The sequence below is a fragment of the Lepidochelys olivacea genome (genome assembly GCF_965140295.1).
Source record: "Lepidochelys olivacea isolate rLepOli2 genome assembly, chromosome: 2".
Classification (NCBI taxonomy): Eukaryota; Metazoa; Chordata; order Testudines; family Cheloniidae; genus Lepidochelys; species Lepidochelys olivacea.
Window position 1 is genome coordinate 247,010,932 of NC_140412.1, and position 72,089 is coordinate 247,083,020.

Genomic DNA, 72,089 nt, shown 5'->3' on the forward strand with positions numbered 1-72,089 from the left:
TAGGCACATTTTGCATCCTTAGGCACGAAAATACTTTTCAAAATCTGGCCTTACGTGAATTGCCCAAGGTCACATAAGTCCATGGTAGAACCAGGAATTGTTGCCAGATCTCCTATGACAGTGCTAACCTATGGGGTGCTAACCACAAGACCAGCCATCTCCTTTTTCATATTAGCCTCTATGGAACCTACCACAGAGGCTTACAATGCAAACACTTTATATCCTGGGATACAGACATTATAACTAGGATTAATAAATGCAGCATCCTATAAGCATTCCATAAAGTCAAAACACATTCTTGTAACACTAATATCTATTTCAGTGGTTTGAGCATTGACCGGCTAAATCCAGGGTTGTGAGTTCAATCCTCGAGGGGGCCATTTAGGGATTTGGGACAAAAATTGGGGCTTGGTCCTGCTTTGAGCAGGGAGTTGGACTAGATGACCTCCTGAGGTCCTTTCCAATCTTGATATTCTATGACTGTATGATTCTATTTTAACTATACTAGCCCACAGGTAGGCCTGACTGGTTTCTGGCTATGCATTTATCAGTGTTCAGTGAGGCCCTGGACCTTGGCATGAACTGACACCTACTCTCCCAGCGTCAGACATGAAAAAAAAATGTGTTTTTTTCTCGCCTCGTTTTCAGAAATGGTGCACTGCTTTTACTGAAACTTTTTTTTATTTAAAAAAAAAAAAAAAAAGAAGCTTTCTCCAGAAGCAGACATCTGTTGTAGAAAATGTCAACCCCAAAGACTGAAGTTTGATAAAATTATAAGCAACGGAAAACAGGGTCTTATAATGGAAAGTGTTAGGCAACTGACAGCAGCACTTCTGGCTTGTCTATAATAAGGCTCCTACTGATTCAGTCTCTGGGAAACAAGCCCAGGTATTAAAAAGCTGACAAGGTGGTTAAACCCCCCCCCTCAAAATTCAATGCAAATAATTTTCTATCAAATTTTCTACATTTGTGCAGATTTTTTTCCCTACATTTTCAATCAGCTCTGTGGCTGTTACTATTGAGTGTTTCTATTTAGTGGTTATTTATCAAAATGATAAAAAGCAATGGGATCTTGAAAGATCTTGACATGCTGTACCATATTTTTATGAAAACTGTTCTTTTTTCACTTGAGGAAGTGCTGTCAATTAATGGAAATGTTATTTGTATTCATGGATGGCCAGAAATAATGGTGGGGGGCGGGGGGGGAGGGAAGACAGGAAGACAGCAAGAGAGGGAGACAGAGTGAGTGAGCAAGTACATGCTCTCTTCAGGGGAGGCAATATGGTACAGAGAAGCAGGTCAGGGCTTGGGACCCAGGAGACCTTGGTTCTATTCTTGACTCTGCTATTGACCTGCTGGGTGACCTTGGCTAAGTCACTTCACCTCTCTGTGCCTCTGTTAGGCAGGTAGAGCTTGTTAGCTGTGGCTGCCAATCCACCTAGGAGAAAGATAACTTCAGTTTCAAACCGAGAACCTCAGGCCTGGTGAGCCAGTTTGTAAAAGTTGTGCCAATCACATGTACTCTATGAGTCTGCCCTATTGACCCCAATAGCAGGAAAAGGTGAAAACAATCCATATATATTGCAATCTGCACTAGAATGTTTAGGTAAAGACTGAGGTCATTTAGGAGGAGGACAGCCTGTAATACAGAGACACTGTTGTGCTTGGACTCAAGGAGGGATTCAAAAAAAGAGATGAATACTTTACATGATCATTTTAAAAGACCTTCTACTGCATCAGAATTAAGGGAGGAAATGAATCTTGATCCTTCGGGACCGATATGGCAGTTGTGACTGAATTGACAGAGAAAGAATGGACTTGTCATTAAGGCATGATATTTAATTTGGAGTTAGGTGCCTCTGTGCTTTTGAAAATCCCCATAGCTGCCTATCTGCATCTTTAGGTGCCTAAATACTTTTAAAAATATGCCCTTTAGTCCCAAAGGATTCAAGCTGGACAAACAAAAACAGAGGCATGCAAACTTACAGAGCGTGTTTGAAAATTTGCACACTGACCCCCCCTTTGTGCCTCAGTTTTCTTGTGTATAAAATGGAGGTAATGATACTCATCCATCTCACATGAATGTTTTGCAGTGAAATTAATACTTGAAATTCACTTGAACTAGTTCCATTGAGGGTTCAGTGGCCCAGTTCAGCTTAGTGCTTAACTTTAAGCATATGAGTAGCCCTTTTGAAGACAATGGGATTACCTACATGCTTAAAATAGGCCACGCCTAAGTAATTTGCGCCCAAATGAGTAAAAAGGATTATAGTTATTATTAATCACCCTAATCATAGGTTTGCTGTAAATCTCTGTAATTAATGTTTCATGTAAAAAGTATTTGAAACCATGTTAATTAGCGAAGTTCCAAAAAGTGTAGTTAAGAAAATCCTTCAACACGAACAATAAACATACTGTAGGCTGACAGGTTTCAGAGTGGTAGCCGTGTTAGTCTGTATCAGCAAAAAGAATGAGGAGTACTTGTGGCACCTTAGAGACTAATAAATTTATTTGAGCATAAGCTTTTGTGGGCTAAAACCCACTTCATCAGATGCATGCATTGGAAAATACAGTAGGAAGATAGATATAGATATAGATATAGATATACAAAGAGAACATGAAACAATGGGTGTTGCCACACACACTCTAATGAGAGTGATCAATTAAGGTGAGCTGTCATCAGCAGGAAAAAAAAGATTTTGTAGCGGTAATCAGGATGGCTCATTTCCAACAGTTGACAAGAAGGTGAGAGTAACAGTGTGCGGGGGGGGGGGGGGGCAGGAATAAGCATGGGGAAATAGTTTTACTAAAGCACTGTAAAGGTACAATATGATCTCTTGGATTGTTCTTTCTTTTCTTTCAGAAGTGCTCTTTACAGGGAAGACATATTTTACAGGAGTCAAGTACAGTGACTCTAATTTGCATAATGCTATTTATCACTCTCTCTACTTACAGACACTTTGCAGAAAGTTAGAGGAACAGTGAAGGTGTAACATACTCTGCACTGGAGAGTATCTAAAGGGGGTTTCTGGAAGTGTGACAGGCTAAAAAAAATCTGTAATATATTTTCACTCACCATTCCTATTTTTGGTATGGTAACTGGTGAAATCCATCCCACCAGACAGCAAGCAATAAAAGGGAACTACAGTAGCAGACCAAATTTTAGTGGGTGGGGGTGTCTCTATGCCCTCCCACAGAGACACCTGCAAGAGAAAAAGACATGCACTCAAATCTCCAATGAGTTAAAGGTATAGTTTTCCCTTGCAGAGGCAGGGAGAAGTTTGGCACAGGGAGGAGGGGAAAAGGGATGTGACTGATCAAGGAAACCTGCAGATACTGAGGATACAAGGTGAAGATCATGCAGACCCACAGAGACTCTGGCCCACCCTGAGACAGGGGCACCCCTCTCTCTTCAGTTCACAGTGGGCAGGTCTACACTTAAAATGCTGCACTGGTGCAGCTGTGCTGCTGTAGAGTTTAAGTGAAGATGCTACTATGCTGATGGGTTAATCCACCACCACAAAAGTCAGTAGCTATGTTGACAGAAGAAGCTCTTCCGTCAACAGCGCTGTCTGCATGGGGGTTAGGTTTATATAACTATGTCACTTGGGGCTTGGATTTTTCAAACCCCGAGCAATGTAGGTTCACCAAAGTAAGTTTGTAGCAGAGACCTGGCCTGAGTTTTCTTTCCAGCTAGGTCCTTTTGGAACCATGCTGCCATTGACCCTGCACCTGTGCAAATTCTCTGAGAGCAGGGTTGGAACAACTGCATCATGGTATTCCAGAAGAAATCTCAACAATACGGAGGAGAGAATACAGAATTAAAATTTAGAGTTATTCTTGAAATGTTTCCATGTCTAAATCTGGGTTTTCTCTTTAAAAACAATGATTTTTTTTTCATTTTAGCAACCAAAAACTGAAAAATTCTGCATGAAATCTGAAAATTTGGATGTTTGGGAATAACATTTTCCCCTTTGCCCCAAAATGAATATTTTACAGACAAACTTTTTCCGTTCTTGACAATCAAAATATGAAAAAAGACTTTTGGTTTTTAGGTTTTTTGACAAGAATATAAGGAAAAATTCATAATTCATAAAGAAACATTTCCCACAGAAATTATTTTTTATGAAAAAGCCATTTTTGTCCAAAAAACCTTTTGAACCAAAAAAATTGACAAGCTGCCTTTAAAAAGTTTGAAATTATTAATAGAATATTACATATCAGCTGAAAATCTTATCAGCTGCCAAACTTATTACCCGAAAAGCTTATTACCCACCAACACCTGAATTTAAACTCTTAAGATTCTATGTGTCTCCTTATCACAGCACCTCCAAATTGAAATACTCAACAAACACCAGCATCTCAACACATGTCCGCATAGCCCTAGGATCTCTCTTTTCATTTCTCTCCACCACCTGCTATGTGGAAGGATGAGAAGATGAAAATCCTCTTGAAATGCACCAATTAGCACCTACCTCATCAATGTGAAATTCTGTATTGCAAGGGATTAGCTCAATGGAACCCACTTGGAGTGATAAAACATCATGATATGTAGAGTGAGAATTCCACTTAGAAAATTCAGAACTTCCACTGTACTTCAGAATAAGCCAGATCAGTGAATTTAGTTTAAAATCTTGTGTAGGGACCTGTAGTTTTCAATCTCCCAAGCAGCCTACTAAGGATTTCAGATCTTGACCCATTTTTGTATTAATTCATCCCTTTAATAAGAATTGTACTTCAGCTGTGAACATTTTATGGATTTCCAGACTTTCCATGGAAAATATTTGGATATGAGGATTACTAATTCACCCATATGAGTGATTATTAAACTAAGTCTACAGCTCTTTACCTGCCTAAAACAAGCAGAGTGCAGAATGTAGGTTTGCAAAACTAGCATGGCTTACACTGTCTGATACAATGGTTTCAATTTTTTTTTAAAAAATCCTCATTCATCTAATGGATAGCGAACCAATGTCTGTGTTCCTCTATGGATAGAATGAGGGCAGATCCACTCTTCCATTGGAATGTAGGAACTGCTATATCATCTTATCTTGACAGTACCCAGTGTCAGATGCTTCAGATGACATGTAAGAACCGTACAGTAGGCAGATATGCCCTCCACGTTAATCTCATCCTAATATCTGATAGTTAGAGATTGGCTTAAACCCTGAAGCACAAGGTTTAATATCCCTTCCTGAATTGTTCTTGTCATTAATTATGACAATTCTGGATATGCTTTAGAACCATATCCAAAATTTCAATTTTGTTAAATTGTTGCCTCATGATTTTCTTTGCCAATGAGCTCCGCAGTATAATCGCCTGTTGTGTGAAGAAGTATTTTCCTTTATTGGTTTTCAGTTTTCCCCCCTTTTAATTTCACTGAATGTCTCCTTGTTCTTGTGTTATGAGATAGGGAGAACAGAAGTTCCTGATCTACCTTGTCTATGTCATTATTTATTGTATATATTTTTATTATGTCTCCTTTCTAAGGTAAACAATCCCAATCTAGGCAATCTCTCTTCATAGGAGAGTTCTTCCAGGCCCTTGATCATTCTTGTAATGCTTCTCACAACCCCCACTTCCTGCAGACTGGATATTACGTAATCATTACTCAGTACTCTGAACCATGTTTCAGGATGCTTGTCATCCTCTGCAAAATTCACCTTAAGGACACAGGGCTGGCACAGACCTATGCACTACATAAGCCTTAAGACCTTACATTGGACCAAAGTGGTGCATAGATCTTTGCACATAACTGAATTTGACCACTGTGAGGACACCCTCTTGGCTCATGTGCCTGTATATGATGGACTATTACCAAAAACATAACAAACTGCTAAGTATGGGGTAAACAAGGTTGTTCATACTACAATCCCCATATAGTTTGGGAAAAGGCAACTCTTACCTTTGGTTTCTTTCAAGTTAATCATTACAATTTCATACAAATTGAGGGGGTGGGGGGTGGAATTGGAACCCAGATCTAAAGTTGTGGCTAGGTTAACATTCATAGACTCATATATTTATATATTACAAAGCAGAAGGGTCCTCTGTGCTCATCCTATCTGACCTCTGGTTAACACTGGCCATAGAACTTAACCCAAATAATTCTTAGAGCATATCTTTTAGAAAAATCATCCAATCTTGATTTTAAAATTATCAGTGATGGATAATCCATCATGACCCTTGATAAATTGTTCCAGATGTTAGTTACTCTTCCTGTTAAACAATTACACCTTATTTCCTGTCTGAAATTGTCTAGCTTCAACTTCCAGCATTAGATCAAGTTATACCTTTCTCTGATAGATTGAAGAGCTCATTATTAAATACTTGTTCCCCATGTAGATACTTCAAGTCTCCCCTCAACCTTCTCTTTGTTAAGCTAAACATATTGAGCTCTTTGAGTCTATCACTATAGAGCTTGTTTTTTAACCCTTCCTCATACATTTTGTGGTTGGCATGGCAGGAGTCTCAAATAGAAACAACAGAAACTGAAGGAGTCTACATAATCAAAGCCAAACTAGCAGGAGCAGATGATACAACACATCTGGAGAAGCTTATGGCTGAAGATACCTTTCATCTCATTGTTTCTTGCTTCAAAATTAATGCTATAATCACATGCTGAAGATGCTTCACTTATAGCTGGACTGACAAACTTTCAGGTCATTTATTGGGGTGCACAGTAAATTGGGAAGCATCAATTAGATGCTAAAGCCCCACCAGTAGAGATGAGTTTGTAACTCTGACAGGCTGCCAGCAACTGAAAATGTGTATGAGTTATTCTTCGAGCTTTTCGATACATTTGGGCTCTGCAGAAGAGTTCTTTATGAGCCTGTGTTGTAGTCCTCCGACTGCCTCTTAACAAGGGAGAAAAGCTTCTGTGCGATTGTCCTTTATTTCACACAAATCCAATTTCACCAGCAGAAATAGTTCTAGTTAGGAGCTACAATTTTCAGGTTGAGTAATAGGATATTCTGTAGTACATATCTACAATTCCCCAGGGTCACTTTGGGTATTAAACTTGAAACATTTAGCCTAAAAAAACCAGAATGCTACTACCTAAGCTAAAACAGCTATCCTTGTGGGATACAATGCACACTTTACGAACAAAGCTGGTATCCCAAACAGAGCTGGTGAAAAATAATTTAATTTCCAAAATTTCAATTAGAATTTTGGACAATGTTTTGATCCACTTTCACAGTAGTCAATTTTTTTTTTCAAAAATTCCAGAAACTGATAAAAAAAATGAAACATTTCAAAAAGCATTTTTTGTTTAAAAAAATATATATATTATGTGTTTTTTGACCAGGTCTATTTACAAAGAAGGTATACTTGCAAGAGTTTCACTCTGCAACTCTCACACTTAGGCATAGCAATGGGCTGAGTAAAGAAAACAGACTCCCTTTTATTTTTATAGTAACAATAAGCCCAAAGTCAGCCTCTGCAATTTATGCAGACATTTATTCAATGAAATAATTAAAACTTCTGTTTTGTTGCCAGGCACCTAAAGTAACCAAGTTGTGCCATAAAACAAAAGGCAACTGCCATCCAGCACACATCCTCATTCTCCCTGTCACTGTCATCCATCATTTCTGTCTCACCAAATAGGAATAGCCATAACATGCTTTTTCTTCATCAGTTTACAATTAAAAAAAGACAAATAAAGGCTAAGGGGTAAGATAATACAGTATGTTGATGTAGCAAGTCCTACAAAATGTGTCAGAACACTTAAACAGGGAGGAATGAACACATTGTAAAATACACTCAACTGAATTGCACAAACAGGTTCACCTGGATACAGTAATCATTATTATACTAACATGATAATTTGATATAAAAATATTATTGAATCAACATGATAAAATGACATTTTAAAATAATTAAAAAAACAAAAAGCATGGTTATAATAAAACAACAGGTATGCACAACATTTTACGTTTGCCAAGCACTGTATAAACATTAACTATTTAATGCTCACATCATTCATGTGAGTGCTGGGTAAATGTAACCCACCTACCCTTTCATTGTACATGTACAAATGTTAAGCCAATGCATGTTTCAAAATTTTGCTGCAACTGAAGGTGATCTCTCTCCCAGCATTGCTAATCGAGCTGAAGGATCAGTGGCTAGTTGCCACATAACCTGAATCTGCTCCCAATTAAGTCAGTGGGACTTTTGCCATTGACTTCCACAGGAAGCACAATTAGGACCATAAGGAGTATTCTGCACTGCTTTGCCCCGGTGTAGTTATTTAACCTTGTTGAAAATGGGTGTAAACGTAACCACCAATGCAAGTTCATGCAGGATTCCTTTTTAGCAACATTCTGCACCCACTTTGCACTCACTGCAGAGGTCTAAATGATCGGATGTAATGCACAGCAGAGGTGAATAAGGCCCTAGTTTTAGCAGAGATTTGTAGCTCAGTGCAGGTTTTGTGTTTCCAACTAGAGACTTGCATGGTGCCTGTTTATTTTCTTTACCGGCATTTCTTCAGCAAGCAAAAGGTCCGGAGGCATCTGGGGAGTTATCTCCCTTGGCCTGATGTTATTGTTTACAGGCAAAAAGAAAAGGAGTACTTGTGGCACCTTAGAGACTAACAAATTTATTTGAGCATAAGCTTTCATGAGCTACCACTCCTTTTCTTTTTGTGAATACAGACGAACACGGCTGCTACTCTGAAACCTGTTTACAGGCAGAAACACCAGACTGCACAAAATGTTCTATTAAAAAGTGCAATCGCTAGTTAATGTGGGGGTTGTGTGACCAGTGATTCTTGAGATCTATATGCCCACTGTGTTGCTATCCAAAGAAGAAAAAGAAGCTGAAATATGTTTTTTCACCATTCCTCCTCCCTCACAGCCCTAAAACCAGAAAAGCAAATACTAGTGTTCATCTGCAGCAATGCTGTGCTGGAAGTCCTTACCCTTTAAAAGCTCAGCAATTAAGCACACTTACCTCCACTCTGTCACTTACTCCTACTATGCAATTGCCCTTCCTCACACTGCGGGATTATTTTCTGAGTCCTTTCACTTTCCCCTCGCACAGCCCTAATGGCCAACACCCTCCCATTCCACCTAAATGTTATGGAGAAGGAGAAAAAAAAAAAAAACACCATCTTCTTTCTTGTTTGATCAGTGATTTTTAAGCACTGGCCTGCTGGGTGATCTTGGGCAAGTGCTTTTCTCTCTGTGCTTCAGTTTCAAAATGGGGGTAATGATACTGACCTCCTTTGTAAAGCACTTGGAGATCTATGGATGAAAAGTGCTATATAAGAGATATGTTGCAGGCACCCAGTGCCAAGAGGCTAAACAACAGCTGAAGTTGGTTCGTTACCCAGTGTGCTACACCCAATAATCACAACGGGATGGAGAAGCAGAAAAGTTTATTTGAAGCTTCAAATAGTACAGGGAGATTTGAATCTCAAATCCTGTACACAGAGCAGGAAGTTACACAGGCTTTTATACATTCTTTTTCCCAGCATACTTATCCAATAGCAAGCTGCCCCAAGTATCCATATAGCCAGCCAATCCAGTTCCCAGCTAGTTCTCTGGTTCTCTGTATCATTTATTAAACTATACATAAAGCTGCTTTATTCAGCATTGTTCTTCCATATCTGCCCTGTGTGGCCTTGCTTAGTTTCAGGCAGTCTGACTCTGCAACATATTGTTGCAGATTCTCAGCATAACTGCTGTGTGTGCCTCCAGGCAGGGGGGCCAAGGACACTTGGGCCTAGTACGCAGAGCTGCTGCGAGTGCCTCCAGGCGGGAGGGGGGGCCAAGGACACCTGGGCCTAGTGCAAGGGGGCTTCATCAACACTCGTGGTCTTCCATCCCCTCGAGTTACCTAGTGGCCATGCCCCAGTGTCCCCAACAACTTCCCCCTTTGAGAACACTCAACAACCTTGGCTCTGAGTTTTCTCACTTGGGCTACTTATTTCTTTACAATAGGATTTTGCATAAGCACTTTGTGATAGCCCTGAAGAGAATGACTTATCAACTTTTGCAAAAGGGCCTTGACACATGATACTGCACAGCATAATACCAGTAACACAAGCAGTACAGGAAAGAGAAGTTTCAATAGCAGGCTAAATAAACCACCAAGCCAAGACGACAAACCCCAGCCTGAAAACAAGGTTTGCAACCACTCGTTCTCTGGGGCAGTATAGGCAACCTGTGCTCCGGCTCGGGCATGGGCCTCAGCCTGTACCACCTTTTCATAGATCTCATAACTGCTATCATTTACATATACACAACATCGGGGCCCGACGAGGGCACAAACCCCTCCTTGGGATGCCAAGAGATAGTCCAAAGCCAGCCTGTTTGGGAGGGAAAACGTCCTGAGCTGCTGTACTTCTTTATTTAATGTTTTTACTGCTGACCCTAAATCACTAACCGAGTACTCTAACTCTAAGGCCACCTTCTCAAGTACCATCTGCAACCTTATAGTATAGCGGCCTATGCATGCCATGGCTGGCCCGGTAAACAGTGGCGCTATTCCCAGTAAAGAGCACCCTACAAGCTTCTCGGTTGTGAGGGGATTCTTCATATTGCCCTCCAATGCCGTAGTCAGTCGCCGCAGAGTCTTTTCTCGTGACTCAACAGAGGTGTCTCGGGCATTTCTAATCTTTCCTTTGGGCAGTATGGCAGTTATTGACAGATGAGGAACTCCGTGAGCTATATAACAGCTACCTGTCCAGTTGGCTGGCAGCACCTTGTAAGCCTTTCAGCCACATACAAAATAGTGACCCAGTAAGGACTGTTTCTTAAGGGGATTTCTGGGATATTTAAGGCTGCTTTGGCTGCTTTTTTAAACAATTTATATGCCCCTAAGGGGGCATCTGATTTTTTTGATTGGGTACAAGTGGGGGCGTTTCTAATAGTGCCGTTCAAATTACACTCACCATAGGGACCACTACAAACCCACCATTGGCTTGCTACATTGGAGATATTAACTGGATGGCAAGTTATATTTCCAAACCTTTCTTTTGTGGTAAGAGTATTTGTAAGAGTTTCCCTAAAAGGGGAGGAACCATTACACCCACACTGTTGGCCTCCCCTTTTGGTCTTTATCCAATACCCATCAGCCCACTGTGTAATAACACAAGAGCTTTTTCCCACAGGACGCCCATAGTGATCAGATTGGTTTCAGGTAAAACATAACTCTCCCTCAGTGAGTACTGCAACTGAATCCTCCTGGTCCTGATAGGTGGTTTGCTGTAAAGAAGTCTTATTCCAGAATGGCGAGTCATTTCTTTCCTGCTCTTTGGTGGTGGCTAATTCTGCTAGGGTCAAGGGCAGCATGTCAAGGGGCATTCCCGTTTTGGGGGACAGTGGAGTCAGAGCACATACCCAGCAATCAGTCTGGGTTTGTTAAATTAGCAACATGGTGCGCAAGCGAAACAAAGGAGTTATGCTCCCGATATGCACAATTTGGAAATGCCAATACAGAGAATAACAATGTTACCCAATTAATTATCACCAGAGTCTTCCCAACCCAGGGTCTCCAGTACCTGGGTGAGCCCATTTTAGCATTAAGGTGCCTGCTATTTGTGTCTTTTAAACAGTAGCTTTAGCCCGAGATCGTCACTAGATGAGGAGTCAGCAGGTTGGACGGTCCACTGTTCTGCTGACGAGGGGGCAGGTACTGCCTTCAGACGAGAGTGATGAATCCAGTTCTTGTGTCCCTCGATCTTTGCCGCTGTATGGGAGATCAGCAGGACAGTATAGGGTCCTTTCCACTTTTCCTGGAGAGGCTCGTCTTTCCAGGTACAAACAAGCACAGAGTCACCGGGCTGTAAGGAGTGGACAGGAGAGTCCAAGGGGAGAGGCTGGGAATCCTTGGTATACCTGTGACGAGACAAGAGAACAGCAGACTGGGAACACATATACTGTGACAAAAAACCATTACCCAACTCCCATTCCCCTGACAGAACCGGGGTGCCATTCATAGGCCATGCCCTTCCAAACATAATTTCAAAGGGACTGAGCCCTAATCTACTCTTTGGGAGAACGCGGATATGGAGTAGGATGAGGAGCAAAGCATCAGGCCATCGCAGTGAGGCTTCTTGGCACACTTTTGAGAGATGCCGTTTAAGGGTCTGATTGGTACGCTCCACTACCCCACTGGCTTGCGGTCTCCAGGGCGTATGGAGTTTCCAGGGGACCTGTAAGGCATGTGAGATGCTTTGAATGATTTTTGATGTGAAGTGTGTCCCGTTGTCAAATTCCATCCATAGGGGGAGTCCAAAGTGAGGAATAATCTCCTTAACAAACTTGAAGGCCACTGTTCTGGCAGTGCAATTACGGCATGGGAAGGCTTCTGGCCATCCGCTGAACCGATCCACTATAACAAGGAGATATTTGAACCTTTGGGTCCGGGGAAACTCAGTAAAGTCTATATGCCACACTTGTCCAGGGCCCGGAGTGGGTTCTAGGGCAGCTGGTGGCACAGGATGTCCCGGTTATTCTTTTGGCAGACTAAGCAGTCCGCTTGTACCTGGGCAGCCAGGGGTCGGAGTCCGGAAGTGATAAAATATTTTCCCATTAGTTGGATAAGTGCTTCCCTGCCAGCATGAGCGGTTTGATGTAGTTTCTGCAGCACTGGCCGGATTAGGCCCTTTGGTAAGAGGACCTTCCCTTCTGGGGAATGGAGCCATCCCTCCTTTTCCCGGAGACCGAATTTGTCAGTTAGCTGTCTCCCCTCCCCAGAGTACTGAGGGGTTGGAAGCTCCCCTACTGATGGGATAAGGGCATGCATATGGGCTTTCTCAGTCTGAAGGGATGGCAGGGTGGCAGCACGCTTAGCCTCTCTAACTGCCCGGGTGTTACCTCTGGCCACATCTTGATCCTCCCTTTGATGGGCTTTACAGTATACCACAGCCATTTCCGAGGGGAGTTGTACGGCTTCTAGGAGCCGAAGGATTTGGGGCCCATACTTGACTGGGCAGCCTTGGGCTGTCAGCATTCCCCTTTGCTTCCACAGGCCAGCATGAGCATGCAGCACACCAAAAGCATACTTTGAATCAGTAAAAATGTTGACCCGCTTTCCTTTTGACAGTTCAAGTGCACGGGTCAGGGCTATTAGTTCGGCAAGCTGGGCAGAGGTCCCAGCAGGCAAACCTTCAGCTTCCACAGTGTCATGGAGCGTCACAACAGCATAACCCGCCCTCCTTTGCCCATCTATTACAGTACTGCTACCATCAGTGTACCACTCATAATCTGCATTTGGGAGAGGTACATCTTTAAATCTGGACGGCTGGAGTACTGGGCATGTATGATCTCTAAACAGTCATGTTTCTGTTCCTCTGTTTCCGGCAAGAGAGTGGCTGGGTTAAGGGAGGGGCAAGGCTGTAAGGTGACTTCAGAGTTCTCTAACAGCTTAGCCTGGTACCGAGCAATCCGAGCCTGGGTGAACCAAAGCCCTCCCTTTGCATCCAATAAGGCTTGGGGAGTATAGATTTACCATATGGGGAGTATAGATTTGCATAACCCCTCCCAATGTTAGCTTCTCCGCTTCCTCAAGCACTAGGGCAGTAGCTGCGACCGCCCGTAAACATGCCGGCCAACCCTTTGCAACCTGATCCAATTGCTTAGAAAAATAAGCCACGGGACGTCTCCATGCTCCTAACAGCTGTGTGAGCACTCCTAGGGCCACCCCCCTTCGTTCATGTACATACAACTGAAACAGCTCTGGACCTGCTGGATCTCTCTAAGCCATCAATTTTCTTTTCAGGATTTTAAATGCTCTATCAGCCTCTGGGGTCCAATAGAAGGGGTCATGATCCGCTCCTTTTACACAGTCATACAGGGGTTTAGCCCACAGTCCAAACTCTGGGATCCATATCCTGCAAAAGCCTGCCATACCCAGAAATGCCCTGAGCCGCTTACAATTACTTGGAGAGGAACTTGACAGATAGCTTCCTTTCTTTTTTCTTTTTTTTTCCGCTTGAACGCTGATGCTCCCCTTGCCTTAGCTGTAACCTGATCCCTCTCCACCTCAGATAACAGGGTTCTCAGGAGGATATTACAGTCATCTCAATCCAGCTTGTGACTACTGAGGCACCCCTCAAAGACTGAAATAAACCTGCTTGCGTTCGTTGAGAATTCCCCAGCCTGTGTTTTAAAAGCTACTAAGTCTATTGGATTGAATGGCACATGGGTGTAAACTTGCATAGTGGTAGCCTGACGTCCATCTGCCCCGGGCAAGCCACAACAGTCTCGGTAAGCAAAGGATAGAGTACCACCGAGGGGGCAATCTCTGTAACCCGAGGCATCCTACCCTTATAAGGTGGGGGTGTGGGGGCCAAAGGGGACACCGGCTCTGCCATTACAGTGCGGGTGGGGGTCTGGGGACTAACATTAGCTACTACCAAACCAGTCGGAGTCAAATTACAACTTTGCAGAATTACAGCTCTGTTCTATTTCTTAAAGCCATAAACGCTTGTGCATACAAATATTCATTCCATTTACCCATTCACTGACAAAACAAAACTAATTGGAGGATCGTGTTGTAATTAATTGACCCTCCTGGTGGCCACCACTCTTGGTCCTCTAGTTGATATTGAGGCCAGTCAACTGTACAGAATCGTTTTAATTGGCTCTTAGTCATTGGATCCGCACCAAACACCTTCCAGTTTGCTAGAATGCACTCTAGGGGCGTACACCGTGCCCTAACCCCTGAGCTCTGTCCCTGTCCCATACCTACAGGGTAACTCTGGGCGTCCCCAGGTTCCAACAGAGCATACAATCCGGATTTTAAAAGGTTCCTACCTTATCCAAGGGACCGGTTCTTCACTGTGGCCTGCAGCTGCTCCTTTCCCATGTCTAAGGGACCGGTTCTTCACTGCCGTCCACAACTGCTTCTCCACTATATGAGTGCGTTGCACCATTGTGCCCTCCGGGGTCGATCAAGTTGTGTCTCCTCCGAGGCCCCTGATGAACTCACCAATGCGCGCTGGGCGTCGGTTCTCGCCACAATCCTCGACCTCCAGGAAGGGTCCGGGCAAGGCTAAATTGCAGCCTCATCGCCCAGGGACACCAGGGACCCCAAGGGACACCAAAGGACCCCAGGGACACCCAGGGACACCAAAAGCTGTTGCCGGCACCCAGTGCCAAGAAGCTAAACAACAGCTGAAGTTGTTTCATTACCCAGTGTGCTACACCCAATAATCACAACGGGATGGAGAAGCAGAAAAGTTTATTTGAAGCTTCAAATAGATACAGGGAGATTTGAATCTCAAATCCTGTACACAGAGCAGGAAGTTACACAGGCTTTTATACATTCTTTTTCCCAGCATACTTATCCAATAGCAAGCTGCCCCAAGTATCCATATAGCCAGCCAATCCAGTTCCCAGCTAGTTCTCTGGTTCTCTGTATCATTTATTAAACTATACATAAAGCTGCTTTATTCAGCATTGTTCTTCCATATCTGCCCTGTGTGGCCTTGCTTAGTTTCAGGCAGTCTGACTCTGCAACACATTGTTGCAGATTCTCAGCATAACTGCTGTGTGTGCCTCCAGGTGGGGTGGCCAAGGACACTTGGGCCTAGTAGACAGAGCTGCTGCGAGTGCCTCCAGGCGGGAGGGGGGGTCAAGGACACCTGGGCCTAGTGCGAGGGGGCTTCATCGACACTCGTGGTCTTCCACCCCCTCGAGTTACCTAGTGGCCATGCCCCAGTGTCCCCAACAGATAGATACTGTTATTATTATTTATTTATTTATTATTTATTATATAATTTTTAAAAAGTTTATTAAAATCACTGTCAAAAAACCCCAAAAGATTATATTTTGCCTATCCTCCTTTTCCATAGTCATGATAAATATTATAGTTATTATTTGGTTATTAAAAATAATCAGCTAAAATTCAAGTCTCTGTTTGGAAAAGTGAAAAAATAAAATATATATATATAGTCAAAAGTCCCATTCACTTCCGTACATATATATATATACAGAAGTGAATGGGACTTTTGACAATGACTTCAGTGGGATCAGACCTATAATTTCACAGAGCTACTCTCTGATATCTCGTTGGCAACATTCAGATATAGACCAACTAATGCACTGAGCTAAATTTCATCTTTCTGATTATTAATCCTAATTATTTATATTATCATTACACCTAGGATCCATAGTTGTGGATCAGCACATTATCGTGCTGGGTGCTGTCAAACACACACAAAAAAGACAGTCCCTGCTCCAAAGAGCTTACAATCTACGGCTATGTCTACACTACGGACCGTACAGCGGCACTGCTGCAGTGGTACAGCTGTGCCGCTATATGGTCTCCTGTGTATCTGCTCTATGCCGGCATAATTAAACCACCCCCAACAAGCAGCGGTAGCTATGTCAGTGGGTTTCCACACCCCTGACTGACAAAAGTTTTGCCAACAAAAGTGCTAATGTAGACAAAGCCTAAGTGTAAGACAAGAGACAACAGACGGACTGATGGGGGAGAACACGAAAACAATAAGGCAATAGCAGACAGCACACCAGCAGCCTCACCATTGTCGCATTTTTGTAGTCATCAAAGCACAGGAGAGTTCTCAGGAGGGTTTTGAAGGAGGAAGATGAGTTTCTTTTGTGGATGTTTTCTAGGAGTGCCTCTCAGCATGGAACACAGCATGAAGGTGCTTGTTTGAAAATTAACAAGAAGGAAATGGAGGCTGACATCCTGGGCCAATCAGAGGTGGGGGGTCGACTTTTTCATACCGAATGAGAGATAATAGGTAAGGTGGGGTTTAAGGGGGGGTTTGCTCAGCTGAGGCCTGACCCAAAAGCACACTGTTATCAGTAAAATGACTCCCACCAACTTTGGATCAAGCCCCTGTTGAGATACACATAAATCTTCAACTTCCAGCATCTGTATTGTTCCAGCAATTTGCTTTCTAGATGCATCTGAACAGGTACCTCTGCCTGTTTAATTCTTCATTCTTGGTATGATGGGTTTTGTCTGGTTGTATCACATCAAATCACATGCACTAATCAGATGCAGTCTGACACATATATCATGCCACTGATCTAAAGAAATGGCTTTTATCTCAAGAGACAATAGCTATACAAAGTGGATACTTTGAACTCAGCCACAACCATTCAGATGTGTAACATTCAAATCCCTATTTTCAAGTTTCATATCCTTCTGAGGCGTCTAAAATACCATTTATTGACTCAATTAGCTGTGAAAAAACAAGTATCCTCTAAATAATGCAAAATACCAAATGCATGGTGAATAATTCTCTCCATAAGAAGCAAGATTGATTTTGCCTTTGATTATCCTTGTTACATAGAAATACCTTTTCCAATTAAGGTTAAAAAGTTAATGTTACAGAGTCAACAACTTGACAAAATAACACATGAATCAGGAAGTATAAGCTAATTGGAATTCCACCTGTTACCCCAGTCGAGCCACTTCTGAAATATCAGACAGGTGTAGAGGTATAGATGCATGATCCAGCGCACTGATTAGCAAGATTTCTGAAATGGTTACTTTTGATTGTACTGATGATACATCTTTAAATAAGGTACTTATGGAATTCAGATAGCAGCACTGCCTTCTGCAACAAACATGAGCCTAAATTGGGGATGAAGGGGGAGTTGAAAAGATTTACAAAGAAAGTTTTCAATTCCATAGTACTTGTTATAAGAGTTAGGAGTATTGGCTCTAACATTCTGGCCATACACCTGCTTAGGTTTCTATAGTCTATTTCTCCTGCTATTTCAGTTGGACACAGCATGCTTCTTCACTTGTGGCCTTGATTTAAAGATATGATGAGCACCCGTAGCTTCCCTTGGCTTCCATTGAAGTTGTAGGTGGCACCTCTGAAAACCAAGCCCCACCTCTCTTGAAATGTGTTTTGGCTTGTAAATTTGTCCAGATAAGGGTGGGCCCATGTTTGTTGATTCAATATTCCAGAGCAGGCAAATACAAATGTTGCCAGGCAGCAGAAATAGAAAGGTGAGTGGCGATCAAAAAATCTACCTGGCAAGAGGATCCACTTTACATGGAGACTCATTGCTGATACCCAGCAACATGATGGACAGATTCAGAATATTGTGGTAACTTCTGTGTAGGAATATGAAGACATGCCACACACCACACTCAAAATAAGGTGCCAGCTTGATAGTGTGTAGGATTTTGATTCATTGATGAGGAGCATGACATAAAAACGAGGATTGAGAGATAGTATTAGATTAGGCTAGATTAGATTACATAGGGAGGATGGGGAAGAGTAGGATTAAAATTAAGGCAGAACTATTTGATAAGCATGGAAAAAATTATTTGTCTGAAATCTAGAGAAGATAGAGAGTAAGATTCTTCATTGTTTGTTGTTGTTTTTTAAATAATGTTTACAATGGACCAAAATTCCCGAGAGAATGAATGAACTGACAAGCATAAGACAAAATCTTGTTTTTCAGTTAAATAAGAGAAGCAGAGAAATGTTAAGGAAACATGGTTATTAGAAGGTTTTGATCACTTTTCCCTCTGTCACTTGGAAATTTACTTTGCAGATGTGAAACTAGCCCTAGAAGATATTGATATAATATAGTACGTGTGCATACACAATAGGGGCCAAATTATGGCCATTTAATTGCAGTCAAAAGGGAGAACAGGGAATCCTTCTTCTTAGGGCTGTCAATTAATCGCAGTTAACTCACAATATTAACTTAAAAAATTAATCGTAATAAAAATTAATCACGATTAATCGCAGTTTTAATAACACTGTTAAACAAGAGAATACCAATTGAAATGTATTACATTTTTGGATGTTTTTCTACATTTTCAAATATATTGATTTCAATTACAACACAGAATATGAAGTGCACAGTGCTCACTTTATACTATTATTTTTCATTACAAATATTTGCACTGTAAAAATGATAAAAGAAATAGTATTTTTCAATTCACATCATACAAGTACTGTAGTGCAATCACTTTATTGTGAAAGTGCAATTTACAAATATAGATTTTTTTTGTTACATAACTGCACTCAAAAACAAAACAATGTAAAACTTTAGAGCCTACAAGTCCACTCAGTCCTACTTCTTATTCAGCCAGTCGCTAAGACAAACAAGTTTGTTTACATTTACAGGAGATAATGCTACCCGCTTCTTATTTACAATGTCATCTGAAAGTGAGAATAGGTGTTCACGTGGCAATTTTGTAGCTAGCATTGCAAGGTATTTACGTGCCAGATATGCTAGGTATTCCTATGCCCCTTCATACTTTGGCCACTATTACAGAGGAAATGCTTCCATGCTGATAACACTCATTAAAAAATAATGCATTAATTAAATTTGTGACTGAACTCCTTGGGGGAGAATTGTATGTCATCAGCTCTGTTTTACCCACATTCTGCCATATATTTCATTTTATAGTAGTCTCAGATGATGAACCAGCACATGTTGTTCATTTTAAGAACACCTTCACCACAGATTTGACAAAATACGAAGAAGGTACCAATGTGAGATTTCAAAAAATAGCTGCAGCATTCGACCCAAGGTTTAAGAATCTGAAGTGTCTTCCAAAATCTGAGAGGAATGAGGTGTGGAGAGTGCTTTCAGAAGTCTTAAAAGAGCAACATTCCAATGTGGAAACTATAGAACCCGAATCATCAGAAAGGAAAATCAACCTTCTGCTAGTGGCATCTGACTTAGATGATGAAAATGAACATGCATTGGTCTGCACTGTTTTGGATTGTTATCGAGCAAAATCCGTTATCAGCATGGACGCTTGTCCTCTGGAATGGTGGTTGAAGCATGAAGGGACATATCAATCTTTAGCACATCTGGCACGTAAATATCTTTTGACATTGGTTACAACACTGCCACGCAAACACCTGTGCTCACTTTCAGGAGACATTGTAAATAAGAATCAGGCAGCATTATCTCCTGTAAATGTAAACAAACTTGTTTGTCTGAGCAATTGGCTGAACAAGAAGTAGGACTGAGTGGACTCATAGGCTCTAAAGTTTTATATGTTTTATTTTTATTGTTTTATTTTTAAATGCAGTTATTTTTTGTACATAATTCTACATTTGCAAGTTCAACTTTCATGATAAAGAGATTTCACTACAGTACTTATATTAGGTGAATTTAAAAATACAATTTCTTTTGATTTTTACAATGCAAATATTTGTAATAAAAATAAATATAAAGTCAGCACTGTATACTTCGTATTCTGTGTTATATTTGAAATCAATATATTTGAAAATAGAGAAAACATCCAAAAATATGTTATTATTGTTTAAAAGCACAATTAATCATGATTAATTTTTAATTGCTTGACAGTCCTACTAAAAATAAAAAAAGAGTGGAAACTAGTTCAAATTACAAAGGATGAATATAAACAAATAACACAAGTATGTAGGGACAAAATTAGAAAGGCCAAGGCACAAAACGAGATCAAATTAGTTAGAGACATAAAGGGAAACAAGAAAACATTCTACAAATACATAAGAAGCAAGAGGAAGACCAAGGACAGAGTAGGCCCATTACTCAATGAGGGTGGAAAAACAATAACAGAAAATGTGGAAATGGCAGAGGTGCTTAATGATCTTTTTGTTTCAGTTTTCACAAAAAGGTTGGTGGTGATTGGACATCTAAGATAGTGAATGCCAGTGAAAATGAGGTAGGATCAGAGGCTAAAATAGGAAAAGAACAAGTTAAAACTTACTTCGACAAGTTGGATGTCTTCAAGTCACCAGGGATTGATGATGTGCATTCTAGAATACTCAAAGAGCTGACTGAGGAGATATCTGAGCCATTAGTGATTATCTTTGAAACATCATGGAAGATAAGAGAGATTCCAGAAGACTGGAAAAGGGCAAATATAGTGCCAATATATAAAAAGGGAAATAAGGTCAGCCCAGGCAATTACAGACCAATCAGCTTAACTTCTGTACTCGGAAAGATAATGGAGCAAATAATTAAACAATCAATTTGCTAACATCTAGAAGATAATAAAGTGATAAGTAACAGTCAACATGGATTTGCCAAGAACAAATCGTGTCAAACCAACCTGATTGCTTTCTTTTACAGGGCAACAAGCCTTGTGGATAGGGTGGAAGTGGTAGACGTAGTATATCTTGACTTCAATAAAGCTTTTGATGCTGTCTCGCATGACCTTCTCATAAACAAACTTAGGAAATGCAACCTAGATGGTGCTACTATAAGATGGGTGCATAACTGGTTGGAAAACCATTCCCAGAGAGTAGTTATCAGTGGTTCACAGTCAAGCTGGACTGGCATAATGGGTGGTGTCCAGTTCTGTTCAACATATTCATCAATGGTTTAGATAATGTATAGAGAGTACACTTACAAGGTTTGCGGACGATACCAAGCGGGAGGGGTTGCAAGTGCTTTGGAGGATAGGATTATTATGGTCTCCCACAGTATTCTTACCAGCAAGTTAAAGAAGTATGGGCTGGATGAATGGACTATAATGTGGATAGAAAGCTGGCTAGATTGTCAGGGTCAACAGGTAGCGATCAATGGCTCCATGTCTAGTTGGCAGTCGGTATCAAGTGGAGTGCCCCAAGGGTCAGTCCTCGGGCCGGTTTTGTTCAATATCTTCATTAATGATCTGGAGGATGGTGTGGATTGCACCCTCAGCAAGTTTGCAGATTACACTAAACTGGGAGGAGTGGTAGATACGCTGGAGGGTAGGGATAGGATACAGAGGGCCCTAGACAAATTAGAGGATTGGGCCAAAAGAAATCTGATGAGGTTCAACAAGGACAAGTGCAGAGTCCTGCACTTAGGATAGAAGAATCCCATGTACCGCTACAGACTAGGGATCGAATAGCTAGGCAGCAGTTCTGCAGAAAAGGACCTAAGGGTTACAGTGGATGAGAAGCTGGATATGAGTCAACAGTGTGCCGTTGTTGCCAAGAAGGCCAATGGCATTTTGGGCTGTATAAGTAGAAGCATTGCCAGCAGATCGACGGATGTGATCATTCCCTTCTATTCGACATTGGTGAGGCCTCATCTGGAGTACTTTATCCAGTTTTTGGGCCCCACACTACAAGAAGGATGTGGAAAAATTGAAAACATCCAGCGGAGGGCAACAAAAATTATTAGGGGACTGGAACACATGACTTATGAGGAGAGGCTGAGGGAACTGGGATTGTTTAGTCTGCGGAAGAGAAGAATGAAAGGGGATATGATAGCTGCTTTCAACTACCTGAAAGGGTGTTCCAAAGAGAATGGATCTAGACTGTTCTCAGTGGTAGCAGATGACAGAACGAGGAGTAATGGTCTCAAGTTGCAGTGGGGGAGGTTTAGGTTGGATATTCGGAAAACCTTTTTCGCTAGGAGGTTGGTGAAACACTGTAATGCGTTACCTAGGGAGGTGGTGGAATCTCCTTCCTTAGAAGTTTTTAAGGTCAGGCTTGACAAAGCCCTGGCTGGGATGATTTAGTTCGGGATTGGTCCTGCTTTGAGCAGGGGGTTGGACTAGATGACCTCCTGAGGTCTGTTCCAACCCTGATATTCTATAATTCTATGATTATAATTCAAAATAATCTGGACAAACTGGAGAAATGGTCTGAAGTAAATAGGATGAAATTCAATAAGGACAAATGCAAAGTACTCCACTTAGGAAGGAACAATCAGTTGCACACATACAAAATGGGAAATGACTGCCTAGGAAGGAGTACTACAGAAAGAGACCTGGGGGTCATAGTCGACCACAAGCTAAATATGAGTCAACAGTGTAACACTGTTGCAAAAAAAGCTAACATCATTCTGGGATGTATTTGCAGGAGTGTTGTAAACAAGACACTAGAAGTAATTCTTCCGCTGTATTCCGCACTGATTAGGTCTCAGCTGGAGTATTGTGTCCAGTTCTGGGTGCCATATTTCAGGAAAGATGTGGACAAACTTAATAAAGTCCATAGAAGAACAAAAAAAAGGTCTAGAAAGGTCTAGAAAACATGACCTGTGAGGGAAGATTGTTTGTTTAGTTTGGAGAAGAGATGACAGAGAGGGGACATGATAAAATTTTTCAAACACGTAAAAGGTTTTTACAAGGAGGAGGGAGAAAAATTGTTCTTCTGAAACTCTGAGAATGGATTAAGAAACAATGGGCTTAAATTGCACCAAGGGAGGTTTGGTTGGACATTAGGAAAAACCTCCTAACTCTCAGGGTGGTTATGCACTGGAATAAATTGCCTAGGGAGATTGTGGAATCTCCATCACTGGAGATTTTTAAGAGCAGGTTAGACAAACACCTGTCAGGGATGGTCTAGATAATTAGCTTTGCCACGAGAGCAGGGGACTGGACTAGATGACCTGTCTAGGTCCCTTCTGGTCCTATGATTCGGCCCCAGAGATACAAGGGAGGGAGGAGAAAATGGAGGCGACTAGTATTGGATGAAGTGTGAATGGACCTCAAAAGGTGTGTCTGGATAAGGCAGTGCTGGGGTCATGGCTCCCCAGTGCTGGCATGACTATTCTTGAAAGGATGATATCTATGCTTCTTTTATAGGTATGGCAAATTTCACAGTACGGGTATTCCCCCATCATTTCTGTAAGTGTTGAGCCAGGCTCTGCTCTCAATTACACCCAGATATCCCCATTTAAATCATTGGGATTGCATGGGTGTGACAAAGAAGAATTTGGCTCAGCACGTCTTACAAAGCCAGCATTCCTCCCACTCTGGCTGTGGGTGATGTTCCTTCTCCCCACTCAGCGTGGCTGCAGAAGCATACCTAAGAAGTGTAAGAAAGGCCCACAACCCACCAAACAGCCTCACTCCAGGCTCCCAAGTTAGGGGACAAATGAAGGTACATTTGCATACTATGAAGAGAAGATGCTGGTGTCTATGTTTGTTGGGCCAGATTCTCAAGTACTCAGCAGGCACAATTAGGGCCGGGTTTTCACAAGAGCTCCTTTCCCATGTTTGCACCTAAATAAGGGCCAGATTTTTAGGAGCACTTAGCTCCCAGGAACATCAGCTCTACAGCTTGTGGGCAGATCTTCAAAAGAGCTCAGCATCCAACATGCACCCTAGTTCCTCACTTTGGTGTTGAAATGGGAGCTCAACTCTTTTGAAAATCTGGCCACAGGAGTACACTCTTACTGAGTTACTGAGTCAAGTTCTCTGCAGGTGTAAATTGAAACACAGCACTGTTCAAGTCAATTGATTTTAATGGAACTGCACCACTATGCACCAGCAGAGAACATGGCCCACCGTTTGTAAAAAGTGGTATAAGTAAATCTAACTTTATCCAGTCCAACTGTTACTTTTAAATAAAATGATGCATGGTTCTTGTGATGGCCCTCTGCATAGGGACGAATTTCACCCTAAGCTGTCTGCCCAAGTCTTTGGAAAGTATAAATACTAGAGCCTGAATTAGCACACAGGAACTGCTGGCTCCCAGTCACTTCTAGATCATACCTTTGGAGGAATTAAGGTTGTGGTTAACACAGCTCAGCTGCAATGCTTCACTTTGAATGTTCACTTTTTTATTTACATTTAAAAAAAAGATTGACTCCTGGAGGTTTTCCATCCACTGATTTAGATTTGTAAATAGTGAAGAAAATGGAAAAGCTGTACTCTCCCAGTTTAGCTGCAATCGACAGCTGCAATAAGGACAAACTGTGCAGGGAGAAAAAAAGCTTAAAACAATAGTTGAAGCAATTATGTCTGCCAATAACCCCTTCAACCACTACCACACCTGCTTTCCATCTATCCTTATTAACAAGTCTAATGTAAGAGATTAAAAACTAGAGATGTTAGGAATCCAAATACTCATTACCAGCTGGTATGTGCAGATGTCAAAAATTAGGCATTTCAGGTGGGCTACCTGCCCTGAAAATAACATGCACAAACCTAGGTCAGGTGTTGCAGATCCCACATTAAATACCTTGCACAGAATGCCGGGCTAGGTTGAGCAAAATATTATCTTATCAGCATGCAGCACTAATGCCAGAGGCTAAGAGAGGAAAAGTGCAGTAGAAAAATGAGGAGTGAGCAGGGAAATATATATAAAATTGGAATGTATACAGACTTTCCTTCCAAAGGGTCCCTCCTCCCATCTCATCCTAAGTAAAGCAATTATCCTATGGCCCTTGCTGCACACCCTCAATACTAGCAAACAGGTGTTAAATTTGGTATTTGACAGCTATAGTGATGACATGCATTGTCTTCACAGCTGTGGTAACTGGCAGCCATTGTTACCATAAGAAACGCTGGCAATTGGAAGAATAATTTGCATTATTTTGTAATTGCATAGAAATTAATATGTGCAACCACTGCAGCCATCAGTCAGATCTATGGGCAGAATCTTCAATATCTTTTGCCTCAGTGGAGACTAGAGTCCATTTATCATGCATGTTGGCTTTTTGCACTAACTTGTTACAGGGGAGAGATGTATGTAGATCATCTTTCCAGATTCTTGTTTAATGAGGACTTCAGACGGGTCCAAGCTAAAGCATCACATCTGACCTTTCTTCCCAGACTCTGGGGAAACTCAGCTCCAGATCTGAAATTCATGACTCTCCCCTATCTCTATACTGTCCCAAATTTGAACACATAAGCCAAACTTTGAAAGTTTGGACGTGGATCTAATCCTAGAGTTTGACTTTAAAGTTCAGGACAATCTCTAAATCTACTGGGGTAACTTACCAGGAGGACAGCCTCTCTTTTTCCAGGCACAATTTTCACCCACAAAATTTGTACTCATATTTCATGTCTAGAACTGAATTCCAGCCGGAAGCCAGAGTATTGGAACACAAAATGTAGCTTCTTTGTCCAGCAAATTCGGTAATCACTTTGAATTCTCTGTCTGTGGAGATAAATGGTGATTTTCAATAGAGCTTGGTCAAACCTACAGTACTGTGTATCCTGCAGGAGATGTATTTCAACCTTTCTTCAGTAATGTGGTGAAACAGGCAGTACATTTCTCATGATTTGTTATGAAATTAACCATTAAAAGTATTACAAATAGAGCTATAATTAAAAAAAATAAGTATTTATAAAGGAAATTTGTAAATCAAACTGTTTGCCTAACTTTATGTTTAAATGCATTCTAATAAGCAATGTATTTTCACAGTGCATCTACCATAAATCACTCATCAAAATTATTTATATATTAGGTATACACAGCCCACATCCATAAATATTATGTTTGGATTGATTTATTTTAGTATTTATACACAGTCTGTTCTTCAAGCTTCTGGGCTTTTAATTAATCTGGATTTGGGGCATAAATTCTTTATGCCTTGATTAATACCAAACAGGTTTTATTTAATTAAAGAGACAGACTGGTGAGAGACATTTTAATCAAAAATTTCATATGCATACAGTACATCTGTATTTTTTTAATACAAGCTCAAGCACATTAAAAAAAAGATTTATTCTTTCTCGGATGTTTTCCTTTTTGAATGATGCCATATTTCTAGTTCACATGAGAAGTTACTCTAATGCATTCATTCCATCTAGCAGGCCCCTCGCTCCGCAGAACCCAAAACAAGGAAATGAAGTGAGTGAGAGGGAGAATAAGATTTGTCTCTGAATTTTCCAAAAGCTAGGAGGAACAGAATAAAAGCCAAGTCTGATCATAGGTGTCTCCTGCAAATTGCTCATTGCTCCCTCAATTCCCACTGAAGCTAGTAGGCAAGCAGAATCTAATAGGATCAGGTCTTCATACACAAAATCTGATACCTTCTTCCTGCTTGACTCAGAAGCTTCATTCCCTTTTTAGTAAAGATGGTAAAAGTCCTTGGAGTCTTTAGGATAATCCTTGGTTTAAAAAAAGCCTCATTTTGGATTATAATGTACACTGGGGAAAACCCTGGATCTATCTATCTACTATTATATATGTCTACTATCTATTAAGCATATATATGTGCCTACTACTTTCCCTGTCCCTAGAAAAGCCTAATCATGTGTACTTTAGAATATTTTATAATTTCAATTAGTTTATTTACAAGTTGGGGCCTGATTCTCTTGTCATTTTCACTGGTGTAAATATGAAGTAACTCTAGAGAAGTCAGTGGACTAATGCTCGTTTAACTGAAAGGAAAATCAGATCCATTGACATCATTGTGACAAGTACTTAATTTGTAATGAAAGAGGTGCCAGGGCTCAAGCAAGTAGGTGCTGGAGCTCAAGCAATTTTTTTTTTTTACATTCATAACTGATGCAGCAAGCCCAAAGGTGACAGGGCTAGGAACTGCCAAGTCTAGAGGGGCCGGGGCTCAGACCTGGCAAGCCCTGGCACAAATTAATCACTGGTTGTGACTATTCACAAAAGATATGGGTTTCAGGATCAGGCCCTGGACTGGCAACTCTGTGGGGAATTCTAGAAAACATTTTTGAAAACTGGAGGTCACAAAACTGAAGAGGAAGTAGTCATATACGTGAATTCTTTTTTTTATTATTTGCTGCCCTATTGCTGTTAAATTAATTGCCTAAACTAAATTGTATTTAAGAAAAATGTAATGAAATAGCAAAGCAAACTTTCCCTATCATTTGATAACAAAGAACCTCACTTTAGGTTGTAGTAGAAATATAATTACTTCATTTTGCATTGAATCGGCACACTTCCCCTTTTATTGGCAGATGGTGAAGGGGGTGGTGTAATTAAACAAATATCACAACAGCTAGTGATCAACCATATTTTGGGAGGGAAATCACTCAGCTAAAGTAAAGGGAAAAGAAGGGTCACTCTGCCCGACAAGGAAAACAAGAAAAGCCCTTTGAAATCGACTGCTATTGTCAAAAATTACACGATATGATGCCTATCTCGCTCACAAGCCCCACTGAAGTAAAAGAGAACACCTGGAATTCTCCTTTTCTTCTGATGAAGACTAAGTGATAACATTATGAGAAATCTGAGGAATCATAATGAGATGTGTAATGGTTACTGGAAGGCCATATAGGTTTGTTGTGTACAGCAGAACCACAGTGGCCATTTGATTAGTGCCCAGCTGTATGCCTGAAGTTATTTTCACACACAGATTAGGTCACTTTGATGTCTAAATCTCTGATTTTCAGGTTCAAATCGACCTAAAAGGAGGTGCTAATCACTGCAAGTACAAAGGCATGCCTGTAAAAATAGAGATTGGTGACTAAAAATTGAGCATGAACAGTGAGACATTGGTATGAGACTACATTGCTGGGACAACTTTTAATAAAGATGACTTGGTCTAAGAAGCAGGTTAACTGGGTCTCACAATAGTTCAACACTGCACAGAAAAATGATGGCAGGAAATCTCCAACTGGCATCATTAAGAGACAGCAGCAAGAATATGGGAAGTGAGGACAAATAAGACATTTCGCCTGCTTCACACTGTTTTGCCTACAAGCACTGGGACAGATCCTCAGCTGGTATAAACTAGCATAATTCCACTGAAGTGAATGGAGCTATGCTGATTTACACCAGCTGAGGACCTGCCTCATAGACTTCAGACCTCCATTATTGAAGCAGTGTTTGTAGCTTATCAAGTTATCTTGGAATTGGAAAAGGTTCAGAAAAGGGCAACAAAAATTATTAGGGGTATAGAACGGCTTAGGGGAGATTAATAAGACTGGGACTTTTCAGCTTGGAAAAGAGGCGACTAAGGGGGGATGTGACTGAGGTCTATAACACCATGAGTGGTATAGAGAAAGTAAATAAGGAAGTGTTATTTACTCCTTCTCATAATACAAGAACAAGGGGCCACCAAATGAAATTAATACGTAGCAGGTTTAAAACAAACACAAGAAAGTATTTTTTCACCCAACACACTGTCAACCTCTGGAACTCCTTGCCAGAGAGTGTTGTGAAGGCCAATACTATAACAAGGTTCAAAAGGGAGCTAGAGAGATTCATAGAAGATAGGTCCATCGATGGCTATTAGCCAGGTTGGGCAGGAATGGTGTCCCTAGCCTCTGTTTGCCAGAAGCTGGGATTGGGTGACATTGCATGGATCACTTGATGATAACCTGTCTGTTCATTTCCTTTGAGGCACCTGCAACTGTCAGAGGACAGGATACTGGGCTTGATGGACCTTTGGTCTGACCTAGTATGGCTGTTCTTATGTTCTTACATTCTTATCTCATAAGACACTGGATGAAATGTACTCTGCTCTTACGTTCTTATCCTGAGGCCCTTCCCCTGGTTACTTCCCAATGCACTCACATCATGGACTTTGCAGGGCTGGTGTGGGGGCTTTTTCTACAGAACTTAGGGGATGTGCAAGCAACCTTACACAGCCTCTAAACTGGTGATTCCCTGTGCAATGGCCCTCCACATCTCAGTGCAACTTTAGCCATTGAGAACAACAAACTAAAATACTATATCACAAATGTCTGCCAGTTTGTAAAGATCAGCAGGTTTGGAAACAACTAAAGTTTTTAGTGTGTCTCCAAAAGAGAAATCCAGGTGATCTCAACAATAATGCATGTTCTCTCACACACACAGAAGAGCACACATAAGTGGACAATTTAGCATACCTGCTTCTGAAAATTCAGGCCACAATTTTCTACTTTAAATTACACTACATGAAACACTAGTCAAAATAATGCAAAATGATGCCCCCTGGGTCTAAAATATATAACCAGAGTGCAGGACAAGTACTTCTGAAGTGAAATTAAACATATATAATAATTAAAAAAAAAAAAAAGCAGAAATTACAATTTATTCCAAATAGAAATGCCTGCACAGAGCAGCATACAGGAAGTTAACCTTGATGCAGCAGGTGATAGAGTAATACTATAAATACACATGCACTAACATTCCTGAGGCTGTTTTAAATAACAATCCAGTCTCATTAGTTAAATTAAAAATAAATGCAGGATTAACATATCAAATATCACTAAGATATTGAGTCACTGTCCTAATGTAGTTCACATGGGATCTCTAAATAAATACTACAGTAGATTAGAATAGAGGTTAAAAGAGGAGGATTAACAATGAATTTCACTGTTTGTTGACTTGGGATAGCTGATTGCAGATATAGGAAGTTCTTTTACAAATCTCTTCAGTGGCCACAACCCTCCCTGAAAGGTTAAACATTACTGCTAATGTGTGATCGGTCCACACATAGTGCCAGATCCAAAGCCCAATAAGTTTAACAGGAGTCTTTCCGTAGATTTCAATGGCCTTTGGATAAAGTCCAGGCATCGTTACTATTGTTATTTATTATTGTAAGCAAGGTCTGAATGAATTCTCCTCCGACAGCTAGCTGGGATTGGGGAGAGACTTCAAGAGCAAACTGTATTTACATGAACACACCTACTCTGCCTAGGTATCCAGCAGGGAGAGCTGTGTTGCTCAAAGTGATCAACTTTGGCTGGTGTTGGGTTACAAATCACTTTAGTGTTGAATGCAGGGGTAGGGAAATGTTGTTATCAACATTGTTGTCTTTACTGCATGAATAAAGGGGGCGGGGGCAGAACTGTGCTTAAGGTGCCAAATGAGGGAGTCACTCTCATCTGAAAGGACCTCCTTAAGCCCGGGGCTGGAATCCCAGAGCCCTGTGAAAGCAAGAGGGGTAGAGACAAGTATCCTAGCCAGGAGGTGTGGACTCTCCCTAAGGATCTGATTTAACCTGTTCCTCCCCACTGTTCAAAGATAGACCTAAATAGGTTTCTTTAGGAGCCTTTTGTTATGATAAGTACTCACTGAGAGCTGAAATCACTTTTTCTGCCCAGCCTGCTGAGACCTAAAAATCACTAAGAGATTGACCTACAAAGGTCACAGCAGAGAGGCAGTTGGCAGCACAAGGTGACTGACAGGTGGCCAGTGAAAGTGGTCAGCAGTTGGCAGGATGGCCAGGCAGTGAGGAACAGTGGCTGGCAGGGCAGCCAGGCGGTGAGGAACAGTGGCTGGCAGGATGGCCAGGTGGTGAGGAACAGTGGCTGGCAGGGCAGCCAGGCGGTGAGGAACAGCGGCTGGCAGGGCAGCCAGGCGGTGAGGAACAGCGGCTGGCAGGGCAGCCAGGCGGTGAGGAACAGTGGCTGGCAGGGCAGCCAGGCAGTGAGGAACAGGGGCTGGCAGGGTGGCCAGGTGGTGAGGAACAGCAACTAGTGAAGCAGTCAGTGGAGAGGAACAGCAGCTGGTGGGGCGGCCAGCCAAAGCAGGTGTTCAGCTGGTAGAGCAAGCTAGGTATCTCCTTTCCCGGATGGGAGATGAACTCACCCGAATGCACTTCTGAACCCTGGGTCCTCACTGACTAAGCACAACCACTGTGAGTGGGGTACTGTGAGAGAGGGTGCAGTAAAGGGACTTTTCATTGTAGAACTCAAGAACATGAGGCAGAAGGCTCTGCCCCAAGCACTCTGAGGTAGGTGTCCTGCTCACAGTTTTATGTTTATGAGTCCTGCTTGCGGCATTTTCCCTAGTTAATGTCAGGTGACTTCCCTCTTTTCATTAAATGTTTAATTGCTACACTCAGACTCTGTGCTTGCGAGTGGGGAAGTAGTGCCTCTTAGAGGTGCCCAGGGGTGGTGTGTAATTTCCCTAGGTTACTGCGTGGGGCTCGAACTGGTTCCATGTTGTACTGTTGAAGAGTAATCCCTAGATATTGAACCCGGCCCCGGTTGCTGCTGGCTCCGCCGGGCAGAAAGGTTACATTATTATGCATACTATGTAAAACTTAGGAGCCCCAGTCATGGATTATGGCTTCATTGTACTAGGCACTGGTCAAACATAACACAAAAAGAGTTTACAATCTAAGTAAAAGACAAGAAACAACAGATGAATAAAGAGAGACCTAAGGGGAGCATAAGGAAATAGTGAGACAGAACTGGTCAACATGATGGGCAGCAGTCAAATGCAGTGTAGAGTATGAATCTGCTCTCGCTTACATAAGTTTTACACTCGTATAACTCTTTTGACTTCTTGTGAACAAAATAATCACTCCTATAATATTTGCAGGGAAAAGAATGATAAAGGGTTGTGAATGTCATATGAGCAAATGCATAGTGGTTCAAAAAAATGATTGCAAATAGCATGGATACTGAAAAGTGCTCTAGAATGCTAAAGATCTGATCATTAGGTGGCACCAAAAATGCTGAAGTATTTCATCCATACATTTTTGTTGCTTTTCATCTGAATTTCAAAATTATGAAAAAAACAAAACAAAAAAACTTCTCTATAGCTGGTTCAAAGCTCACATTTTTCACAAAGAAAAGGTGGGAAAATGTCTGTTTCCACTGACTTAAAAAAAAATCAACCATCTCTAATCAACATTATTTCGGGATTGGACCCTGGATCTGCAATAAACAGAGGAGGTCCTGTTCAACGGAATGCTCAATATTCATGACAGGGAGGGAAATGTGATGTTAGAATAATAGACCAAACTCTCTTAGGGCATGTCTACACTTATGTCCGGAGTGATTGATCCAGCAGGGGTTGATCTATCATGTCTAGTGAAGACCGCCAAGCGCTCTCCCGTCAACTCCGGTACTCCACCAGAGTGAGAAGCATAGGTGGAGTCAATAGGGGGGGCATCAGCAGTCGATCTACCACAGTGAAGACACTGCGGAAGTAGATCTAAGTACGTTGACTTCAGCTACGTGAATAATGTAGCTGAAGTTGCGTAACTTAGATCGATTCCCCCGTACCCCCACCCCCAGTGTAGACCAGGCTTTAGTGTAATTCCAATAAAATCAAAGGAGTGACACCAACACATAATCTGGTCCGCAACTGAAATCAACTGAGTGACACCAGCAAAGAATTTCCAGGAGAATGACTTCATGAAGTTATTTGTTACACTCTTTTTTAAAACTTGCTCAACTGCCCTCCTTTCAGATTCTCATTGCTGGGAGTGCAAGTAGTGCTAATCAGACAAGTTATGTTCAGATTAAGGCCAGCAATAAAGGTTTCCAATTACCTTTTGATTCTCACTACAGCCTGACCTGCAGCTTTTCCAGTGCAAAAACTAGATCTCACCTAGTCTCAGATATGGTAAGAAGCAGCAAAGTAAACAAAGAATCATACTTTGCACTTCAATTGTGCCTTACATTTTAGGATTTCAAAGATCTTGCAAATAATAATGGATGAAGCCATTTATTAAAAAGGAGTAGAGGATGGTGCCTTTTTTGTGAAACTGGCAAAAGTAGAAATGTATCAGAGGATGAAATGATATGGCCAATTTCATTTTAATTGCTGGATGCTCCTCTTGAATATGTTGTTAATTGTGCACAAAAAAGTAATACAGTTACATGACAACAGCTATATCACATGACAGTCATGTTACATTGTTTTTATATATACACATTACATTTTTCTTTTTTGGTAACATTGTTGGAGAAACAGTTGTAATAGTCTGAGTATTATAGCCAGACTTCCAGCACAGAATGAAATTTTGGATTTCATTAATTACTTTATTACCACAAATTGTTGGAAGAAACATGTGTTCTTGGATGTTAATTAATAGCTTGTTATTAGTATACAAATAAACTTGGCAGCACTATGTACTTATATTTGTAGAATAATGAATTACATTAAAGGGAAGTCAAGATGGCAAACACAGTGCATGCATCTCTTATCTGCTCCTTAGAATACATAAACCTTTCCTAGTGCTCCAAACAGAAATCCTAATGAGAGACATGTTGAAGAGTCAAGAAAAAGAGATTTAGGAGAAAAAATAATGCAGAAATTACAGAAACAAAGTGAAGCAATCTGCATGTAACTTGGGGAAAGGAGCACATGTTTCTGAGGGGAAGAGATTAGAGGAGGCACCCAAAAGGCAATCTGCATGCTTGTAACTGGAATGTTACTGCAGCTGCAGGCCCTCTATAAATAGTTATCTTAATAAAAAGCCAGTTTAGTTTCAGAAACATGGAGTCCTCATGTGTTAAAACCCAGCACATGGCACAGGAAACAGAAAGCAGTTGCTATTCTACAGTCTATAACCCATAGGCCTTTGTTCTTTAAAAGATTGTCATTAAAACTAGGAAAAACTAGCGATGTGCTGGAGCTTAGTGAATTGCTAGCGAAGTGCTCAGCCCCCTTGTTCCAGACTAACTACGCAATAGCAATCCCCACTGGTCGATGAAGTAATATACAAAGTCAAGATTTCAAGAGGCAGCTGTGCAGTCCTGATTTATATTTCTCTTACACTGATACAGCTCCATTCAGAGCAGTGGAATTCTTCATGATTTACACTGTTATGAATGAGATCAGGATAGGTCCCTGAATCTCCAAGGAAGGGTGGGAAGTTCTTCAGGAGGTGAAAAGAAAACTTCAATGAATGCATACAATAAATGAACTTTCTTTCACCAATTCCTGAACTTTACGTTCCTTCTCATTGTTGTCTGTCTGAAATGGTCCCATGGTGTTGCGGTTTCCAATCTATCATTCCAATGAGTCTCAGCAGTCAACACTTTAACTGAAAAAGCTTTTATTAATTCAAAGGCTGATCAGCCCAATGGCACAACAATCAAATATCCACACTTAACCATTGTAAGTGGTCATCAATCACTCACAGCAGGGCTAGAAGGAGAACCCACTACACGTGCAGGTGTTTTTCAGCCTTGGTTGCCTGCTAACCCTGTACAGAGCACCCAGAACTAGTGAGAACTGGTTTTAACCAGATCTTAATTACTCCCTGATGGCCCCTACTTCCTGGTTAGGTCAATCAGAGGCCAAACAAATTCTGCACAGCAACTACATCTCATAAGCACCATTTTATGTTACAGCAGCCATCCTACTTACGCAATGATACATTCTTTCATATGGCAGGGGCCATCAAGAATGGAAAGCACCTCAAAAATCTATTTTGTGGCCAAAAGTAGTTCAACAAAATTCAGGTATTTCCAACATGTGAGACTTCAGAAAAAGAAGGATTAGGTCAGGCTTAGCTTCAAAGGCAAGGATACCCACCATTAGGAATCAGGACCTGCGGCAGAGCCAGTCTCTGGGCACCCTGATGAGCACAGCTGGTCTGCATGATTGGCTACACAGCCTGATCTGTGGGAAGAGTCCGCAGACCAGCTTGTAAGCCCAGCAGCAGCAGCAGCAATTCAGTGGCTGTGATGACTTCTTACTTGGGGCTGTGATAGCTCTTGCACCTGCTTGTTCCCACCCTTGAGCTCAGCCTTACTCACTCCAGGTAACCTGGACCTGACCCTCAGCTCTGATTCCTGGATTCTGACTTCAGCTCTGCTGCTTGGCTCTGAAATCTGGTCTCTGACTCCAGCTTTGACCGTTGGTGCTCATTCCTGGATACTGACTCCTGTTCTAACCACTGTGCATGACTGCCTGTGTTTGGGTCACTGAACCCCCCTTCTTAGGTGTTAATATCCATATGGCAAATTTTGGGCCTCATCTTGCTCCCACTGTTGTCAATGGGAGTTTTGCCAATGACATCAATGGACTATAAATGGGGCAGGTTAAGGAATACTTTCTGGGTATTGTCATACCTTGCAGACAGGCTTCTTTCACACAGCATTGCTAGCAGCAGTCAATTGAGTAGCCAGACTGTCCTTGGCTCTTGTGGGAGTGTATGATGCAGGATTAGAACATAAGAACATAACGTAAGAACATACAAATGGCCATACTGGGTCAAACCAAAAGTCCATATAGTCCAGTATTCTGCCTTCTGACAGTGGCCAATGCCAGGTACCCCAGAGGGAATGAACAGAACAGGTAATCACCAAGTGATCCACCCCTTTTCGCCCATTCCCAGCTTCTGGAAAACAGAGGCTAGGGACACCATCCTAGCTAATAGCCTGCCCATCCTAGCTAATAGCCATTGATGGACCTATCCTCCAGGAATTTATCTAGTTCTTTTTTGAACCCTGTCTTGGCCTTCACAACATCCACTATCAAAGAGTTCCACAGGTTGACTGTGCATTGTGTGAAAAAATACTTCATTTTGTTTTAAACCCAATACCTATTAATTTCAGTTGGTGACTCCGAGTTCTTGGATTTGGTGACCCCCTAGGGCCTTTCCTCTATTCCTAACCCTATGCCTAATCCGCACTGTACATGGGCTAAGAACGCCAGCAACCCCTGTTGTAGGAAGAGTACAATTTGCTCCTTCATAGACCACCTGGTGCTCTTGCATAGGAGCCCAAAGCGGGCAAGGAAGAAGCAGAGTCAAACCTGACTCCCTTCACATTGGTCAGCAGAGCTATGGAGAGGGCAAATGTATCCTCCTTCATGCCCGGGAGCTATGGAACTTATGGAGGGAGACAGCTCAGTGCTTCCTCAAATGTAAATCTGTTCCTATTTGACATAATTTGTCCAGTGAGATAGGATGGGCCTTTGAACAATGAAATGAAGATAATAAACTCTATTGAAACTCTGAAAAATGTATGTATTAGTGCAACTTTCTGATTTCATTCTGTACATTGAAAAAATGAGCCCAGTTCTCCTTTCATTCAGAGTTACATTTGCATCTTGTACATTTTGGGGCTTTCTGATGGACAGTTTGGATTTTGGTGTGACTTAGAACAGCCTCAAGGAGGCTACAGAAACTAACTTGGTCTAAGTTTACTTTCATAGACTTGACAAAGTTTAGGAAATAATCACCATTTGGATCACACACCTGTATTTTTAAATGACATCCAGCTTTGTAAAGCAAAAATTAGAAGTTTTGTCTGGTTCTACGTTAATGGCTTCTTGTCCATGGGTGGCAAAACATTATCTTCAGCATACCAAGGCAATGCAGTCTACAGGGAAATCACAATCAGCAGCACATGGCCCTCTTCAAAAATTTCCTTCTCATGGATTTAGATAGCAAAAAGTGATATGGATGAGGTGTGGAGGTAGAGTGGGATGAAAGATACAAAAAGTCAGCCTTAAAACAGCCCAAGGAATTCAGTCAAAACTGTCAAATTATCTGATAATGCCAAAGACCTGGACTAACGCAGTACTGATTTTATCAATAAAGGGGTCTGATAACAGTTTCACCTCTCAAAAGAGAAGACAGTTACTTTGATGTCACCTTAATGTGGACCTTTCATCTAAGTTTCCACTATCCTCCCAAATATATATATTTTAAATCTAGCCAGACACTGTCAGTCACTTTTGTGCTTTTGCTGTTTTTAATTAGCTGTCTGGACTGGTTATATGACCAGAAAGGCTTACATCATTATTCAATAAAGTTCAAAGGAAGAGGAGTTTAAATAAAAATATTGGGTTGGAATGAAGATAACAAACATAAAGATAACTAGAATTTTGAGAGAAAAATGCTGTGAGCCTGATTGTCATCTTACATAAACCTGTGAGATGGAAGGAAGTTGATGGAGTTATGCCAAGATAGATTGGGATCAATGTAATCAGAATCAAGCTCTGCAACTGCTAGTCATGGCAACGTCTTCTGTATCGCTAACTCCAATGTGTGACCACCAGGGATCCAGGTTTTCCATGATAACCTCCCCCCCCCACAAAAAAAAAAATCCAATTAAAAACATAAAAAGTGATGTTTTTCTGTGATTAAAATGAAACACTGAAATTTAATTTCCCTCGCCACACTATATATAGTGTGACAAAGTTCCTCCTCTGCCTTGGTGTGTCCTGCGCTTATTGACGGATTTGCTCGCCTCAGAGATTCACGGCAGCCCTCAGTTTGGCCACTTTAGCTAGTGGCTCAAACCTGCCATTCACTCAGCTAACCTCATCACTGGCCAGCATGGGGAAAGGGAGAAGAACAATCCCCACAGTCTCTGCTTACCCACCTAGTGGGTTGCAGAATAGGCCAGGGACCTCCCCCATTAGTGGGACCCACACTCCAGGTCACCTCCTCTTGTCTCAAATAGAGAGTTGAGGGGGATGGGGGGAACCTGGGCCTGCCCTCTACTCCCGGTTTCAGCCCAGGGCCCAGTGGATTGCAACTGTCTACAGTGTCTCTTGTAACAGCTGTGTGACAGCCACAACTCCCTGGGCTACTTCCCCATGGCCCCCAACACCTTCTTTATCCTCACCACAGGACCTTCCTCCTGATGTTTGGTAACGCTTGTACTTCGCAGTCCTTCAGCAGTGCGCCTACTCACGCTGAGCTTCTTATGCCTCTTGCTCTCAGCTCCTCACATGCACCTCACTAACTGAAGTGAGGGCCTTTATAAAACCAGGTGCCCTGATTAGCCTGCCTGTCCTAATTGATTCTGGTAGCTTCTTAATTGGCTCCAGGTGTCCTAATTAGCCTGCCTTAATTGGTTCCAGCAACTTCCTGATTGTTCTGGAACAGCCCATTATCTTACTCAGGGAAAAGGGACCTGCTTAATCTGGGGCTAATTTATCTACCTTCTATCACTCTCCTGTAGCCCTCTGGCCTGACCCTTTCACAATAGATATCAGTTGAACAGAATGTGTTCTTGATATATTTACAATTTTAAAGCAAGTTTGAAGCCTACCAGTGCCATCAACCATTATAAAGAAATAAAATTAACAGAAGGGCAATTGTATTTCTCTGACTTTGAACGCAATCTACAGCCTTGCTGTGTACAGAACAGCACATTACCATCAGCGTGAAATGTGTCTTTGCCAAACTTAGTGATGTGGTCTTAAGGGGTAATTTTTAAAAGTTTTTGTCATCTTTCCATAACTTAAATTACTCACATATGGGGGCTGAAGTGAAATTTGAGATGCACTAAAACATGAACCCTTTTACACAATTGAGTAACCTCTATATGTCGGAAGCAGTTTATCAGAATATGTTTAGCTATGTACATTTAAAGTGCATTTGAATTTAAAGTTCAAAAATCAACCACAAGAAGGGAAGGTTGCCTGACCAGGCTGTAATGTTGCTTTTCAAATGTGCCACCAACTGGGCTTGGCATTTCTATAGATTGTGTCCAGTGCAGTAAGGGATATAGCATTGATTCTTGCAGGTATAGGAGAGACCTATCCTTCTTCTCCATTCAGAGGTGTGATGATCTGTTAGAAAATGCTGCTAAAAAGGCTATTATTCAATAAAGATCAAACACAAATGTTTTCTATTGCTGTAGCTGTCACGGAACTATTGGTCTTCACATGATTTTACACACATTGACCTAAATGCAAAACGATTTTAAAAAAATAGAAAAAAAAGAGAAGAGGCCACAAAAATGTGCACCACAAAGAAAGGAGAGAAAACATGGAGAGGCAGGTATGGAACAGGAGATTGAGCAGCATGGAGAAAGAATGTGCCTGGGGCAGGAGCCTGGATTATGTAATGTAGTGCCTATCTTTTAAAAAGGGAAGAAGGAGGATCTGGGGAACTACAGGCCGGTCAGCCTCACTTCAGTCCCTGGAAATATCATGGAGCAGGTCCTCAAGGAATCAATTCTGAAGCACTTAGAGGAGAGGAAAGTGATCAGGAACAGTCAGCATGGATTCACCAAGGGCAAGTCATGCCTGACTACTCTAATTGCCTTCTATGATGAGATAACTGGCTCTGTGGATGAGGAGAAAGCAGTGGACGTATTGTTCCTTGACTTTAGCAAAGCTTTCGATGCCGTCTCCAGTATTCTTGCCAGCAAGTTAAAGATAAATAAATAAGATAAATGGACTATAAGGTGGATAGAAAGCTGGCTAGATTATTGGGCTCAACAGGTAGTGATCAATGGCTCCATGACTAGTCGGCAACCGGTATCAAGTGGAGTGCCCCAAGGGTCAGTACTGGAGCCGGTTTTGTTCAATATCTTCATTAATGATCTGGAGGATGGTGTGGATTGCACCATCAGCAAGTTTGCAGATGACACTAAACTGGGAGGAGAGGTAGATACGCTGGAGGGTAGGGATAGGATACAGAGGGCCCTAGACAAATTAGAGGATTGGGCCAAAAGAAATCTGATGCGGTTCAACAAGGATAAGTGCAGAGTCCTGTACTTAGGACGGAAGAATCCCATGCACCACTACAGACTAGGGACCGAATGGCTAGGCAGCAGTTCTGCAGAAAAGGACCGAGGGGTTACAGTGGATGAGAAGCTGGATATGAATCAACAATGTGCCCTTGTTGCCAAGAAGGCTAACAGCATTTTGGGCTATATCCGTAGGGGCACTGCCAGCAGATTGAGGGACGTGATCGTTCCCCTCTATTCAACATTCGTGAGGCCTCATCTGGAGTACTGTGTCCAGTTTTGGGCCCCACACTACAAGAAGGATGTGGAAAAATTGGAAAGCGTCCAGTGGAGGGCAACAAAAATTATTAGGGGACTGGAACTCATGACTTATGAGGAGAGGCTGAGGGAACTGGGATTGTTTAGTCTGCGAAGAGAAGAATGAGGTGGATTTGATAGCTGCTTTCAACTACCTGAAAGTGGTTCCAAAGAGGATGGATCTAGACTATTCTCAGTGGTAGCTGATGACAGAACAAGGAGTAATGGTCTCAAGTTGCAGTGGGGGAGATCTAGGTGCGATATTAGGAAAAACTTTTTCACTGGGAGGGTGGTAAAGCATTGGAATGCGTTACCTACGGAGGTGGTGGAATCTCCTTCCTTTGAGGTTTTTAAGGTCAGGCTAGACACAATCTTGACAAAATGATTTATTTGGGGATTGGTCCTGCTTTGAGCAGGGGGTTGGACTAGATGACCTCCTGAGGTCCCTTCCAACCCTGATATTCTATGATTCTATGATTACAGAGGGGCTGGAGGAAGGTGATGATGGAAAGGAAATCAATGGCAGTTTATACATCCTACAGTGTCAGAGGATGATAAGTAGAGCTAGACAAATAATAGATTCTTCAGTTCTCTGGCAATTCAGGAGAAAAAAAAATAATTTCGGGACAAAGCTAAAGAGAGGTCATACAAAGTGTTTAATTTGACCCGAATGGAATACTTCATTTGAATGTTGAGCATTTTTAGCTTTATTATTTTTAATAACATCAAAGGAAATTTTGAAAGAAAAAGTCATTTTAAACCGAAACATTGAAATGTTTTTTACAAAAAAGTCAAAAACAAAGCATTCTTAATGTTTTTTGTCGGCTTTTGTTGTTGCTTTGACTGAACCAATTTGGCAAAATAAACAGGAATTTGTGAAATGTTTTGGTGTCACCATGACTGCATTTTTCATTGAAAAAAAAGAGGGGGTTGTGCAAAAAATTACACCCAGGTCTAATGGTAAGGGGAGCAGAAGCCAATCTAGTGGCTACAATTCAAGGAATGTCATTTATTCAAATTTTAGAGATGTGATTTTCAAGTTTTCTTATAACTCTCTGTGAGAAATCTCCTGAAATTTCATGAAAATCAAATACAATGGAAAATTTAATGCATGTTTTTAATGCAAAATGTGATTTTGACCAGCCTCTATGAAAAAGTAGCATCTAAGATCCCCAGTTATCTTGCTAATGGAAAGTAAATTTAGCAGCAAAAGGAACAGTATCTGAGGCAGCTGGTGCCACAAAAAACTCTGACAAAGTAGAATTGCTTCTTACAGTTGGTGGGTCACAAAAGCAATTGGTGTTATAATACATTCCAATGAAATGAGAAGACATTAAAAGATGAATGAGGTAATTTTACTAAAGTTTAATGTATACAGCTCACCAAAAATACTGAGAAATATGACTTCAACTATGAAACCCAAGAAGCAGAGACATCTAATATTTTGTTTACACACCATAAGCTGAAATCTTGATCATGTAACTTTGGTGGATATTTAGGGTCCAAGTTTTCATATATTCGGTCTATGTTGGCCATCAAACAGACACATAAAACCAGCATTTTGGGGCACATAAAACAAGCATTGATAGAACTTAATTGCCCGCTGAACACCCAAATGTGGAATTTTGAGGTGCCATTAAGGCACTTATGTCCAAAATTAGGCCTCACAATATTGATGATTTGGGGAAAAAAATAGTATTTGAAATTAATGTTAAACAATCAGAAAGGTTTCCTAAGAAAGTCAGCTTATTAATGATGAACTAAAATGTGACAGGTTTCAGAGTAGCAGCCGTGTTAGGCTGTATTCGCAAAAAGAAAAGGAGTACTTGTGGCACCTTAGAGACTAACACATTTATTTGAGCATAAGCTTTCGTGAGCTACAGCTCACTTCATCGGATGCATTCAGTGGAAAATACAGTGGGGAGATTTATATACAAAGAGAACATGAAACAATGGGTGTTACCATACACACTGTAATGAGAGGGATCAGGTAAGGTGAGCTATTACCAGCAGGAGAGTGGGGGGGTGGGGAGGGAACCTTTTGTAGTGATAATCAAGGTGGGCCATTTCCAGCAGTTGTCAAGAACGTCTGAGGAACAGTGGGGGGTGGGGGAATAAACATGGGGAAATAGTTTTACTTTGTGTAATGACCCATCCACTCCCAGTCTCTATTCAAGCCTAAATTAATTGTATTTAGTTTTCAAATTAATTCCAATTCAGCAGTCTCTCATTGGAGTCTGTTTATGAAGTATTTTTGTTGAAGAATTGCCACTTTTAGGTCTGTAATCGAGTGACCAGAGAGATTGAAGTGTTCTCTGACTGGCTTTTGAATGTTATAATGCTTGACGTCTGATTATCACTACCACACACTACCACTATCATACAAAAGTTTCCCTCCCCCTCCCTCCCCGCTCTCCTGCTGGTAATAGCTCACCTTAAGTGATCACTCTCCTTACAGTGTGTATGGTAACACCCATTGTTTCGTGTTCTCTATGTATATAAATCTCCCCACTGTATTTTCCACTTAATGCATCCAATGAAGTCAGCTGTAGCTCACGAAAGCTTATGCTCAAATAAATTTGTTAGTTTCTAAGGTGTCACAAGTCCTCCTGTTCTTTTTGTAAAATGTGACAATTCAGTGATGTAGCTACAAGAGGAGTCATAAAGAAGTTAACATTTCAGACTGTTACAGCAGATATCGTCTGCATAAGGGGGGGAATTGAAGTTACTTCTGAAACACTGTGGGTAACTGTTGGCAAAGACTGCCTTTCTTAATGGCGCACACGATACCTGCATATTTTGGAAACGATTGCAAGAAACGGAAAAGAAAATATGACCAGAATTAGAGTATATAAAACAAAGCAGAGGATCATTTGACTATAAAGTCTGCAGTTCACAACTTAAGTCAAAACAGCACCCGTTTTATAGAACAATTTCTTAAATGTGTAGTGGAGAAAAATAATGTTGCTAAAATGTGCTTTATTCAAATACTATCATGATGGGACCATATAAATAAGTGGATGGATAGATCAGGCAAACCCAAGATAACCCAAATGCACATTTCCGCATAGTAAGGCCCCGATCAAGGAGAGCACTTAAAAGTGTGCTTAAAATTAAGTGCATGAATGGTGCTTTTGGCATCAGTCGCATACCCATGTGCTGCTAGTGAAGCACAAGGGAAGTTTTCTAAAGCATGAATTGCAGTAAGGTGCCTAACTTCCATTGACTAACTGCTATTCATATTGTAACAAGTTGATCTGCCCCTTCAAGGTCCAGGGATGGAGGGGAGGGGTGCAGGGAACAGCTGGCCCTGCTCTAGAGAAAAGGTGCTGGGAATCAGCTGATGTAGATTACTAGTACTTCTTGATTGGTCCACACTGCATCTGGACAATCTATAGCAGGGCCTAACTCCAGTGCGGAGAAGCAACCAGGGTAAAGCAGGGAGCACATTCCCCTATAACCAGAGCAGGAAGCTACAGGCCATCCAGCCAGCCCTGTCCCTGTGGATCTCCCCAGGATTGGGGAAGGCCCTGCCCAGTAGCTATTAGAGACCAAAGGACCCCAGTATGAACCCTTCACTAGAGGGTTATGTTACATTTGCACATTTTCTTTATTTCTTTGTCAAGATAATAAACAGAGCCCTGAAGAAAGGGACAGAAACTAAACTGGGTGTGGTTAACTATCCCCAGCTGGTGCCCCATCTTTGAAATTTGTCCCCCACATACTTAAGTGTGTTGCTGGATCTAGGCCAATCTGAGTCAGACTTTTTGCACCAATCCTGAAAAAAAACAGATGTGCTTATTTTTTTCACTGTGAGTAAAGTTTAGCGCATGTATAATTGTTTGCAGCATCATAATGTTTATCATAAATGTTTATTTCTACACAGGTGTAGAAAGGGTTAACCTCAGCAGGAAGTAGGGGAGTTGAGTCCTCTGAGCAGCCCAAAGAGGCTGCATGAAGCACAGCCAATCAGGAAAAAGCTGCAAGGAACAGCCTAACTGAGCCCAGCAGGCTCACATAAAAGAAGATGCAGGGAAGAGCAGAGGTAAGTCACTGCTGGGAGCCCAGGGGATGAGGACTGTGTTCCTAGCAGGATGAAGGAAAGCTAGCACCATGGACAGGTCAGTTGCTGGCAGGGACCAGGGGAGCAAGAGAGAGCTCCTGGCTGGCTGCAAGGATTGAGTGCCCAGTGGCAAGGGTGAAGAAGATGCTGGGGCCGTGGGAAAGTGTCCCAGGGGATCGTAGCAGTGGTGAGAGGAACTAGAGCTGTAGCAGGAAGTGGCATGATTATTAGACTGAGACACTAGCCCCTGGAAGAGGGGGACATGGAGGGCTGAGTCGCTAAGAGAGCACTGTGGTTCCTGATGCTGCAAGAGGTGCTGCAGGCAGATGCAGTGACAGTATGCAAGCCGTGGACAGGGGGCGTCAGCCTTGAGCTAATCCCCAGAGTGCCAGTCCAGTGGTGAGTGATGTGCCCTGTGACACACCCTAATTCCAATATATGCTCTCAGTATACAACGTACAGGACAGCATTTGAAGATTAAAGGCTGTGTATAAGTACTACAATAAATGATAGGTATTACTAAGTGTCACATGCAACGTAATACATCCAATATTTCCTGTCAATATGTTGACTTTAGTTACTCTCATCCTATATTTTTCTCTACACTGCTATTTTCTATCCAGCATCTCCTACACAATTTCTTAGCTCCGCAGGACTAGCTCTGTAGTTTCACTCTTTTGTTCTCACACTGTTTGTGATCCCACTTAGTTTAGTATCAACAAATGTTAACTTATTTACCTCACAAATAAGGGAATGCATAAAGTTAGATGGTTTTCATCATAAAACAAACCCTTGCATCGCCCTAGTTAATACATCTCCCCAGTTTTATGTTACGCTGCTCAAGATCACTCTTGGATTGTTATGTATTAATCAGTTTTCCATCTGGCATATTTTTATTAAATGACACCTTTCCGGTATTTCATTAGTCTCATGTAGATATGCATGGGAATTGCAGGTGCTTAGCCCTTTGAGTTTGAGATTGCTTATTTATATGGATTTAAATATCCAGAGTGAAATCCTGACCCTATTAATGTCAATGGGACTTTTGCCATTGACTTAAATGGGGCTAAGATTTTACCACTAAACTTTAGACACTCATGTTTGAAAATGTGGGCCTCTATTCAGAACTAACCCCGGTTGCTCAGTTCTGTATTAAAAGTGTAGTCTTCTAATCGGAGCAGAAGGAAATTGGTTCAAGGACACTGCAGATTGTGCTTTCCACAAACACAATATCTTCCTTCAGAGGCAGATTATAGCAAACTCTAATTTGGATCACGCAGATAAAATCAGACCATCTCGTTAGGCTAACTCTGCTTATTATTTATAAAAGGAATGTTTGCTTAGTCCAGAAGAATATGAGACCCTTTTTCAAAAAAGACTAATACATTTCATATTGTGACCCTACTAAAAGCATATATGCTTATAGTTTCTGTATCTCTAGGTCAGCTGGCATTCATGAGTCTTCAGAAGGAATTAGAAGCTTCATCCTTAAATAGCCTCTTACAATCACTAACCCCCTCCCTCAGAAAACAAGGTAAAATCTGCCTCATGTCCTGGCTTCCTATCCCAATATGGGTATTTTTAAAATCTAGCCTAACTGTACCATCAGGATGGCTTGAATTGCATTCGCTGTTTTTCCTAGATTATACATAGAATTGTCTACCGTACCTCTTTCAGGATATCTTTAATTCTTAGTTGCTTGGTGAAGTGTTATAAGTAAAAATACTGTATGTCAGTCAGGACCCAAGAATTTCATACCATGCCAGTGGTTGCAGAATTTAACTTTTGATTGGGGCTATTCAAACATTTTCCATAAAACGTGTTTTTCAACTGAGAGTTGAGTTTTTGACAGAACTCATTTTTTCACAAAAACTTCTGCTTTCTGTGGACTTTCCCCCCCACCCCCCAAATGAATAAGTAAAAACATATTTATATTCAGAAATGCTGCCATGGTGCCTAATGACAATTTTATCATGTCTCATTCTCCTGTATGGGATGGGATCTGCAGTCAAACTATACCTCCAATGATGCTTCTCAGCTAGGGACTCCTATGATGCACCATTTGCCCTAAGGAAAATGGGAGACAGTGATATATATAGTCCTACCAGGGCAACTGGCCTAGAGATGGAAATGGGAACATGAGGCAACCAGACTACAACTGCAAGTGGTTTTCTATTAAAAGTTATGTTGCCAAACAAAATTATTTTTTTAAATGAAAACTCCTGACGAAAAACTGTATTTTCCCTTTCAGAAACAAAATGTGACAAGGTGCCAGGCACTAAGAATCTGAATTGGTGTGTGCAGAGCTTTTCTTTTCATTCACCCTGCCATCCAGACCAGGTGGCTCTTATGAGGAGCACTCTCTAACTGAGTACACATGGGGGTCTTTCTGGAACAACCCGAGCAGCTCACCTACACTTAAGGGTGCACTAAGGCCCAGAGGGCCTTGGTGCAAGAATAGGTTAGGGGCCCCTTCCTGATTCTGAAATCTAAAAAATTATGCTAACCTTTCCCATTTTGGAATATCAGAACTTACCCACCTTATCCATAAATACATAAACACAATAGATAGGCTACCTAAAACGGAAAAGTTCTATTACACATCAATAAACAGTATAAGTAAAATTGGTTGTTTCTAGCCTTAAGGCCGACAAGAATATCAAGCTTCTCTATCTCAAAGAGAGAATGCAACCTTAACATCACAAAGTTAAACATTAGAGAGCCAGGAAATTCAAAGTGTAAGGATTCTGAAGCAACATTAACTCAGCCATGTAGCACATCCATAGAGTTTTATTTTCCTTTATCACTCTTAAATGTACTCCTTTATAACACTGCTTTTGTCAACACTACATAGTCACTGATAATCACCCTCCCAGACCCCAACAACCCCCACTCCACATCCCAGCTCATGCACCCTTCTCATTATCCCCCACTCCACACCCCCAGCCCAAACACCGAGCCCAGTCCGCCCCTACATCTTTCTGGATAAGTTCCTCGCTGTTGAAATGGTGATCACAGTGCAAGTCCTGGGGGTGGTGACCAGGGCAGGGGCTCCCTGCGGGGATTGGGCACGAGCAGCAGGTGTAGGCTGGGCACTAATATAGAGCCCCAAGCAGCAGCGCACTAGTGGTACCTGCAGGAGAATCCCTGAGCTGCTCAATGCCGGAGGAGCTTCAGCCATGATCTTAGTTGCACCCGCAGTGGAGAGCAACCGGGAAGGGGCAAAAGTGCTACATTCTCAGCTGGCAGGGGGACACTTCCTGCTCTGATGTTGGAGCCCTGTCTGCCTATAGATATACTGTGGCGTAGCTACAGTGGTGCCTAGAGTGGCCTCTGCTGGTTGGGCCCCTATAACCTTGTTCACCCTCGTGCAACTGCATGACTTGTACCATTGTAGTTTGCCCCTGCCACCCATCCATGGAGGGAGACTATCTCAGGACCTATTGTGGTTTATATTTGTGGTGATTTAACTTCCAGGTGAAAAGAAACTTGGTGGTTGTGGAAGGGGTTGGGGTGGTGGATAATTTCAGAGGTTAACTTGTATGTGTGCCAACAGCACTGCTGATTAAGATCTTTTCTTTCATGAACTAAACCCATGAGATGTTGAACTCCCTCAACTCCAAACAAAGTTAAGAGAGCTTTGCATTTTGCAAGACTGCATCCTTAATGTAGGGTTTGTATCTTTGAACCTGAGGAAATTTTTTCTAAGTTGTGCAGACTAACAGGTATAGATATATTTGAAAGTTAATGAATAGCTTTGGTCAGATCACCTTCCAGTGCAAATGTGAAGAGCTGCATAATAACCGTGTGTTATAATGTTTTTCAAAAGAACTCCGAAGTCTTGCTGTTTCCTTTTCTTCATGTGTTTTTAAACTGGTTTTCACTTGCTATAGAAAAAGTCGGTGGTGTAATTTATATGTGATCGTAATTTAATGTTGCATTGCACACAATGGTTTCCTAATCACTATCTAAAATAACAGAGAAAGGGACAGAATTGACTTGGAGAATTACTGGAAAAATCAAGACAATATCTGCTGTGTCTGGCTTGCACTGTTAGTCCATACAGGTCCAGTTCAGTTGTCGTTTTCCCCTCAGAGTCCTTTACAGATATCAGTCTTCAATGAATCAGACTTCTGTCAGCTAAGGTTTCAAAAGATTCTCTGTTGCCTTGACGGAACAGTTACCCAGGCCACAGATTTTATGTGACACTCATAATGTGACTTCCTGTTCTCATGCTAGAACTCAATCGACCGAATTTGAATACTGCGCACATATACCATGTAAGTATACTGGACTTGGTACTCTAAGGCATGTTAATACCATTTTCTAGTATGGGAAAAACAGCTTCCAGACTTTAAGATAAACATACCTATAAATTGTACAGTCCTCCCAAAGGGCCCGAATTGTCATTGCCCTGCACTTTGTGTAGTGCAAAGTGAGTGTGAAAAGTTACTTGATCAGAATGATAGCATTTTATTTATATCTGCTTCCATTGGTTTAAATCAGTGGTTTTTAACCTTCCTAGGCTGTGTACCCCCTTCCAAATGATGTAGTCTACCACATATCCCCATCGAGATAGGGTCATAATATACCTATGATTAGATTGCCAAGTCTTACTTAATAAAATGTGTTGTCTGCCATTACAGAATTTTTCTCATGTTCCCCCATGACAAGAGCTTCCATACCCCAGTTTGAAAACCACTGTTTTAAATGATTGAACAAGGTTAATAGCAAAGATCTCACTTTAAACCTTATTAGAACTGGCAGGTATCCTGCTATCACTAGAAAGTGAGCAGGTCTCACAATGGGCCTGATCCAAATCCCACTGAAGTCACTGATTGCCTTCAAGGGGCGAAATGTATTTGTTAGGTGCAACATCAGCTGCTATAGATGATGGCAGCAGATATTGCAACCATATGCAGTATCTTTGGGGGAGCATATTTAATTAAGTTTATGAATGTTTTACATATTGTTGTAGGCCAGAGATTGTATGCAAGTACATGGGGGGAGGTCTACTGCAGCTCCTCCAGGAACTAAAAACAGTGTGGGGTGACTACTACAGTTCCTGAGATAGTAAACAGCTCCAGAGAAGCACCAAGCACCAGGGTGGTTTGTATATATTGCTTCAGGCTGGATTTTCCAGAGACTGGGGAATAAAGGAGGGGCTTTGGGTATATAAAGGTTGAGTTTGGGGAGACTCAGGGTCTTGTTCAACAGAGGATTTGGGGGTCTTAGCAGGATGCCAGCTCTTGCTGAAAGGTTGGAAAGACCTTGGAATAGTAGGGCCTCATAAGACTGATGAGTGAGTCCTGGAATGTTTAGTAAGCATGTAGGAACTTTTACTGTTTTTATGTTTTCTCTGTATGCTTTTTTTGCCAGTAAAATAAATGTACCCTGCCAAGGAAGAGCTGTGTGATCACTAGTAAAACAGTCACTGTCTGGAGTGCGGGGCGAGGGGAGGAAATAATGCACACTGGCTGGCCTTAGGAAGCTTGACTTCTTGGGGTTATCATAGTGGAAGGCAGGGAATGTCCAACCTTAAAAACCCCAGTCAGGAGGGAGAGAGATGGTTTCTGCTCAAGAGAGGTGACATCGGAGAGCCTGAAAACATAAGGGGGCATTCTTGAGGGACCACGGAGGGGGGAAATTGTGAGAGTGATTTTCTTCTCTCTAGAATTAAAACTATCCATTGACTGTAAGCTGTAAAAGGGCATAATAAAGATAGTAGCCAAGCTTTCTGTGTTTGTCCTTTATTCATGGATTATTTTTAGCATTAGAAAAAGACAAATATTAAAAAACAGACTTTTTGTTAATTACTTATGTACGCCTTATGGCTTTGTAGTTCTGGATTTCTATTGCTATTTTTTATATACATGATTTTTATGGGGCTGGGGACCAGTCAAATTGATAGATACATAGATTAGGTACATGTTTGTTCTACAACACCTTAAAAAGCACATATGGAGGCACTATATTCATTCATAAATGCTATTCAACATGTACATTATTTAGGGTAAGCAAAGACTCACCACAGGACTTATGGACCACTAAAGTCTCATTTAAACCCTATTTGGGGGCTTAAGGGCCTCATGAGCCATAAACTGGATTTTGCACAGGCATGAATGTCACCCTGGGAGTCCATCCCTGAAAGGTGTTCAGCACTTCACAGAATCGGTTGCTTAGTAAATTAATCTATATTGCTTTATGTGCAAAATGCAAGTCATGTCTGTCTCAATGATTTACTGTATTCATCTGAAGTTTTTCCAGAACTAATGCACTTGCCTCTCATTCCTTGCTGACCTTCACAGTAATATGTATATAGAGAGATTTTACAAACAAGAGCACAGTTTAAAAGGGATTAATTTGATTAAGTGTGACATGCTCCCAAAGCAGACTTTAAACAGCAAGGAAATACCAAGTCATGGGATACCTCTCTGCCCACATAACATTTGTCTACTGACAGTGATAGACTTCTTGTCATCCCAAAGGAACTTCCTTATGCCTCCATCTGGTACAAGGATATGCACTTTACACTGTGGTGTACTGACAATGGTTAAAATGATGATCTATCACTTTAAATTCTCATAGTGTTTCCTATGCCTGCTTGCAGGTTAGCTTATGACAGAGTCAGTCTGCAGACAGACAGACAAAAGTAGTGAGTTGTGCCTCCCCCCATACCTTTTTTTTTTAAGGGAGCAGCCTGGTCTGTCTCCCTCTGTATTTGGGTTGTTGTGTGTAATTGTTCAGAATTCAAAGAAATAAAGTAGTGTTACATTGCAACTTTCCAGCAAGAATATTTGTTTGAATCTAACTTCTCTGTGTGTATGCCATGAACATGACACACACAACACATAAATCCTTCACAGCATTCATGCAAAACCTTACTTACAGCTTCAGCAACAATAGCAAACATTCACCATTAACATATGGACACAAGTTACATGGATTTTCTAGGTGGCAAATGTAGAAGGGTTTGAGGGAAGTATGGAGAGAATCCCTGTTCCCTCCAAACTTCCCCCTATGTCATGTGTAGATATGGAGGGACTGGAGATGTCTGAGGTTGGGAGAAGGAGAGAAAGCAGTGTGGTCGTGATGAGGGTTGTGAATTCTGTGCTTGAGGAGGCCAGGTGGGTCCATCTCAGTTGTACTGGACACCACAAGACCTTATTTTCTCAGAAAACCTAGTACTGACCAGCTGAGACAAACTTCACAACACAGACATTTTCACATTCTCCTAGCTATAGACCATAGGGGACAACAGTCTTTCCCTACATCTTCAATAACATTAGAAACAAAAGCCAAGAGGTCTTGTCTTGGGACAGTCTTGCTTTCATCTGACTACCAGATTTCTTGACTGTACCACTTTTCATCTCAATCAGGCTTCCGGTTTGGGGGAAGGGAGAGGGATTCCCATCAAAATATCCTTTAGACTAGGTGAAGGTGCAATGAGCTTGTGCTACAAAATACAGTTGTTCTACATTTTGGTCATATATTACACATTTTGATGTCTTGTAGCACATGCTGTACCGATATTTCCCCACAAAGCCTTTAGTGAAATAGGGGCCTTCTTTCCTGCTGCTTGAGTCTTACTGGGAACAATGGGAAATGGCAGCTTTCTTCCTAAGGCTATAGAGTCACAACATACATACATGCTAATAAGTAGTGGTCATCTTTGAGGGCATGAGTAGCTCCAATCCCACCGGGTTCCTTTAGTCCCATTGTAAGTTATGTGTTTTATGGTGCCTATATGAGTAAGGGGGCTCGGCGGGGGTGTGAGCGGGGTGGAGGGAAATAATTGTTATGGTGTGTTTGCTTATCTGCAGCCTAATTTCTTCAAATTCATTTTTGAAATAAGCTGCAAACGAATTTTTACCATACAGAAAGTGTGAATGATAACAAATTAGCCGTTTGTTAGCAAAAAGGATTTCAAGAAAAGGTCAGAAAGTGGTGGGAAAGGTCTGTAATGTCTCACTGTAGTTCATTCTAACTCATAAACTAAGTTACAGATTGAATAGAAAATCCCCAGAGAATTCAGCCTTTACTCACAAAGTACGTGTAGTAAATCTGAAGGAAGATATGCTGCATATTTCATACAAAACAAAGAAATTGATGACAGGTTTCAGAGTAACAGCCGTGTTAGTCTGTATTCGCAAAAAGAAAAGGAGTACTTGTGGCACCTTAGAGACTAACCAATTTATTTGAGCATAAGCTTTCGTGAGCTACAGGAAGTGAGCTGTAGCTCACGAAAGCTTATGCTCAAATAAATTGGTTAGTCTCTAAGGTGCCACAAGTACTCCTTTTCTTTTTAAAGAAATTGATAACATGCTTTAAGTAAACAACTGAACACAAGCATAATATAAAGCCACTACCATGCCCCTATAATGTATGTATGTAATATGTGCATGTGTGCATATGTGTATGTGTACATACATGCATGTAGCCCTTCTGCTATTGGGTAATGCCAGCAGTAAGGGCCAGGCTTAGTATACATATGGCATCTCTTGACAAATATCTAAACTGACTTGTACCCCTATCCAGAAAACTAGAAAAAACTAAACAAACCCTTCATGAGTCCCCTTAATGAGCAGAACTTCCCCACTCACAAGCACTCTGAGACAATGTACAAACAAGGAAAAATTTGGGAAAACAGCAATAGAATTTATATGCAAATAAAGAATAAAAAAAGAGTAACTCTGGCAGTAGTCTAACTCCCATACCACCCAACAGTGAGAATGTCCCACAGGAGACAGTCCCTTGGTTGCCCCAACTCACCTATTCACCAAATGCCTTTCACAGTTTTGGATCAGCAAGTAGCAGTCATCCTAGTGTTTTTTAGCTGGTCTGTCTCCAGTCCCAAGGATTCTGCTTTCCTGTTCCTGTCTGAAGATACCAGCACCTAACTCAGTTTAGTCATTCCAGATTATTAGACAAGGTCTCATTGGAATCCACCCATCTCTGCTGCTGTCCACAGCATCATCTCTTGCCTTAAAGACAACAATCTATTGTCATCTCTCACCACAAAGCCCAGAAAGTTCATAGGACCTTCGAACAGGGTCTTGGCAACTTGGAAATGAGCTCTTGATACCAAGATAAGAGCTCTTTTCCCACTTTGCATGTCTCTGGGAACCCCTACTTCCCCAAATCCAAGTTCATGTATAGTTTATGATGACTTCCTAAGTCCATGGAAGAATTATGGGTGGTTAGCCTGTGCAAATGAGTATCTCTATGGCAACACTTTTCACCAATAGAGGAAGTATTTCCTCTCTGGAACTTCTATCCATATGCAATACATTATATATGTGTGTAGGTGTCTGTGTGTGTGTATACATATACACTCTCTTTGCACACACTGATAAGTTTGATGCTGTGATATAAAAGAAATGATAAGATGATGATTTTCCTAAATGTAGGTGTAAAGACATTTTTCAGATTTAAATTTTTATTCAGAGCTAAAACTATTACCTTATTTCTCAATAACGGTGGTATTTGTATTAGCTCAATAATAGCATCTAGTCATGTGGAAAATCTTTACTACTACACACTTTCAAAAATTAATTTTATTTTTGCTTTGTTATCTGGATATCTTTCTACCATATCTTTAAATATAATTTTTCCATTCCATTATGAAAGTTCTTTTTCAGGGCTATGGCTTCATTGTTTCAGCAAGTTATTATGAGGTTTAAATTTAATAGAAAATGTATGATAGCTTATACTGCAGTCACCTGTCAAATAAATTTTACCCTCTTCCTGCTTGTCTGTGGGAAGTTACTATAAAGTAGCTGAGAAAACTCTACTTGCTTTCCATCATAAGTCAAGTTCAAATAAGTTACTTTCTGTGGGCAAAATCAGAGAAGTTCAAGGTTTGTTATAGAGCACAAAATGTGGATAACTCAGCTCATTACCCCTTCATTCAAGGGATGAGCTTTTGAAGTGCAGGGAGCCGGCCACAATAAAATAGCCTTATGAAGCTCAGGATGACAAGTCTGTTCTGTTACATCCTCCTCTGAAGCATCTGATATTAGCTAGTGCTGGAGGCAAGATATTGGACTTAGAAGGATTATTGATCTACTCTGGCATGGTAGCTTTTACATCTTATGCTTTGGCAACGCAACATCCTCACACAATTCAACACCAAGACATGATGCAGTGGCATGACATCATAGCTCACACCTAGAGCCCAGTCAAATAGTAAAATACACCTGATTCATAAGTATAGTCATCACTAGAACTGCCTAGATCATTCCACTATGATTTGTAGGTCATATTTTTTATTATTCACAAGTATTTTCTGAGTATGTATGAAAGGATTTGGAATCCTAAAGATTTTATCATATTTAACATAGAATCATAGAATTATAGAATATCAGGGTTGGAAGGGACCCCAGAAGGTCATCTAGTCCAACCCCCTGCTCAAAGCAGGACCAATTCCCAGTTAAATCATCCCAGCCAGGGCTTTGTCAAGCCTGACCTTAAAAACCTCTAAGGAAGGAGATTCTACCACCTCCCTAGGTAACGCATTCCAGTGTTTCACCACCCTCCTAGTGAAAAAGTTTTTCCTAATATCCAATCTAAACCTCCCCCACTGCAACTTGAGACCATTACTCCTCGTTCTGTCATCTGCTACCATTGAGAACAGTCTAGAGCCATCCTCTTTGGAACCCCCTTTCAGGTAGTTGAAAGCAGCTATCAAATCCCCCCTCATTCTTCTCTTCTGCAGGCTAAACAATCCCAGCTCCCTCAGCCTCTCCTCATAACTCATGTGTTCCAGTCCCCTAATCATTTTTGTTGCCCTTCGCTGGACTCTCTCCAATTTATCCACATCCTTCTTGAAGTGTGGGGCCCAAAACTGGACACAGTACTCCAGATGAGGCCTCACCAATGTCGAATAGAGGGGAACGATCACGTCCCTCGATCTGCTCGCTATGCCCCTACTTATACATCCCAAAATGCCATTGGCCTTCTTGGCAACAAGGGCACACTGCTGACTCATATCCAGCTTCTCGTCCACTGTCACCCCTAGGTCCTTTTCCGCAGAACTGCTGCCTAGCCATTCGGTCCCTAGTCTGTAGCTGTGCATTGGGTTCTTCCGTCCTAAGTGCAGGACCCTGCACTTATCCTTATTGAACCTCATCAGATTTCTTTTGGCCCAATCCTCCAATTTGTCTAGGTCCTTCTGTATCTTATCCCTCCCCTCCAGCGTATCTACCACTCCTCCCAGTTTAGTATCATCCGCAAATTTGCTGAGAGTGCAATCCACACCATCCTCCAGATCATTTATGAAGATATTGAACAAAACCGGCCCCAGGACCGACCCTTGGGGCACTCCACTTGATACCGGCTGCCAACTAGACATGGAGCCATTGATCACTACCCGTTGAGCCCGACAATCTAGCCAGCTTTCTATCCACCTTATAGTGCATTCATCCAGCCCATGCTTCCTTAACTTGCTGACAAGAATACTGTGGGAGACCGTGTCAAAAGCTTTGCTAAAGTCAAGAAACAATACATCCACTGCTTTCCCTTCATCCACAGAACCAGTAATCTCATCATAAAAGGCGATTAGATTAGTCAGGCATGACCTTCCCTTGGTGAATCCATGCTGGCTGTTCCTGATCACTTTCCTCTCATGCAAGTGCTTCAGGATTGATTCTTTGAGGACCTGCTCCATGATTTTTCCAGGGACTGAGGTGAGGCTGACTGGCCTGTAGTTCCCAGGATCCTCCTTCTTCCCTTTTTTAAAGATTGGCACTACATTAGCCTTTTTCCAGTCATCCGGGACTTCCCCGGTTCGCCACGAGTTTTCAAAGATAATGGCCAATGGCTCTGCAATCACAGCCGCCAATTCCTTCAGCACTCTCGGATGCAACTCGTCCGGCCCCATGGACTTGTGCACGTCCAGCTTTTCTAAATAGTCCCTAACCACCTCTATCTCCACAGAGGGCTGGCCATCTCTTCCCCATGTTGTGATGCCCAGCGCAGCAGTCTGGGAGCTGACCTTGTTAGTGAAAACAGAGGCAAAAAAAGCAACAACATAAAAGCAAAATCAACATAAATGATGATTCATCTGAAAATCCATATGAAAGTGAGAATTATTTGCTATATGTTACCCACATGTTTAGCATGTTTTAGTTATCAAACCAAGGAGCGGAAACCAGGCCAGGTGGCTTATGGGGCCACCCATACAAGACCAATAACAAATGCAGTTTCATAATTTAAAAAGATATCATAATTTAAAAATTATTAATCAACACCATTCTGTGAATGTTTATGAAAAATGAAAACATTCAAAGAAAATCAGGATCTTTTTTGGAGGGATTACTAATCATCAATGAGCTAAGTTCATATAAATAAAGGGTCTGATCCTACTTGCACAGATGTACTGTTAATTAGGAGTTCCCCTATTTTCAGTCAACAGAAGCACATTGGTGGAAGTGAAATAAGGAGGGGTCTGTTATTCATAAATAACAGTTCAGCCAGCAATATTCATGCTATGTGTCATGTGGGAGATAATGAAACCAATTTTACAATGTCTTGGTTTAATTCAGCTCATTCTGCTGGGCCTGAACTAATTATTATCATCTATTATTACGGTACTGCCTGTGGGCCCAGCAAGAACAGGACCTCAGTGTGCTAGGCACTGTACAAAAACAGAGTTGTAGATGATCCCGGCATCAAAGAGCTAAATGGAAAAGGCAGAGAGAGGTCAGAGAAAGCAGTGTGAACAATGTGATGGCAGCAAAGATCATGTTAGTTCCATGAGGGCTTTTTTTTTCTAAAACTTTCAGACAAAGAGTTGTACTGAAAGTTATAGATAAATGTAACAAAGCAAAACAAAAAACCAAACAAGTCTTATCGTGACTAATGTCAATAGCCATAAGAAAACAAATCTTAAATTTGGGATCAATGTAACCTAAGTTCATACAAGGAGTCCCATGGGCATAATGGGGTGACTAAGGATTACTCACACAAGTAAGGGCAGATCTACACTATGGCAGGGATTGATGCTCTGAGATTGATCCACCGGCGGTTGATTTAGCGGGTCTAGTAAAGACCCGCCAAATCGACTGCAGACTGCTCTCCAGTCGACCCCTGTCCTCTACCCGCAACGAGAAGAATAAGGTATGTCAACGGGAGATTTTCTCCCATCAACCCCCCATGGTGTAGACCCTGCGGTAACTCGACCTAAGATACGTTGACTTATTCACATAGCTGGAGTTGTGTAGTGTAGGTCGACTTACTGCGGTAGTGTAGACATAGCCTATGGCTATAGAATTGGGCTGTGCTGTATATTTGAGCATTTAACCATCTTTAGTGCACCGCACCCCAACACCAACCTTAGGATGAATTCTGCAGTTCCTTTCATTAAATAATAATGACAGTTACTGGTAGGCTAAGGCTATGTGTACACCTGGAGCTGGGAGTGTGATTCCCAGCTCAATGAGACATCCTGGTGCTAGCTCTTATCAAACTGGCATGCTAAAACCAGCAGTGAAGCAGCGGTAGTACGGGCAGAGGGGAGCAACCACACGGGCTAACTGCCACAACTCCCAACTCACTCACACCCTGTGGCTACACACTTGGGGCAACTACCCCTTGCCCACCCACTCACAACTGCCCATACTCCTGCAGCTACACTACTGTGTGTAGTGTGCTAATTCAATGAAAGCTAGCGCGAGTATGTGTACGTGAACTTGGAATCACAACCCCAGCTCTGCGTGTAGACATAGCCGAAAGTATCACGATACCCTCCAGCTGTAAAGTCCTTACTGATAAAACAAAAACAATGAGAAGTATTTGTGGCACCTTAGAGACTAACATACCTCATTTCTTCCCGCTTCTAAGTCCTTTAATTTAATTTTGAAAAAGGGCATTGGAATATACTTACATATTCATAATGTATTTTGGGGGGTTACATCTTTAGCTGACTTTAGGTCATTTTTGGATGGTTCTGTGAAATAATTTTCCTTTAATGTAACTGAATTCTGTCCTTTGCTATATGTCTATTATACACAGGGCTGGCCTGAGGGTTTTGGAAGTGTTGGTGTGATGATTCATACCAAATGTCACAGTTTCACGGCATCTGCGCCTGTATTCACGCCCTGCAGTTCACAAAGGACACTCATTTTAGGCTTCTGGTTCCCAGCCATCACCTTTATTGAGTGTCAGCTCATGTCTCACTGCCTCCTGACTGGGGATTTTTAAGGCTGCACAGCTCTCTGCCTTGCACTGTGATATCCCCAGCAAGCCAAACTGCCTAAGAGGCTAGCACTGCACTTTGCTTTCTCTCCAAGGGCTATGGTCAGTGTATTGCCTACAATTGTAAGTTACCACACAGTTTTTGTTTTTTTTCCTAAGTAAGCACATTTATTCCTAAGCATTGCAGAGAAAACATAGTAAAACAATAAAAGAACCTAAAAAAGTTACCAGAGATCACCCCCCACTCCACCCCAGGGGGTTGGTAGGTTTTTGTCCTTCCAGTTTCACCAAATTCTCTTTTGAACCCTTTGAAGAATTTCTATGTAGATTCATTAAAATTAAGAGTGAAACCAAGACAAAGGGCAAAAAAGCCTTTATTTATTTATTTGCATTTAAAGTGTTAGAAAGATTGGAATAAGGCACATTGATGTGTCGCACTGAGAACTGCATAATTTAAAAAATCTACATCCAAATAAATTAGAGAAGCCTAACTATATTATTGTTGCTGGGCCATACTTTGATGACCACAAGTTGCAAGATATTAGACTTAACTCCTTAAGACTGGACAGCTCAAAGATTTCACCCTCTCCATTCTTAGGCCCCAGCTAGACATGCCAAACCCGTGGAAAAAATGCAGAAATTGGGCTTGATTTTGGCTTACTTGGCTTGTGAGTTGCTTGTTGGCTAGTTTTTGGCTTGTAGCTTGTTGCTAGTTGTAGCTTGTTTCTTCTTTTTTTTTTTTTTTTCTGATTGGCTCCCGGCAAGCAGGGGCAAGGGCAGGCAAGCAGGGGCAAGGGGGGGAGAGAATCAGGGGTGCATAGCAGGCCCATCACAGTCTCAGACTGCACGCCAGGGGGATCTAGTCACATAGACTGTTGGGGTTCTTAGGGATTGGCTTGTTTTGGCCTTCTTTTGAAATGGGATTAGCTTGATTTTTCGCTTATTGTGAAAATCAGGGTGCTTATTTATCACGTGAAAGTTGGCAACTGTGGCCCCAGCCAAGCCAGGTAATCAAATTCCACAGGTAAATTTGGATGCTTGAAGTTATGCAGAAGCTTAAGTGCCTTAGACTAATTCAGCAAAGCATTTAAGCAAATGTTTATGTCCACAAAGCACTTAAGAACATGGTAAACTTTAAGCACATGCTTAAGTCCCATTGAAGTCAATGGGACTTAAAGAAAGGCCTGAAAAGAGCTTTGCTGAATAAGGATGGACTGCTGAAGTGGGCTACACGTAGGACTCACTGCCCAATATAAAATAGTCTAAAGACTTGATCCAACTAAGTGTTGAGTGCCTCCTCTTGGGAGCTTGGCAGATCAGCCTCCAAGAGTATATTTCTCTGAAATGCAGCTATATTTGCTTGACAGCCTTGTCTACATTCCACAGATTTCCCCAAACTGGAGACATCATAGCACTTGAGTGGCATGGTTTCTGCACTGTAATTAGAACTGTGCAAATCATAAACAAGGAACAAAGTATTCATTCAAGCTGATATTTATTTCTATTTATTATGCAATGCTTTCTTATGAACTGAGACATGCTTCCTGCTGCAGCACTTGTTTGCACTTTAGCTCTCTATTACAAAGCTGTTTCATGTGTTTTATAACATTCAACCCTAAGAAACATAAATTCTTCTAAAATTACCACTTTGCCATTGGAACACAGTATCTTCTGGTAACCCGTGGTAACAGTGTTTCTCTTGTTTTAAGTAGCAGGTGTTGAGGACATAGCAAATGGCTGCCTATTCAGTTTAGGCCTGCTAATGGATCTTTTAGAGCTAGTCAACATTTTCATTTAAATTACACCAGGATATTCTACATTCAACTCACACAGTAAGCTTTGCTGGAAAGCTACAGGGATTCAATAAACCCTACATTACACAATCTGTCTCTGCAGACAATTTTAATGCTAACGGCCTAGTCTGTTTTTATGTTTTCGCTGTTTAGCTTGGATTTTTACATACGATAAACAAGACAGATCCATGGGCCAAATTCATCCCTGCTGAAACCCAACTGAAATCAATGAACTGGGACCAGGGATGAACTGGTTCACGATGTGGCTATATTCTGTCCTTCAGAAAAATGTATGTCTCAATCTTGGGGACATTTTTACTTAGGAAAAGGGTAAGTATAACCTGGTGAGCAACCCATTCATTTTCAAATCTCCTTTCACACCCTCAGCTTCAGCTTTTACAGCTGCATGATCTATTCCTTATATTGTGCATAAAAAAAAGGAGAGACTATCACCTTAATATTTATTTATTTGAATGCAAAACAGTGGAGCCTTGACAAATTCGATACTGGAAACTACAGTTTTGGGAAACAAAAATATTTACAGGTTGATATATAAAATGACATGAAATTGCTAACCAGAATTTCACTGATATAGAAGTATTGGTTACTTTTCAAAAGTTACTAATGTTTTTTGTATAGGTCTGATTAGATTGACTTCCTGTTATTCACACTGTGTGAAATTCACCCCTATCCCTTAGCCATCTCAAGGCCTGTGAATCAACTATGTCCCACATTTGTCTTATTTTGAGGACTTCACTGGATCTCTGCACCAGAAGTGAATTTCACCCTCTGTAGTTGAAGGGGGAAAAGTGATTTTTGTGGAGGGCTCAGTGGTTGCATCTTTAAAAATATTAACCTGTGAGCCCTAGCAGGTACCTAGTTAAAATTAATGATATTTTACAAATGTGTGACCAGATGCTATCTTGACTTGTCTATTTACATATAATATCCCATCCTCCCTCTCTATCTGTCCTTAAATTGTGTGTAGCCTGAGAAAGAGACTACACCTTCTTATCAGACTGGAGAGATACAAACACAAAAGATCGCCTGCTCATAACTACACGAGAGTAGGCAGGAGCTGCAGGGGAGGAGGGAGTGTAAACTCATATGGAGTAATAAAAATGAAATACAAAACTACAAGATTCTGGAACCCTTTCACGCTTCAGTCAGCCACAGTGTTACTACACAACATAATTAAAGCCTCATTCTGAAAGATATGTGTTGCAGTTCAGGACAACTGTGCCTATATTCCCTCTTTATGATCCAGTAAGGGACTGGCATCTCTCTCCTTCCTGACTGAGGTTTTTTCCCAGGCTGCACTGTTCCTTGCCTAGACTGTGATATTCCCAGCAAGTCAGACTGCCTAAACAGGCCAGCATCTGCACTTTGCTTTCTCGTCTCAAGTTTATGAACAATGTAATTGCTAGCAGTTATAAGTTACCATACAGCTCTTTATAAGAAAGCATTTATTCTAATAGTAAAAGTGTTACAGAAAAAACATATTTAAACAATAAATGATCCTATGGGACAGTGTTTCCCAAACTTGGGATGCCGCTTGTTCAGGGAAAGCCCCTGGCGGGCCGGGCCAGTTTGTTTACCTGCCGCATCTGCAGGTTCGGCCGATCGCGGCTCCCACTGGCCGTGGTTCACTGCTGCAGGCCAATGGGGGCTGCGGGAAGTGGTGCGAGCAGAGGGACGTACTGGCCGCTGCTTCCTACAGTCCCCATTGGCCGGGCATAGCGAACTGTAGCCAATGGGAGCTGCGATAGGCCGAACCTGTGGATGCGGCAGGTAAACAAACCGGCCCAGCCTGCCAGGGGCTTTCCCTGAACAAGTGGCGTCCCAAGTTTGGGAAACACTGCTATAGGAATTCTAATAAGCTTACCAGAGGTAACTCCCAGTTACACACACACAATTCCAACTAGGGCTTTGGTAAGAGTCAGTTCTTCAGATCCACCAGAGTTTTTTCCTACGGTTACAAGCTAATAATAGCCTTATCTCAGAACTTGCACACCCATGAATGTTCAGTCTTTCCTTTATATAGTTTGGGCCTTTGATCTTCGGACTCTGGGAACAGGTAATCAGAAGACTAAGGTCCAATTTTAAGGGTGTCGTTTCGAAAGGCTGGGTTTTTGCTTAACCAGAAAATTTACATTCATCTCCCCCTGGAGATCCCAGGAAATACACTTCACACATATTGTCCTGGAAGATCATTTTGATCTTTCACTTTGTTCAATATGGACCTTTGATCATCCAGGCCACAATAATACATAACCTTTGCATTTAATACAATGGACTCCAAAGATACTTAACATTAATTCAATAAGGATTTTCAGGGATGTTGCAGGAAGTTGCCATATATGCCACAACATATGTCAGTCAAATCCAAATTATTAGGCTCAGTACAGGAGTAACTGGATGAATTTCTATGGCCTGTGTTCTGCAAGAGGTCAGGCTAGAATATCCGATCACCTTTTCTGTCCATAAAATCTATATATCTGTTAATTCTGACTGCACAGAATCATTTTGTTTTTTTAAAAACAAAATTGCATATTATTTATTTATTTATTTAACTGTTTCTTTTGGTTGGTATTTGTTCAACTGTTAATACCATAAGAGTACATTCGGTGTCCATTGTATCAGCTCTTCTCTAGCATCTGTTTCATATTATAGAGCTACCCTGAAGATATAAAAGTTCTGCTGATTTGGTGCGGTTTTATGGAATATTAGTGCAATGAACGTAGTATACTCCGCACCACTGTTCATAGAATCATAGAATATCAGGGTTGGAAGGGACCTCAGGAGGTCATCTAGTCCAACCCCCTGCTCAAAAGCAGGATCCATACCCAATTAAATCATCCCAGCCAGGGCTTTGTCAAGCCTGACCTAAAAAATTTCTAAGGAAGGAGATTCCACCACCTCCCTAGGCAACGCATTCCAGTGTTTCACCACCCTCCTAGTGAAAAAGTTTTTCCTAATATCCAACCTGAACCTCCCCCACTGCAACTTGAGACCATTACTCCTTGTCCTGTCCTCTTCCACCACTGAGAATAGTCTAGAACCATCCTCTCTGGAACTACCTCTCAGGTAGTTGAAAGCAGCTATCAAATCCCCCCTCATTCTTCTCTTCTGCAGACTAAACAATCCCAGTTCCCTCAGCCTCTCCTCATAACTCATGTGTTCCAGACCCCTAATCATTTTTGTTGCCCTTCGCTGGACTCTCTCCAATTTATCCACATCCTTCTTGTAGTGTGGGGCCCAAAACTGGACACAGTACTCCAGATGAGGCCTCACCAATGTCGAATAGAGGGGGACGATCACGTCCCTCGATCTGCTCGCTATGCCCCTACTTATACATCCCAAAATGCCATTGGCCTTCTTGGCAACAAGGGCACACTGCTGGCTCATATCCAGCTTCTCGTCCACTGTCACCCCTAGGTCCTTTTCCGCAGAACTGCTGCCTAGCCATTCAGTTCCTAGTCTGTAGCTGTGCATTGGGTTCTTCCGTCCTAAGTGCAGGACCCTGCACTTATCCTTATTGAACCTCATCAGATTTCTTTTGGCCCAATCCTCCAATTTGTCTAGGTCCCTCTGTATCCTATCCCTGCCCTCCAGCGTATCTACCACTCCTCCCAGTTTAGTATCATCCGCAAATTTGCTGAGAGTGTAATCCACACCATCCTCCAGATCATTTATGAAGATATTGTTACCTCTAAGCTGTGCGCGTGAGCGCGCGCACACAGATCCTAAACCCCAGGCACACGGCAAAACACTGCACACACAAAAATTTGCACAGAAGCACAACAATTTGCACAGAAAAAATTTTTTGCACACACAGCCTGTCAAAAATTAGAGGGAACACTGCTACACACGCCACTGCATTCTCTTCCTAAGGCACGATGACATTATATCTTGAAACAGTTTTGAAGAATAATACAAAAGCCCATTGACTTCCTGATATTTTAATAAGCTTTAGAGAATTCAAAGCATCATAGTATTTGTGAAAGGGCAGAGGGCAGTTAGAGAATGCATTGTGTCAGTGAGTCACAGATTAACAGATACAAATAGCACTACATTTTTGACACATAGAAACCATGAGCAGGAGAATGTAAATTTGCCTGTTTCTTGGTTGATGTTAAAAGGTGATTTCAGGGATGAAATGAAAGGAGAAGTTTTTCATTTTTTCCCCAAACCTCTGATTTGATTTCTTTTTTTTTTTGATTTCTCAATAGTTTGGGAACTGGTTTTGAGCTTTTCTGGAAAGGATTTTGTCAAGGGAGATTACTCACAACCAGGGTCATGTCACTGATGTGCTGGCTGCTACTTTTTTAAGAAGAGGATCCCACAGAAATATCCCTCTTTAACTCTATAATAAACCCTGTGTCGCAGGGAAACATGAGCTCCCAGAAAGAAGTGAGAGAATGTGGAATCTATTCTTTTATATTTCCTTTTAAATCAAAACTTTTTCTTGTAAACATCCTCAAGGAAGAAGGCAACATTGCTTAGCAAACAAACATGTCCAAGAATTCTTGCCGGATGTGCTTGTACTTTATCTCTTACATCCACTGAATTTATTGGTCGTTTAGCACTGTGCTCAGCTTATATAATTTGACAAGGAAGATGGGAGTGGTGATTCTTCAGGAAAAACATTTTGCGGTGTGGGGGGAGACCCACCAATGGGAGAATTTGGGAAAATACTGAATCTGCCTTTTTGGTGTAACCTCGTCTATTCCAAAAACAAAAAATAGTGGCCATGTAGACAGCAGCTCCAGCCAGAAATATTGTTTCCTTTAGCAAGCAGCCTTCTTTTTTTTTTTAATCACACAATGGTAACACATTAGTGGCACATAGCTCAGAAGAATATATACACACACATAGTATATAATCCAAACCTTACCCCATATACCCTCAGCAGTTTGTCTTTATCAGTAACTCAGACCACAATCCCTGTACATAAACCTGAGCATAAGCATTCTTCCTAAGCTTGGATGTTCCCCAGGTTTCTTAGCTGTACCTTCCATGTCCCTGTCTCTAGTTCCCTTTGCTTCTACCAAAGAAACTCCGAGACCTCTTACATCCTCTTCGGAGTTAATCAAAAGTAGCAGATTCCGTTATATTTGCCTTGCATCTTTAGAAAAGGTTCAAGCACTCAACATCAGAATCACTTACAAGCAGAGTCTTGTATCTAAACCAAGCATTAAAATCTCCGACCATGTTATATATTCCCCCCTACACTAACACGCAGAGCCTGCTTTCTCACTTTTGTTTTTCTCCTCTATGCAGCCAGTGCAGGACCCAGTTTCCAAAGTCCTCTGTTGCAGGCTGTATCAATTCCCTTTCCAGCTGAACAAGTTCCATGATCCCTGAACACACTAAAGTCGAGAAGAACATGAAAATGATCTAGTCTCTCCTCAAGCCAAGCACCTAGGTAACAAATGGGACATCGCAACACAGAGCCATCCCATTTGTTCTCTTATTCATAGCGGGTGTTATGTTGTTATTCCTTATGTATTTCAATAGTGCTTAGGGACCACACTCATAGACTAGGGCCCCAGGTCTAGGCAGAACAAATGATACAGTCCTTGCCCCGAGACACTTACAATCTAAGTATAAGACAAGAGACAACACAAGGATACAACAAACAGGCAGGGGGTACACAAAGAACCAGTGAGACAAAATACATGCCTGAGAGTCCCATGGACACAAATTTTCTGCCCTGAGGTAGCAATAAACACTCCCACACTGTTCTTACTTATGCTACATGTTCTCAGATGGAACAGCTCTCTACCACCTATGGAACCAGATTAGAGTCGAAAGGGTGATCTTGAGGAGAAAGACTCTTTAGCCTGTTACAAATCCCCTGTGGCATCTAGTACCCCTGGATGTCTGTTTAAAAATATTTCACTCAGTATATTATGTGTGTTTGTGTCTGTATATATGCATATACATATATAATTAATGTATTATATATATATATATATATATATATATATATATATATATATATAATTTAAATATGGACGGAAATAAGACTGTTTGTGATTAAAAATGCAACAAAAACATATTTTTAGGCTAAGGTTTAGAAATAAATCACTAGATCCCTGTTTTAAACCTTCACTTAAAAGTATTAGAAAAGGTTGTTAAAAGTTCAGGACAACTTTGATCAAACTTGTATTTGCTTCATTAACATTTATTCCACTACTGATGGGAAATAAGGTGCTCTTTTTGAATTACATTATACGTAGTGTTTTATCGAATTGTCTGCCTGAGAATGTGCTGATTTTGGGGGGAGATTTTAACTGCACTATCTATTATACCAAAGACAGAAACCATTTAGAGTCTCATCCTCCATCTGTAAAAGAATTGTCCTCTCTTACACATTTATGATTTAACTGATGTGTGGAAGAATTTTAATCCATAAAATAGGCAATATACATGACTCAGTACAAATGCTAACCTCCTCTCTAGCAAGGCAAAATAGATTTTATGCGTATCAGAATCATTTACATCTAAGAAGGAGCTATGTTCCTCCAAATGTGTTTTTCTCCCCACCCTCTTGATCACAGTTTTAGTAGTTCTTAATTCTGTTTCACCTTCCTTACAGCTATTAACACATATCTTTTATAAGACGCTTATGATACACGTTTCCAAAGCTCAATTTCCATGGTGTACCTGCAAGAAATCTGAGTACTTTTCACACGGAAGTATTGTGTGCTCAAAATCCAAATCTAGGCTTAAATATCAAATCTAATTTAATATATATGGGTCTGATTCTCATTTATACTAGGGCCCCTTTACATTACTCTGGATGTGTAAAGAAGCCTGAAATGGGAGTCAATTATATTTCACTCACTTTAAGGCCTCTTTTCATGACTAGTGTACTGTAAAGTTGCCAGAGTGTAAATGAGAATTCAGGCCTACACCTATACATTGTGAGCTCCTGATCTTGCGATCAGTTTAGGTCCCTGATTTGTCAAGGGACTTAAACACATGCCTAATTTTAAGTCCCAAGGCTACTCACATACTTAAAGTGAGGTACACTCATAAGTATCTTGCTGAATCAGGCCTGAGTATAGCAGACCCTGATATGAAGATTACTTTGCTGGATTACAGCCTTCACAGGCCTACCCCTGTAGCAGCTAGGACAGTGCTTCTCAACCCGCAGCCTGTGGGCTGCTTGCGGCCCAATCAGAACACAGCTGCGGCCCATATGACATCCTCAGGGCCATACAGGTAGTATATATATTGTGTGGATGCTGCCCACATAACACAGAGAGAGCTGCATATACAGCCCACAATGTATGTGCTGATGTAGGTGCTCTAGTTCTGGGGTGGGATTTCAGACATTGCAAGATATTGTCTTCAGACTCTGAAAACATCAGTTTTCACTTAAATCATTTAAGTTAATGAAAATATTTATAATATGAGATTTTTTAAAAACTTTATCTTTACCACAAAAAATACATTTGAGGCTTCAAGCATATAAGAGCATTCCAAAATATAGGATTTTTTTTTCACATCTCAACTACACACATACCATATTCTAAATCTGACCAAGTTCAAGAATGAATAATGGTCTTCTTGAGAGCTCTTGAGAGACAGTACTATATTTTGCTCATGGCACTTAGCAGTGACAGTACTTTTTCAAATCTATGTACAAATATGAACTAATTATTAATTGGCCTTCTCTGAGATACTTGGAATGTCATTGTCCCCATTTTACAGGTGGGGAAATGGATTTAGAGTCAGGATCAGACCCAAATTATCAAACATGTCCACTAATTTTTGGTACCATCCCAGATTAGAGCTGTGCGAATATTTGAGTTTCTTTCCGTTTGCTGGCCAAACTGAAAAATTGGAAAAAGAATTCATTCATTTGACCTGAAATAAATGTTTTTTTTGTTTTACAAGACTGCCACTGCTGCTAATCAGTCCTTGCTCTGTAGTATTTTTATCTAGATCAACCATTCATTTGACAGTTGTATCAATCAACACAAGCACTCAATTCTAGGCTTATGCCTTGCACTTGAGGTTTGTTAGGAATTTGTTGTCAGTTTGAGAGGCAAAGTGGTCTTGAGACCTGAGCATGGGACTGCAAGTCAAGAACTTCCAGTTTCTTATCCTGATTCTGTCACTAATTCGCTGCTCAGAACCTCTGAAATCAAGCTTTCTTAACCTGGGCTAGATCTGGACAAAATATATTTTTGACTAAAAATACAGATTCAGGTTGCCCAACACACTTGCTTATTTCATGTTGGATTGGACAAATTGTTTTGGTAAAAAAAACCCAAACATTTTGTTTTCACATTTTTAAAATAAAAAAAAATCAATTTTTCAGTATTTTATTGAACTTTATTTAAAAAAATAAAAATAAAAAAAACTTGAAAACCAAAGGAAATATTTCATTTTGGGTAAAAATAAAGCTGAATAAGCTTGTAGAGATTTAGTGTTTCCTGTTTCCTTTTGTTCAGACTGAACTGCAGTATCAGAGAGCAAAACAGAATATAGAAGTTCCTTAAGAACTTCCAGAGATGAACTCGAATCTACGTTCTTTGACCTGAACTACACTGTCAACTTCTCTTGACCAGAAAAATGGCAAGGCATTTGGGACTTATGAGCAGCCTGTGGAATTTTAAAGATCTTTCTGGATCCTATTGAGAAGAGAGTAATACAACAAAGAGAGCCACAGCAGAAGAGATACCCTTGAGCTGCCAAGTCACCATCACTACCCTATTGCCAAAGAGAGAGATGGACAGAGATATAATATCCTGAACCAATATCCAGTTTCTCTCTATTCTTGTGGATTGCAAAAATCTTCTTCAAATAGATTCCACAAGCTGATTGTTGGATTGTATTGAGTACATAATTCTCCCATTATGTACTCAATACAATCCAACAATATCCCCAAAAGATCTGTTTCAGAAATATCTTTTTAATCAAAGAGAGAGCTGTTTCAAAATGATTAACTGAAATATACGTAGATCCCTTGGATCAGGAAAGGCTTACCAAGTTTACCTTTTAAACTTAAAAAAAAAAAAACCCAAAGAGTGAAGTTTGAACTTTAATTTGGGGTGAGAGGTGGTTAATCAAACTTTTACATTGCTGGAGCAATCATAAAATCATAGAAGATTAGGGTTGGAAGAGACCACGGGAGGTCATCTAGTCCAATCCCCTGCTCAAAGCAGGACCAACACCAACTAAATCATTCCAGCCAGGGCTTTGTCAAGCTGGGCCTTAAAAACCTCTAAGGATGGAGATTCCACCACCTCCCTAGGTAACCCATTCCTGTGCTTCACCACCCTCCTAGTGAAATAATGTTTCCTAATATCCAACCTAGACCTCCCCCACTGCAACTTGAGACCATTGTTTCTTGTTCTGTCATCTGCCACCACTGAGAACAGCTGAGCTCAATCCTCTTTGGAAACCCTCTTCAGGTAGTTGAAGGCTGCTATCAAATACCCCCTCACTCTTCTCTTCTGCAGACTAAATAACCCCAGTTCCCTCGGCCTCTCCTCATAAGTCATGTGCCCCAGCCCCCTAATAATTTTTGATGCCCTTCGCTGGACTCTCTCCAATTTGTCCACATCCCTTCTATAGTGGGGGGACCAAAACTGGACGCAGTACTCCAGTTGTGGCCTCACCAATGCCGAATAGAGGGGAATAATCACTTCTCTCGATCTGCTGGCAATGCTCCTACTAACACAGCCCAATCTGCCATTGGCCTTCTTGGCAACAACAGCACACTGCTGACTCATGTCCAGCTTTTTTTTCACTGTAACCCCCACTTTTCTGCAGAACTGCTGCTTAGCCAGTCGGTCCCCAGCCTGTAGCTGTGCATGGGATTCTTCCTTCCTCTTGTCCTTGTTGAACCTCATCAGATTTCTTTTGGCCCAATCCTCCAATTTGTCTATGTCACTCTGGACCCTAACCCTACCTTCCAGTGTATCTACCTCTCCCCACAGCTTAGTGTCATCTGCAAACTTGCTGAGGGTGCAATTAATCCCGTCATCCAGATCATTAATAACGATGTTGAACAAAACCGGCCCCAGGATCGACCCCTGGGGTACTGCCAACTAGACATCGAGCTGTTGATCACTACCTGTTGAGCCCGACAATCTGAGTTTTCCACTTAGGGGGCCCAGTCCTGCTCCTGTTGAAACCAAAGGGAATTTGGGCAGCAGACTTCAATGGAGCATGGTCACGCTGGTGATGTGGTGGGAAGTATTATACTGGCAAAAACTGCTCTTTTTCAGAAATGCTTTATTTATAGGCCATAGAAGATTCAATAAACAGGCTAGTGTTCTCTCTGCTCTTTCATTCTCTGCTTCCATATGCATCTCTTGTTCTTATTGGATGTTAGGAGTATGAGCAAGAGCTCAAAGATTTAACAACAAAAGGCCTGACTGAAATCAATCTTTTCATGGTGAAGCATGAGGGACGGCATAGGAATTAGTCCCAAAATAATTCCTTGAGGAAGGAAATGTATGAGAACAACAATAATGGCCAAACAAGAAGAGAACCAGTAGTCCCTGGCAAAGCTGTAGACAAGGGCCAGATCCTCAGCTGGTGTAAATCAGCATAGCTCACTTGATCTGATTTACATTAGATGAAGGATCTGACTCAGTGACTAAGACCCTGATTTGGCAAGTACTTAAGCACATGACAAACTTTAAGCATTAGAGTGAGTCCCACTGATTTCAACAGGACTATTAACAGGATTAAAGATAATCATGTACTTACTGAATCAGAGCCCCAGTTCGTAAATGACCCATATGCCAAGGTATCTGCCATACCCTCCCCAAATGTTACCCCTTTCTTGAGTTCCATTCCGATTCACGTATAGGGAAAAGACAGTGAACCAATTATCTTGCACTGGTAAAAAAGTGTTAATATAGTGACTCAAGGAATCCTTTGAAAAATGCTTTAAACCCACTTTCAAATAGCATCTATTCGGAAGTCGTCTGTTGCAGCTGTTTTAGACACATACTCTGTTTTATTCTTGGAATAAAGGGAAAATCATTCTTCAATGTTTAACATGTAATTTGTAAACTAGCTAATTTGCTTGTATTTTGTCTTCTTGTTTCATAACTCTTCTGTATTTGCACTCGAAGACAACTCTTCAATATCTTTCTGGAGGTAAGTTTTCCACTTCAAATATTAATAAGGGGAAAAACATATATTCCACAGGAACGTGCTACTAACACTACATCATTGTTCATATAACAATATAATGAAACCATTTGTTAATAATATTAAAATGAGAGCGATCAAACCCAATGATGACTGGAAATGGCCTGAAGCAGCACTCAAATATTGATTTAGTAGGAAGTTATATGTTCTTCATTATTAAACCCTGCACTAGTAGTTGAAAGCCCTCATTGCTTAGATAACTAGTACAGCCAAAGCAGGTTGAACATGACAAAAAAATTGCATTACTCAGTATACTAAATTATATTTTAAATAAAAGATTTGTCCTGTGGCTGAAAGGCTGTTTTACCATTCTCAAGAAGGGTATTCTTCTGGTTGCAAAAGAAATGGGAAGTAAAAACTCCAATCCTTAAATGTCTCTTTCTCCTGACTTGTTGCAAACATTGATTTCTAAGACCCTATCTTTGCATAGCTGGAATCATGTATTTTTCTGCTGATGCAGAATTGTGTAACTATGTGCACTAATGGATCTGAATGCAGAACTGGGGTCTAAGAATTTATTCTTCTTTCTTTAACTTTCTGAAAGTGGTAAACATATTTTAATATGTTTAATATAGAAAAGCAAACAGAGAAATTACAAAAACTAAGTCTTTAAAGAAGGATGACCTTAAATAGTGAAGAATTGGAAAAATGTTACCAGTTGAAATGTGTTTTCTTCATTTAAATCTGATACTAGGTTTTTTTGTTAACTATCAGTTGATTAATATACAGTATGAGAATTAACAACCATTATGAGGGAGATCTTTTGCATTTCATTGGCATAGTTTAATAACATCCAGTAGAATAATTTTATTTTTAAATTTCAGTGAGACACAATT